The sequence below is a fragment of the Beta vulgaris genome, chromosome 3 (genome assembly GCF_026745355.1).
Source record: "Beta vulgaris subsp. vulgaris cultivar EL10 chromosome 3, EL10.2, whole genome shotgun sequence".
In the NCBI taxonomy this organism is placed as follows: Eukaryota; Viridiplantae; Streptophyta; class Magnoliopsida; order Caryophyllales; family Amaranthaceae; genus Beta; species Beta vulgaris.
The window spans coordinates 35632147-35704235 of record NC_079204.1 but is presented as its reverse complement, the minus strand read 5'-3'; the positions used below and the strand labels follow the sequence as shown (position 1 = coordinate 35704235).

Genomic DNA, 72089 nt, shown 5'->3' with positions numbered 1-72089 from the left:
TACCACAAATTCCACAACTTCTTGCTTCATACTACTCCACCAAAATGTTTGTTTCAAATCCTTGTACAACTTATTTCCACCAGGGTGAACAGAAAAAAGACTATTGTGAGCTTCTTCTAGAATTTTCTTCTTTAATGCTCCATTATTAGGGATAGAAATTGTTTTGCCTCTCTTTTCTTTTCTTTTTTTTGTTATTATTTTTTTTTTAATCTCGCTTGTTGAAGTTGTGACAAGTTTTTGTTGCATAAAGTTGTTAGACCTATTCCTAATGGCTTTTGTTAGTTAAAATAATCTTACTTCCTACTAGAAAACTTATTAATAATTTAGTTCATTTAAAAGCTTAAAAAGTTATTCATAGTTAACTTAACTAAAATAATTGTTAAGTGAACGATTTAACTTTCTTAATTATTTTATTAAACATGTTTAAAATTTTGGGATATTATAGAGTATGAGTGCTTATTAAGAAAATGAAGGAGTTGAACGACAATGGGAGTGGTAAACTATAGTAAGCTTGCTAGTGAGAACCTCAACCAGAATAAGGCTTCAGGTAAATTGTATGTGATGAGTCGCAATGAAGCTGAAAGATCTGCCGGCGTAGTTTCTGGTACTTTTTCTATGAACTTCGTCCTTGTTAAAACATTGTTTGTTTTGGGGGCGACTTATTCTTTTGTGTCATCATCTGTCCTTAAGAGTCTGGAGTTAGTAGAATGTGAATATATTGACTTGCCTATTAGTATACCTACTGGGGAGATCATAAGGTGTACCAAATTGTTTAAAAATTTGCCTCTAAAGATAGGAGAGTGTGTATTTCAATCTGATTTAATAGAGTTCAATTTGGAAGACCTTGACGTTATTCTTGGGATGAATTGGTTAAGTCTCTACAAGGCTAATATAGACTATGAGGTTCATAAGGTAGTGCTGAGAAACCCTTTGGGAAAATTGACCTCCTATAGAAGTTTTGGGAAGTCAAAGAACTTTGGGGTTATCTCTACGATGCAAGCAAGGAAGTTGATGAAGAAAGGGTGTGAATTACTTTTTTGTAGTGTGCAGTATGTGTGTAAGGAAGTTGGGGTGAGTATTGTGGATGTCCTAATTGTGAACGAGTTTATGGATGTATTTCCGAGCGAGATTTTGGGTATGCCACCTGCAAGAGCCGTTGAGTTCATCATAGAATTAGTCCCTGGAACAACACCTATATCTAAGGCACCCTATAGAATGGCACCACTTGAGATGAGTGAGTTGAAGATGTAATTGCAGGAGTTCCTATAAAAGGGTTATATTAGGCCTAGTGCGTCACCTAGGGGAGGCACTGTATTGTTTGTGAAGAAGAAGAATGGGAGTATGAGGTTGTGCATTTACTATAGGGAACTAAACAATGTAACCATCAAGAAAAAGTATCCTTTGCCTAGATTAGATGACCTATTCGACCAGTTAGATGAAGGAAGTGTGTTCTCGAAAATCGATTTGAGTTCGGGGTATCACCAGTTGAGGGTAACTAATAAGGATGTACCTAAGACTGCCTTTAGGATGTGTTATGGTCAAATGAGTTCACGGTAATGCCATTTGGGTTAACCAATGCTCCTGCCATATTTATGGACTTACACTAGTGGAAAAAAATTTCAACCACTGCGGTCAAAACCGGACTTACCGCTGCGGTTTTGGGTTGCAACAATTGGACTCGTAGTAGTCCCTAAATATTAATTGATCCGGTCCTAAACTACATCAGTTAATTATTTATCGCTGCGGTTTTAGGTCAAAGCCGCAGCAGTTGACCACCCCAAAAACAAAAAAATAATTAATCAATACGAAATTAATAATATATATCAATAACCCTTTTATTAAGCATATTATGCTACATTAAAGCATAAACATAAATCATTAGATACATAAGAATATTAACTATACTTTTAGTATTATACTTAAGTATAACTATATACATTGAAAAGATTAACATGTTATCTCTGTTTCCATCACAACGCAAACAAATAAAGTGTTGGTAATTTGATTTGGTTAGTTCCCCATAGCGCCAACAATATCTCAACAAGCTGCCGTACCGATAAATAACCTAAGGATCAACAATGCAATATACGTAAGTATTCCGGTAATTCAGTTCTGCTTCACAGCCTCCATCCATAATAGTACTTAGCTCTTATAGTAATATCTTAAAATATTGGTGCAAGATTGCTTATTACATGCATGAGACAACAAGAAAAGAAATTAGTAATATACGAGATGATGGATCATAATTATAGCCTTCTAAGAGAATATTGACAGAGGACACAAATCTTGAATAGCACAAGTAGTATTTGAAGTGTCATGCACATCCTGCCTTCCAATTGAGAATATTGACAAAGGTAGCACCCCTCCAAGAGTAGTGCAGATATAACACCCATTGCCAATAGTACAAGAGAGGTGAAAACTAAAAACAGTTAATCCAGAAACGCTCCAAAATCGAAATTTTTTTTTAAAAAAACAAAAATCACAAGCGTATAAATTAAGCTTAAAAATAGACAAATTAGTTATCAATTCCAAGGCTTCAAGCAACTATAGGCCTATAGCAAACCAACACATTATAAAAAATTAGGAGAAAAATCATAGAGTTGCCTTCCCCTCACCCTGCCCAAAAAAAAAATTAGAATAAGAAACACAAAAGTAAGGAAGTTGTACCTTTCAGTTGAAGGACATTAATACCAACAATAACAGAAGTTGGCTACAATCTGGAAAAGAACATTAACGTAGGTAGAAGATTAATAATTGCATTCCTACATTTCGGTGTTACTAATCACAACAATTGAAGTCATGCAGAACCATTTCCATCGTAGGTAGAACATCACTATTATTAGAGCAAGGATGTGTCATCCAGCAAACCTAAATCCATAAGCATGAGTGGTAGTTATGGATCACTTACGCAGATATAACTTCCTTACTGATCTTTGCATATAGCTTTACCTTCTTCAGATCTTGAACTCCCTGCAATAATAGTTCAACTTCTACACTTTAGAATAATGTTCAATTACAAAAAAAAAAAAAGTATGAAAAATTAGTTATTGAAGAGATCTTAAAGACATCTACACTTGAAAAATCTATATGAGCAACAACACATGTCATTATTAGGCATAACAATATTGCGCACAACTTACCTTTTTATGAGCTAGTTTGTCGATTCTGTTGCATTTTCATTGTTTAGAGGATAAGAATATGAAATGGATATTTAACTAAGAAAGAATTGGTCTTACTATTTGACTTTTGCTTAACATACTGTTTGATTTTAATTATTCACTAATGAAACAGGACCTTGGCAGTATCATGTGGTTTATTTACCTATCAAAACATGTAAGGATTGTAGCAACAGCCAATTTGTATAAGCTTGATGCATTTGAGTTCTTGATTCAAAATAAGGGTGCAACACCTGCCAAAAGCAACAACCTGTCAATAGCAACTTGCTAACAACAACAGGCAAAAAATATGTCCATCGGTATAAGAACATAAAACAAAGTGTTAAGAGAGCTTCCATTATTAATTGGTTGGCAACCATTCTTCTTTTATTGGTAAATCATTTGAACTGGCATTCTAAGGTAAACAAAAGGCGAACTTTGACTATTATTTATTAGCTACATAATTTTATGAATTAGATAAAGTGGGACATGAGTTTTATTATTTTAGTGTTAAAGTTGCTTTGATTGAAGATAGTGTGTATCATAATATTGTAAGTGAATTGTGTGAGTACTTTCATTAGGGTGGGAATATATTTTGCTAGATTCGTCTCAAGTGGCAAAAATGTATTGTAGGACACAAGAAGCATGAATTTGGCATAAAAATAGCCCAAATTGAATGAACCTCATCAAGAACAGTTCGAGTAACAAAAACTTTCATCACTTTAACCCAAAACCTGACTTTTTGCGAGACAAAACAAATCTTCCAGTCGATATCATCCAACCTATATGGATAGGCAGCGGGATATATAATTAAAACAAACACACTACCTGTTGATTTGCTATTTGCTCTATTTACTAACTGACTTTAAATTTCAGAATCATTAAGATCAATTTAAGTGGAGCCAAGATCAATATCCCAAAGAATAGTGCATAAACTGGTTAACAAGAACAAGACGGAGTTCAAATGATGAAATCTACAAGAATAATCCATACAATGAACTAGAGCTAGCATATGTAGCTCAAATTTGTTTCACTTAGGAAGCGCTTAACTGGAAGGTTATCAACAAAAAGGAAAGTATATAGAGCTCTCATGATTCGTCAATGTTAATATACTGATACCTATATACATAATTGAAACTCATCATAGTTCAAAACCATCCAAAACACATTATTAACAATACCAATTGCAACAAAGCAAGAAAAAAGACCCTTAATTTTAAAAATCGGTGAATATTAGTAAAATTACACCAATTTTCATACAACCAAACAGAAATGGAATTAATATGGTCAGATTCAACAACTCAACATACCTAAATTCTCAATTATCAATCTTTTTAACTCACAATTACAAACAATTACTTTTCCATTCTACAATTTTGCAATTGTAATTCCAATTAAATAAAAAAAACTTATAAATCAAGAAAGAATGAGAGACTAATAGAGAAACGACCATCTGGGTGGAACTAAAATTGGTTTTGATGGTGAGTGAAGAATAGCGACGACGAACAGAGAGAAGGCAAGGCGAACAAAAATTCACTATCCACCAACAAAATTACCAAAATCAAACAAATGGGTTAACTTATTAACAAACAAACAAACACAAATTACCATTAAGAATTATCGGCAATAGACCCATTAATCTGGCTATCAACAAGCCAAATCAACTGATCAACACCGTGTGAAGGAGAAAACGCCGGCATTAATGGAGAAGATGGGTCTGCAAAAATTCCGAAAATTCCGGAAATTCCGAAGATGGGGTTTCGTGTTGGGTCAAAAATTCCGACCATTCATATAAGCCTCCTTATCTCCTCAGTTTCTTTTGGGTTTGTTCTATAGGCAGGCTTGTTGGGTAGGCTAACTCTTGGAATAAGGTCAATTTTGTGTTGGATGTCTCGTTTAAGGGGTAGGCCAGGGGGTATTTATGGTGGAAAGACATGTGAAAATTGTTTAAGTAAAAGGGTTAATAAAGGGTGTTGTGGCTCGATTGGTACGGTTGGTTTTTTTCAGTTAAACCACTCAAGATGAATTCTTGAAATGATTCATAACCCTGGTTGGATGCTTTGATGAGGGTGGTTAAATACACAAGCTTCTAGGTTTGGTTTCTAGGCTGTTCCCTTTGCCTCGGATACAAGGGCGTTAACACAATCTTCTTTTGATTCTTCACAAAGGCATAGATATTCTTGTAACCATCATGAATCACCTTCCTATCAAACATCCAAGGTCTTCCCAATAGGACATGGCATGCATCCATTAGAATCACCTCACATCACAACTCTTCATTATACTCCTTTCCAATAGTAAAAGCAAGTAACACACGTGATGAAACATGTATTCTTTTACCTTGGTTTAACCACTGAATCACGTAGGGATTAGGGTGAGGGGTAGTGTTTAGGTTGAGCTTAGTTAAAAAGGTTTTGGGAAGCTACATTAGTATAACTGCCTCCATCAGTGATCAAGGAGCAAACTTTGCCTCCTATGGTACATCTTGTATGAAAGATGGCCTCTCGTTGCAATTGATCTTCATTAGTAGCAAGGCCACTAAGAGTCCTCCTTACTACTAGACATTCACCATCATCTGGCCCTACATAGCGCCCTTCTTCTTCCTCCTCTACATACTCTTCCTCCTCCTCTTCATATACCTCCTTCATTGATTCATACTTCGCAAGAGTGACTACCTTTTTGTTAGGACATTCAGAGGCAATGCGCCCTAGTCCTTGGCACCTATAGCACCTTCGAGGGGTGGATGGGGTATTAGGTTTGGTTTCATTCTTTTGGGGTGGTTTAGAAGTGTAGGATGTGTTTGGTTTATAAGGGGTTGTGTTTGGTTTAGAGTTTGGGGTAGTTTTAGTAAAGGGACGAGAAGACTCCCATTTACCCTTTGATTTGGTTTTGTTTTGGCGCTCCACTTGGTGAGCTAATATAACTAGCTCTTCTAAGGTTGAGTATGAATGCAACTCAACAACATTGGCTATAGAAGGGTCTAAACCTCGTTGAAAATGTACCAAAGTTTGAGTTCATCCTCCATTACATCACATTTCATGATGTAAGCTTCAAACTCCCTTGCATACTCCTCAATAGTTTTAGTTCTTTGATTAAGATGATGGAACTTTGAGCAGCTCTCTTGCACATAGTATGTAGGGAAGAACTTTGGTTTTAGGAGTTTCTTCATCTTCTCACAACTCCTTACTTTCTTCTTCCCCATCCATTCTCTCTTGGAACATACACTTGCCCACCACGTTGAAGCATACTTCCTCAACTTCAATGCTACAAGATAAACCTTCTTATCTTCCAGCACTTGCTTGTAATCAAACACTCTCTCAATGGTTCTAATCCACTCAACAAACTCATCAGAATCAAGTTTGCCATCATAATCAAGTATATCTACCTTGATGGCATTAGAGGGTCGAGGGTTAGGCCTCCTAGGTCGCAAGGTCACATCACTTTCATCATCCAAATCTTTACATCCTTCTCATTGGTGATTGATCCTTATGGAGAGTTACCTTACTTGGTCTTGTAATAAGGCCATACGAGCTTCATTCTCCCTTCTCTCTTCTTCTAGAATTCTCATGGTTTCACGCGAATTAGCAGGGGATTAGAGGCATCTCCCATGGTTAGACAAGCTCTTATAGGTTGGTTTTTATATGGGCGGTTGCTTGTGAATTGTTTGGGGAGTTTTTGGGAATGTGTTTGGGGTTGAATGGTAGGCAAAATGGTTAGGATGTTAAGCTTAGATTTAATACTAAGATTTTTGTATAATTGGAGTAGCACTCAAATTACACAATAAGAAACAATAGGAAACACTCGAACACTTGAATCCACAAGTTCGAATGAATGGCTCTCTTTTGAGCTACTTAGATAAGTCACACCACTAAGCAACTAAAAAGCCCCTAAGAACACAAACTAACTTTCCAAGGTTAGTCAATCATAGGCACTAATACTTAAATTCCAATCCAAGAACACAAAGCAATTAGCAAAGGGATAAACACTCGATTTTTGTTAAGTCATAAAAGTCATTTTTTCATTGCATATCATTCGACTATTTATAGACTATTACAACTTAAGTTTTTCTGATTTTCTAAACAAAATAATTAAGGAAATTAACAACTTAGCTATCCACTATGACATGTTCGAATCATGGCTTAAGGCAAGGTACAAGTGGCTAACTACATAAGCAACTAACTAGGCCACAACGGCTAGTTGGCGACGTGCATGGAAGGAGTAACAACTTCTCCTATTATGATGGTGCCTTACTCCCTTCTTGGACGTGTGTTTGTTGCTTCTTTTCAAGTACTTCAAGCATCACTTGGACTCCACTCTTGCACGCTTAAATAGTAGAGAAGTAGTTGCTATTGGGCGTGAGATCAAGGGGCTTAACAAACTCCTATTTTTCAGCAACAATCACGTTGCTTGTGCTTCTTCTTTGGACATCTTTTCGTAGCTTCACTTAACTTGCTTCATTACATCCTAAGCTAGGAATTTGTCATGCTTACAAGAATTGTCAAGACTTTATGATTAAATGAAACAATACAACTCAAAACAACTAACATAAAATACATGTTATGGACGAAATAACTCAAAGGGAAAACAATGCAAGACACTCCTATGGATTTAAGGACGCTAAGACTACCTTATTCGAAGAACAACAATGAAAAAGAACACCAATGAAAATTATATAACTTAATGAATCAAATTAAAGACTCCCTCAGTAGAAGCACTTAACTCATCATTAAGTTTAAGAAGAAAGATACAATCACCAACTAAGTGAATAAGCTTAGTAACCTTCATGACCTTCAAAGGAGACGCAGCATCATCACCATCTATAACATCGAGCCTTGTTATCCGGATTTGTTTGGAGAAAAAAAAAGGTGATTAACTGATGCGGTCATATGAACCGGATCAGTTAATTGAAAACTGCATCATTGTCCTCCCAGCTTTCCCTCCCATTTTTTATGGTGATTTTCGTATGCGTTGTTGTAAAAACTGAATCTGCTACTAAGTGATAGATAATGTTTTTTCCACTAGTGTTAATGAATAGGATCTTCCATGAATTTCTAGATAAGTTCGTGGTGGTTTTCATTGATGATTATATTGATATATTCGAGGAACAAAGTAGAGCATGATGAGCACTTGAAAATTATTTTGGAGACGCTTAGGAAGAATCAATTATATGCTATGTTCTCTAAGTGTGAGTTCCATTTGGGGAAGGTAGCGTTTTTGTGTCACTATGTGTCTAAGGAATGAGTCTCTATAAGAAAAATATCTAGTAAACTGGATGATTCTAAAAGAACTTATTGATTCAGTGTATTATTACATCATAATTCATTTTCATTTCGTAGAATTACCTTCAACCGGTCATGTTATGTTAAATAACTAAATACGAAATTATGGAGTTGAAGGAAAATGTCCAAATAAATAGATTAAATGATCGAGTGACATTATTTCTTCGGCCAGAACTGAGGAATCCGTTAAATATGAGTTACAGACAGAGTTCGAAAAGGTCCAATTTTAGATGATTCCTTCTACATGATCCGTGATGTAGCCATTTTATCCATGATCTTCTCCCACTAACTCCACATTTAAATCCACGTGCAATTAGCCTTCACTAGTGGAAAAATGAAGAAGGGCTGCGCTAAAAAAGGCATGTAGGGCTGCGCTTTTTGACAGCAGCCCTTTCAGTAGCAGCCCTTCACTTTTTATGTAGGGCTGCGCTAGAAAAGCGCACCTTAAGCTAGAAGGGCTGCGCTAGTTAGGAAAAAGCGCAGCCCTTCTAGCCCAGAAGGGTGCGAGTTAAGAAAAAGCGCAGCCCTTCTGGGCTAAAGGGCTGCGCTTTTTCCTAACTAGCGCAGCCCTTCCTACCAAAAAAAAATTAAAAAAAAAAAATTTTTTTGTCATTTTTTTACTCATAATCTCACATTTTCTGAAATTAAACAAAAGAGAAGAGAAACGAAACGAAAATACTAAACCCAAAACAATAAAAAGAATGAAACGAAAATGAAAAAAAGGAACAAAAAACTAATTACAAAGAGAAGTATACAATAAGTATACAAGGACATTAATCAAAACAAAGATGAAAATACAAGAAATTATATAGAGAGAGAAGTATACAAGAACATTAATCAAATATAAACAAAGAGAAGCATACAAGAATAACATTAATCAAAATAAACAAGAGAAGTATACAAGAACATTAATCAAAACATATAACAAAGAGAAGTATACAAGAACATTAATCAAAATATAACAGAAGGAAGTATACAAGAACATTAATCAAAACATATAAACAAAGAGAAGTATACAAGAACATTAATCAAAACATATAAACAAAGAGAAGTATACAAGAACATTAATCAAAACATATAAACAAAGAGAAGTATACAAGAATTATAGATCTGAAAATACAAGAACTACAACCTAATAATGTTTAAATACATAAAACAAAACCCAAATACATAATTTAAGGAAAAAAAAATTTCGAAAAAACTTAAAATGGCTATTTGGAGGCTTAAACGAACTCGGATGGCTTAAAAAGCCTAAACGTCATGGCGCTGTGAGTTTGACTCGTTGGCTCGTTCCGCTTCCGAAAAGGTATAACAATAGGCAATCGGACTCCGTCGCCATGTTTAGTGCAAATCATTTCAAGGTTTTTGTCGCAAATGTTTATGGGAGATTTTGAGAGAGAAGAGAGGATGAGAGAGAGAAGGATGAAGAGAAGGAGGAAAGGAATAATGAGGGACGTGAGAGAGAGAGAGAATGAGAGATAATATATTTGACAATCCCGCTCAATATTTCAAAGCCCGCGATTCCGAAATTTCAAATTTTTTCAGGAAGGGCTGCGCTTTTTTAAAAAAGCGCAGCCCTACTAAGCAGAAGGGCTGCGCTTTTTAAAAAAGCGCAGCCCTTCACTTAGTAGGGCTGCGCTTTTTTAAAAGCGCAGCCCTTATTACTACAGAAGGGCTGCGCTTATTTAAAAAAGCGCAGCCCTACAGTGAAGGGCTGCGCTTTTTTAAATAAGCGCAGCCCTTCTGCTTAGTAGGGCTGCGCTTTTTTAAATAAGCGCAGCCCTTCCTGCGCAGCCCTTTATGTTTTTTCCCCTAGTGCTTATTTTTATATTCAGCGTGAAGTTTGTTGTTGAGGCTGAATATTTGGGAGTTAGTTAGAGTTCCTGGATTCTAGGAACTGACTGGTCAAACAATTTCCAGTCTCTTGAATTCTAGGAGCTGACTGGTCAGTCAGGTTCCAGTCTCCTGGATTGTAGGAACTGCCGCCTGATATCTGTTTCCTTTATTATAGCCCGGTTTGTTATTGCATGTCTTCAACATAATAATTCTTTTAACCTGTAGAATAATAACAAAACATACTCCAACAAATATCATGGAAATTATTTTATTCAGAATAATATTCCATGTTATTTGGTTAATTCAAAGCAATTTATAACACATAATATTTCGAGCATATTAACTAATTTATTTAAATAACTTGAATAGGTTAAAATCATAACCATTTCTCCACAAGTTATAATTAAATAAATTATTCTCAAGATAATATTAAAATTAATTCAAAGATACAAAATTAATTAATTGTCTAGTAGGAATTAATTTATTCAAATAACTTGACTAGGTTAAACTCATAACCATTTCTCCACAAGTTATAATTAAATAAATTAAACTCAAGATAATATAAATTTATGTAAATTAAATTCAAAATTACATAATTAATTTCCTAGACTCAATAACATCATTTGTCATCATTAAAACCGTGAATACAACATTTTTGATGATCAAGATTGTTTGTGTTTTCACACCTTAAGTTTTTAATAAAACTCAAAAAACTTTTATTCAATCACACTATGAATCTACTCTTGTATCAGTGATCCTCACTCATTTCCAGGACGTGTATGTTTTCGCTCTTTCACCTTACTTTTCTTGTCGTGGGCTTCCTAGACTAACTGAGGTGTTATGGCTTGATTTATGACAGTTCCTTTATAGCTAGAAGTGCAATCAATGGAACTGCAAAGCTAATTACACATACTTCAGATGTGGAATTGAAACAGGATCATTAACATTGCGTGGAAAGTTACTTCCCATCATTAACCATTAACCTTTTAAAAGTTAGAACTTCAGTTACTGTTGAAATCAACAGTGTTTTGAGTCATAAAAAAAACTGAAATTTACTATTCACAAGCCTTGGCAAATCTCAGCCCTTCATTTGTTATTCCATCCAAGCCACGAGAGAAATGCAATTTTGACATTCATAATTTTATCAGACCTTAAATAAGAATTCACGCTTATGTGAACTAGGGGGAAAGAGTACAAGTATAGTATCATCGTCCTTGTCAATGTAAATCATCTTTTGTCTTTAAAGCTAAAAATTGCTTCATCTATCAGGTTTGAGAGAGAGCTTGTAGCGAAATCCCTGCGAAGGCATGGAAATGACACTCCTCATCTCCCCATTAATCTCATTTCATCAGGTTTGCTCATACTTCTCATTTTCTGATTTTCATTCCACTTCTTATGCCCTCTTTATAACAGCCCATTTCCCGAGCTGCTAGCTAAAAACACTTTAGATTCACTAATCACAATCACCGCTTAATAAGCTTCGAATTAAATATTTACTCACAGCGAAAACATAACCTTACAAATCGATCCTGGACCTGTGGGTTATGGGCCCACAAAACAAAATCCTTTATATAAGACTTCAATTACATAGTCATTCAATCTCAAATTCCATGGCAAAAAAATAATATATATTGTAAGTAATTCTAAATAAACTCCTCTGTATATAAACTTAAATCTCGGACTTTATCCCATAATACACAATTCGAATCATAACTTTGCTCTCAACTCGATTTCGGCTACCAACACAATCCTGCAACAAAGTTTAACTCTGCCACTCACTAAGTGACGGGCCACATAAATGACAACACTATCAGCAAAGCTGAGTACACACTGTGTAATAAAAAACTACAAGTTAAGGTGTATTTTGAAAACTAACACATAGCTATAATAATAAATAATCACATTCAAGTCAGGACTATAGTTTCACAAAATCAAATCGTTTGACATGAACGCGAATGGAGAGGGGTACTACGCAGTACCAGATGTCTCCAAACTGTTTAGGGTCGTCACCCCACCTTTTACTGTTCTGCTTGCAAGACTTAACCAGACATGTCCTATAACGCCAGGAATTCGCCCTTCCTGGAAGGCAACAGTTAGGGACTCTACCCGCCCTAACTCGGGTACATGTTCAGGCCTCACTTTCCTATTTATAATTTAAGATATTTGATGATTCATACTTTAATCCTCAATACTCAAAATTCTTATCAACTTATCCTTAATACTCAGAATTCTTATCAACTCCTTTCAATTACCCTTACTTTAATACTTGAGAAGATTTAGGGTTTTCATACTTGAAACTAGTTTTTAACGTAATAACTTTAATTGAACTTAACCAATTATGTCTTAGAGACTTAAATAATACTTAGACATATATTTTATCGAGAGATTACTAATTATCCATTACTACACAAGTCGATGTACTAAACACATTCCATTTAGAAGCATAACACAACAAGAATCCGCGCTTTTACCGTCCGAACTTTACCGTACGCCTATAAACCGACGGTAAAACACAAAATACTGTCCGTTTTTAATCTGACAGTAAATAGCATCGGAATTCCTAAATTTACCGTCTGAACAATTTTCTGACGCTATTTACCGTCCGCCTCATAATATTTACCGTCTGAAAATCGGACGGTAAAGTGAGTTGATTTTTTTTTAAAAAAATAATATAATTTACTGTCCGCTTTCTGAAATTACCGTTTCGAAAAAGCGGGCGGTAAAAGCAATTTTTTTCATTCATTTATTAGCCTTATCTGTCGTTTCCTTTTCATTCTTTCACTCCCTCCTTATCTTTAACCTTACTTGAACTTCTCTCTCATCCCTCAACTTTAACTCTCTTCCCCTCAAATTCTCTCTCCTTTCTCAACCGTCCCTCTCTCTTTCCTATACCCCAGCCGTTTTTCTCTCTTCCTCTCTCTCAAATTCTCTCTCCTCTCTCTCCTTCTCTCTCATCGCCTCCTCTAAACTTCATCTCTTTCGACGAGGTTAGTTATGCAAGCAAGGGGAGTAATCGAGTCTGTGTGTGCGTGGGTGTTCGAAGCAACCCTACGAGACCGGCAACACGAGTGAGGGTCGTGGGTTCGAGCGTGTTGTGCGAGCGAGCGGTGTTCGAGGGTGCGAAGTTGCGTGACAATCCGAGGGTATACGACGATTCGAAGTTCCTCCCCACGCACCACCGCCGCCATTTCCTCCCACGCACCACCATCTCTTAGATCAAAGGTTAGTTTATTGCGATTTTTTTTTGTTTGAATTCATTCTACTTTCTCAATTTCTGTTGTTTTTTTTCTTTTTTTTTCCTTCCTCAAATTATGAAATTCATTATTTTCGTTTTTTTCCTTTCTCAAATTTTGTTGGCTTTTTTATTTTGTTTAAATTCATTTTCAATCTGTTTTTTTTTTGTTTAAACTCTTCATATCTAGAAAGTAAGATGGGGGTGGTGGGAAAATTGGTTTTTTTTTTCGATATTAATTCTGATTTTTTCTTTGGGTTTTTAGATTTTAATTTTGATGGTTTTTGGTGTTTTTTTTGGGGATTTTTGATTTCTTTCTTTCTATTTCTTGTTTTTCGATTTTTTTCTATTTTTTTGTATTCAATTTTTTCAGATCTGGGTTTCTTTTTATGTTTTATATGAGAATTGATTTGATTTTATGTTGTTGAATTTGTTAGGACAGGCGGCAGCGGTGGTAGGACAGGAGGCAACAGTGGTAGGATAGGCGGCAGCGGTGGTAGGGCAAGGGCAGCGACAGTGGTTGTAAGGGTTGGGCGAATTTCTGGGTTGAAGTTTAGATTTGTAAAATGTAATTATTTTTTATTTTTATGTAGTGTAAAGTTGTAGATTTTAGTTTATAATTGTAATATTTTAAGTTGTATCAAATTCAGAGTTAATAAAATTGAAAGTTTTATGTTTTATATGAGAATTGATTTTGATTTTATGTTGATTTTGATTTTATGTTCTTGTTCTTTTATCATTATTAGGTTAATTTTAATTTGTCAGGGAAAACATCAAAGGAAAAAAAAAATCTGTACAGTATTTTAGCGTCTGCTACACTACCTATAACGTTCGTATCCTCGGACACTAATTAGCGTCTGATATCAGCGGACACTATTTAGTGTTTGAATTTGTGGACGTAAAATACCGTCCGACACATGTGCAAATGCTATTTACTGTCCGCCAATATCAGACGCTAAAAACGCGGAATCGGACGCTAAATATTTATTTGCGGACGGTATCTGGAGAATTAGCGACCAGGGATTTTGCATTAGCCCTTTAGCATCCGTTGGTGGACGCTAATCTATTTAGAGTCCGATTCCGCGTTTTTAGCGTCTGATTTTGGCGGACGGAAAGGAGTGACATTCTTGTTGTGTAAACATGGCAATTTAGTGTTTGAGCCTAACTTAGGACAAGTAAAACATCTCCAGTGAACCATAGCATGCCAAATCCATGTCACATATTCAAAGCACACATACTAATATGCACATCAAAAGATATTTCATTTCACAATCATGCTTCAAAATAGAAAGAAACAATCATTTGACCACATGCAGGTAGGAAAATCTCTAGGTTACAATCCAAACTAAGTGTATACCTTCACTTAGGTTGCTTAGTGCACTTAAAACTTCTTATCCCAAGTGGTTTACTCTTCCTACAGCTTCCCCTGAATATGTAAAGTGCTAGGGATTAATTTACACAAGTTTTAGAACATAAATAACTAAGCTAAGTAACAAGAAGATGCAAATGTACTTACAACAATCTGTTTTATGTTCCTATGAAGTTTTCTACAATTTCCCAAAGCTTGAAAACTCTACTTAAAGCTTGAAACACTAAGGAATTATGTCTAGAAGAGTTGGATGTAAAGATAAGTAGGTGTCGAAGAAGAAGATTTAGGAGAAAAGGACGAAAAACAATGACACCCTTTTATAGGGCCTGTTCTGGCGGTACCCACGGGGGAGGGAAACCTCTTCTGGGTGAGATCGTTTTCTTGGAGTTTCTGGGTATTTCTTGTTGGATATGTTAGCTTGAGATGTTGGTTTTCATGCATGCAAAGATCTTTAAGAGATCGACACTCAAGCAGCTGCTAAGAGACATTCTTTGAGGATAGGTCTGAACTGATATTTCAGTTGGGCCAGATTTTACTATGTAAGGAACTTACCATATTAAGCCACGTATATTCATGGGCATAAATGACCATTTTAACCTTAAGACATCCCAAGCATGTCATATATCAAGTTTGGTTAGGTTCTGAGCTCAGATTCAACCCCGAAAGGCTCTTTAACTGGAAGTTCATCGTTACCCAATAAAACAATCTCCAAACAATTTTCACAATATTAATGTTTAAGACTCTCAAGGACTTTCTAACTTATCTATTGGTTCCCAAAGCTTTCTTAACCACTAATAATGATAGTGCTTATCCTCTTTGACCTTTCTTAACCATTAAGAATGATAGTGCTTATCCTCTTTGACCTTTCTTAACCATTAAGAATGATAGTGCTTATCCACAAGCTTTCTTAACCACTAAGAATGATGGTTCTTATCCACTTACTTTCTAGTATGATGTTGGAGAGAATTCTAACTACTTAAAGGACCAAAGCCTGATGAAGACTTAAAATAGCTAACAAAATATTTGAACCTGCTTAAAAATTCAGGCTATTATACTCTTATTTTCTTTTAATTCCAATTTTGCTTAACAAATGTATCTTATAAATATGGTATGAACCCAAATACCGCAGATGGAACAAAATGCAAGTACGATGGTCGATCTGTGGTGAATTTCATCCATTTCTCTCAAAATTTAATCTTTTCTGAGTTTGAGATTGACTCAGTAAACCGAATTCTTTTTAACATTGAAACTTACTGTCTAATTTGAATTTTTGTGGGTATATATATCGGAATTTTTTTGGGTATATATATATTTTGGTTTTGGGCTCGATTTTTTTGGGTATATATATATATATATCTGAATTTCCTATGTTCATGATTATTTACCTAATATTGCACGAAGGAAGAAGAAGCATTTATGGTTTCGTCGGGCCAAGGATGATGATTGTAGACTGTGGAGGAAGCATTTGCCGATTGGTCTTATGGATATTCACAAATCTAAGTCAGCTTAGCTTTTTATTGGCAAGGTAAAAATTGCTTCTTATTCTTTTCTTTTTCTTCAATCCATTTTAGTCTATTTTACTCATGTCTCATGTCTCATGTCTCATGTCTCATGTCTTTGTCTTGTGCCTCTGTTTTTTGCGTACTCATATCTCTGCACTGAAACTGCTAGGGTTCAAAATACATTGGAACTTTGATTATTATAGCATATATTAGTCATATACTTCTCATCCTTTAGTCGTAGCACCCTGCTCTAGCACTAAGGGTTCCTTATTTGTGATTCATGGTATTTTCTAATTCTTTAAGGTGTTGCATGTAAGACTATTCTTCTTTCATTAATGTGCATCTGATGCTCCAATTCTCTCTTATCCTCAGTTAGTTTGCAAAAAAAGAGCGAACATATAATAGGCCATAATGCCATATGAGATATGGTTGATTGAAAGCTTACTATTTTTAAGCCAGAATCAGCAGTAATGGGAGAATAGGACAACTCTAAAGAGAGATATATATGGCAGTAATAAATAGAGGAGCGTAGGAATTGGGTGATTCATTCAGAAATCGAGAGTAATCTTCTTACTATATGGCAGAGTTTCGGGTTTCCAACTTCTTTAAAGCTGCGAAAACTATATGGTTACCATTTTAATCAATATTACAATTTACTTTCTTATCTAATATACTTTTGTTCTTCCTATTATCCTTTCTCTTTTGTTTGCTTGTTATTTTAAAGTGTAGAAGTTGAACATTATACTTTTTTTGTAGAAGTTTACTGCTTTGTCATACTTCTTTTTTTAATTGAACATTATTCTAAAGTGTAGAAGTTGAACTATTGCAGGGAGCTCAAGATCTAAAGAAACTACATTGTATGCAAAGACCCACAAGAAAGTTATTGGAATATTTATCTATATAGTTATAGTTGAATATGATACTAACAATATAGTAAATATTCTTATGTATCTAATTATTTATGTTTATACTTCAATTGAGCATAATATACTTAATAAATGATTATTGATATTAATATTATTGATTCTGTATTGATTAATAATGAAAAACTGCAAAAAAAAAAGTTTTAGGGGTGTTCAACCGCTACGGTTTTGACCAAAAATCGTAGAAATTAATCATTTACCATTGCTAGCTATATATGATCTGGTTACCATTGGACTGGATCAGTAAATAAATATCATCTGCTACGAGCCCACCTGATGCGGACCAAACCGCATCAGTAAGCCCGATTTTGACCGCATCAGATGGGCTTTTTTTTCCACTAGTGAAGCTTACCAATTTGAGGCAAGAGATGTTCAAGGAGATGATTGTACAACAAAGCTTGATCCTCCAAAAGGAGAAACTCTGTAATGCTTGGTCAACCATTAAAAACCTTCGATCAGCTGTTAGATAATGTTGGAACGTTTAAGATGTATAACATTATTTTTAATTCTGTAATCTCAAATCCCTACATGTTCTAAACAGTTATACATGTTTTTGTTGAAGGATATGGTTCCCCCCGATTGGAAGAAACTGAGCATCTTAACATGGAATTTGCTGATGAAGACTTGCTTCATCAATTTTATGAAGACCCCTTGAAGTCAACTCTTTTAGATGTTGAATCTCCAAGCTCTCTTATCACTCCAACAATTGTCATAGATAGAGAACCCCTCTATTGCTAGAGATGAGTTTCCAAAGGATGTCATCCCTTCAAAGGTTACACCCTTGAGGAGCAATACAAGGCTTTTGACTACCTCTGTATCCAAAGTTTCATCATCAGCTTCACAATCCTCTTATGAGACTGGTTTGCCTTTCTTTCCTCGTGAATTCATTTTATACTTCCTCTATACTATATGAATCTATATCCTCATAAAACCAGACTTCACTCTCTTAATAACTTGGCTTCTCTACTTTATGATGCAGAGGGAAGCACTCAAGAAGCAAGTGTGATGAAAGAGTCTGATGGAGGGAAAGAGGTTAATGTGAATATGTCCATCGTTGTAAGGATTTAATCTGCTTCTAGTAACACTGATTATTCCCCCAATGACGAGTCTAATAAGCATATAAAATAAGAAAACAAGTTGTGGGACCTTTGCCTAACCCTCACAAAAAAGCCTTATGATCAGACTTCTAGACATACTCTCAAACAGATTTTAGAAATCCAGATTACTCAAGGCTTTGAGTATTGGATATCTTGCCTTGATTATGTTAAGGAAACCCTTCTTCTCCAACAATGTAATGATGAAACAAGAGTTCAATCTCTCAAAATTCTCAGCTTAAAAGCTTCAAGAAGAAGAAGCTTCATTGGAAGCTCAAGCCAAGTCCTTTAAAAATTTCAGTGCACATATAGTCTCTTTCTAAGGAAAGGCATTCTCTAAAGAATCGCTTGGCTGCGATCAACTGAGAAGAGATCAATATCATTGATGAGAAGTCTTCACTTGAAAGCTCCATTGATATTGAAAAGAAAAGGTTTCACCAAGGGAGCACCAACCTTACCAGTTTGAGGCAAGAGTTGTTCAAGGAGGTGACTGTACAACAAAGCTTGATCCTCCAAAAGTAGAAACTTTGTAATGCTTGGTCAGCCATTCAAAACCTTAGATCAGCTGTTAGACAATGTTGGAACGTTTAAGATGTATAACATTATTTTTAATGTTGTAATCTCTATAATCCCTAGGTGTTTGAAACAATTCTGCATGTTTTTGTTGAAGGACATGGTTCCCCCCCAATTGGAAGAAATTGAGCATCTTAACGTGGAGTTTGCTGATGAAGACTTGCTTCATCACTTTAATGAAGACCCCTTGAAGTCAACTCCCTTATATGTTGAATCTCCAAGCTCTCTTGTCACTCCAACAATTATCATTGAGAACCCCTCTATTGCTAGAGGTGAGTTTCCAGAGGATGTCATCCCTTTAGAGGTTACACCCTTGAGGAGAAATACTGAGCTTTTGACTTCCTCTGTATCCTAAGGTTCATCATCAACTTCACAATTTCTGAGACTGGTTTGCCTTTCTTTCCTCGTGATTCATTTTATACTTCCTCTATATGAATTCGTATCCTCATAAACCAGACTTCACTCTCTTGCTAACTTGGCTTCTATACTTTATGATGCAGACGAAAGCACTCAAGAAGCAAGTGTGATGAAAGAGTCTGATGGAGGGAAAGAGGTTAATGTGAATATGTCCATCGTTGTAAGGAATCAATTTGCTTCTGGTAGCACTGACCCTTAATGTACTTTATAAATTATAATGTTAATCTAAATGATATATGTATGCATATATAACTTGCCTTAAGCAATTGCACAAAGTCATGGAAACACATAACTTTTCCTAGAATCATCATATAAACGACAAAATAACATACGTAAGATCTTAGGGACTAGTTTATCTTATAATAATACTTTAACCTTCAATCCCTTACTAATATTTTTAATAAATATTTTTTTCCTGGTTATTACAGCCGCAGACCCGATAATTGTCGCCCGTGCCACCATCCTGTCTCGCCGGAGCATTCTCCTCTCCTCCGTCGCGCGGTCACCTCCTTGGTGTTGTTGATGTTGTTGTCTCGTTATTGTTGGTTGTCGATGTTGTTGGACCTATCTTCTTCCTCCCTAGCTCACACCTCTCTTTCTCTTCTCGCTTGATGCTGTTGCGCGGAGTTTTGTTACTCGACGAACACCGCCGCCTCTACATCGGTGCTCTGCCCTGCTGCTTGGAGCTTTGCTCCTCTCCTCTGTCGTGGTCTTCCTTGCTCTTGAAGCAGAGGTAAATGCTACCTCTTTCTTTCCCCCTTGAAATTATGATTTCAAGTTTATAAATCAAGGCCAAATATACCTTTGAATGATTTGATTAATTAAGTTAAGCCCAACACTGATTTTGCTTTATTGATTCACTTAGCAATTCGTTGGGCAAATTTACAATATGGATGAAACTAAATTTAGTCATATTATGTAAGCTAATTACTCGCATAGTTTATCTCTATTATATAAGGAAAGAGGAGTAGGACACCAAAATATGAAAATTCCTATTTTATCACCAATAAATTAACCAAATTACATCTAATAGAATAAGAAAAAAGGAAAATAAACAAGAGAGCACAACAAAAAAACTGCCGCGTAGTTTGTTTATTCACTTCACCAATTTTATGAGAAGGAACTAAAAAAAACCAACTAGAGCACAACAAAAAAAACAAACGTCAAATCCTCTCCTATTTCTATTATATGTGAAAATCTCCATCAATTATCTACAAAACAGAACGAAAGAGTCAAATACAAATTAGAGCAATAATGTAATTCTACAGGCCCATAAAATGTTCAAAAAACTGATGCCAAGACAAGCATAAAGGAAAAGGAGAATTCAATTAGCAAACACTCAAAAGGTATTTTGTACTTCATAATTTATAGTATAATCAATGTACAAAGTAACTAAAATACCCTTCTAATTCATATTGTCTGTTAGACTATTTTTTCCAAAGGTGATGAAAAAGTATAATATGATTAGTTTATAAAACTCTCATAGTTACACAATAAAAATGATGTTACTACTTATAAAAGGTAGAATTACAATAACAATGAGATCAAAAAAATTATCACACGATGTCGACGTCCCAAGTTTGTCGTGGGACCCCACTGTCGAAAGTGGTAGAAACTGTCAATGGGCAAACATATAAACTTAAGCCATTTCTTTGGCTCCAAAAACAGATAAATTTATGGGTAAACAAATATTCAATTCACCTGCTCTTCATCTATCATTCTATTCCATTTTTGTAGTTGGGGGAGATTTGTGGGGTTGGGCGAAGGGAGGAGAGAGATGCAGAGGAGGGGGCTTATTGATTTTTAGGGTTTTTTGGGAGACACTAAGAGGTGGTGAAAGGTGAGGTGGTTATGGTGGTTGAAGGAGGAGGGTTGGGGGAATATGATTGATTGTAGAGATAACCGAGTAGGATAAAGAGAGAGTATAATTTATACAACATGATAAAAGTACAAGATATTTTTTTTTGAGAGGCAAAGTACAAGATATCTTAATTTTAAATTTTAATTCTATAAATTAGCTAATTCTCATTTTAGAAAAAATGAAAATAAAACCTTTTACGAATCATCATAGGTGCATATAAGTATTATTATTTTTTTAATAGTAATAATACGACAATAATGTATTAAGTAAGTTAAGTACGGTAGCAGCTTCACTATTTCAAATGATTGTTTACTTTATTTACTATTACTTCCTTAGTTTCAAATTAGCTATGACACTTTTATAATTACGGACTTCTAGGCAATTTTTGGAGAGGAGAGAGATAGAGAAAGAAAACAAAAAGGTTCCATGTGATAGGAGAGCGATAGAGAGAAATTATTACTCAAAATGAAAGTGTAACATCTAATTTGAGACTTCTTAAAATAGAAAGTGTCACAACTAAATTGGAACGGATGAAGTAGAATATATCACTATGAGATGTTTTACTTTGACGAAACTTTGTAGACGATGTCTTTTTCAAATTGTTGCTAGATGAAGGCTATGTTTAGTTCACCTGAAATTTCTGATCTGAACTTATCTGATCTGATCTGATCTGAACTTATCTGATCTGATCTGAACTTATTTTTTCTGATCTGATCTGATCTGATATGGTCTGATCTGATCTGATTTACAAGATCTTATCTTTTATAAAATATAGTATTACTTTGTAATTCATTATTATGCAATACATTATAAGATCTTATTTATAGTATTACTATTATTATCATTTTATTTCTATCACAACTTTAATTATTAATGATAATAATAATTATTATCATTATTATAATAACAACAACAATAATTAAAATAATAATTATTATTATTACTAAATATAATTATATAATCCAAGTCATTAATTTATAAGAGCACTTATAAAATGTTTCACACTTTCCCTTAAAAAATATTTCACGCTTGAGAAGTCGACACACTCAACTCTTTTTTTTCATATAAAATAAAATAAGAAATACAAACAACTATGACTTGCAAAAGAAAGAAACCGATAGCGTGCAACTTCAAATAGCTAGAGAGATTTGTAATTCGGTAAGAAGAGGTATACCAAATCTAAATTTATAATTTGTATCTCGCACTTAGTTTATTTCGAAATGTAATCCGAACTTAGTAGTTTCGATGTCATGAATTTGAGCTATCATATTTTATATATTTATAATTTTTGCGCCAATCTTATGTTCTTAACACGTGACTTTTAATTTTCTATTATTTAATAATGACAAAATAACTGAAAATAATGATAACAACAAGATTAATAATAATTTCCAATATTAATAATTAATAAGTATAACAACAATAATAATCTTTTGAACAAATGTACTAGTAAATAATATTATTAATAGTAATAATGAGTTTTTAAATATAAGAATGATCTGATTTGAACTTATCTGATCTGATCTGAACTTAACTGATCTGAACTTAACATATCATGATCTGAACTTATATGATCTGAACTTATTTTTTCTGATCTGATCTGATTAGATCTGAAATAAGCAAAAATAAGGTGAACTAAACATAGCCGTAATCATGCAATTAATTTTACTTCGTTAATGATTTCGCATGCAAAGCGTGTATGAGGCTAGTTAGAAAATATTTGAACCATATTGGAAATGGTTATTTTGTATACATATTTTTATTTTAGTTAGGTTGGATTATTAATACCCATTTTAACATTATTTAAGGAAAAAATTCGTTAGAGTTGAGAGTTTCGGCCCCTTTTACTGATAAATCTCTATTATATAAGGCAACACATGAGGGGGCACCAAAAAATAGAAAAAAAGAATAAAAGAAAAAAAATAGAGGATAACTAATTGTTTTATTTTGAATGAAAAAGGGGGCAAAGTAAGCGTGTAAGACATTTAAACCAAACATCAATTTTTCTAGAAAACAAAATGTAAAGACAGTTTTTCTACCTACTTAATTTTATAATCTACTTCATTTGTTATCACACGCTATCGCACGCATTGCGTGCATGTAAGGCTAGTCTGATACAAAGGTGACACACTCAAGTCTCAATCCATTTACCTGCTAAAAAATAAAAAGAAAAGAAAAAAAAACAAAAGAAGATACATGTTTGGCCAAACTAGCGGTTCTAGTAGCTATTAGCGGTAATAGTAGCGGCAACTGTTGGGGGTAGCTGCTAGCTGTCTACTATACTAGCTGTCAGCAATTAAATTAGTTGTTTAATTAGAAGTGTTTGGCAAAAGTAGCCGTTGACACTATGAAAGACAATAAATTACATTTATTCTAATATGAAATGAACTATAACAATTTCATATGTTCGTTCAATAGTTAAATTCAAGATTTATTTTTTAAAATAAATATTTGAATTACATCTTTGCTATTGTAAAATAAACATTGAATTGTCATAAAATAAAAAAATTAATAAACAATAAAAGAAAAAAGAAATAAAAAAACATTGATTAATAATTCTAACTTATGCTATTATATAGTGTTTATTTGCTAGACCGCTACCTGTAAATCTCAAACATTACTTGTAGTAACGTTCCACAACCGCTACTCATAATTTATTCCAACCGCTACCCGCTACTACAACTATTACCTTACCTAACACTTATAATTTTCTCAAGTAGCGTTTTAATCTTGTCTGTGCGATTAAATAAGGCAACAGGGATAGTAGAAACGGAAAGTTTGCAACCCTAACCGAGCATATTCTAATCTATGCGATTGCAAGGGAAATTCCATTTCTCTCTACACATTACGGTCTACGTACATATTCATATACTCAAATTTCTCTTTGATGATAAACACAAGGGAAATGCTGTTCCTTGTGAAGATAATTTTGTGAAGAATGACGCAAGTTGTGGATGTTGATGCCGAAACACAACCAGTTTCTTCGGACGATGAAACCCAACCAGTTTCTTCGGACGATGAAACCCAACCAGTTGATTTGGACTATGAAACACAGCTAGTTCATTCAGACGATGAAACACAAGTAATGGAACTTGCTGGTGAAACCCAAGTTATGGATGATTATGATGTTGAGGATATGGACACCGAGCTGCTAGATATACCAAATGACGAAGATTGTGAGTGCAAGAGTGATAGGGAAGGTTATGAAAGGACAAAAGTTTTGAGTGATAGGGTGGGTTCAATTGCCGTTCAATTTCAGGAAAGAAGTTGGAACCAAACATCTGCCCTAGGGGTAAAGGGAGCTTCTCATCTTCATCAAGATGATGGAGGATCTAGATCAGAATCACTGCCTTCAGACGATGTAGCACGGAGTTCTGGTTGGTCTACTGCTGTTTTTCCATTGTTTTATATGATTGTTACTCCAATTATTTCACCTTTATGATCATGATTAATGAAGCTTAATCTACTGCTGGGCACCCATTATTATCTGGAATTTTTCTTAGATACATTGGTTCACTGTCTGTGAAGCAAGGGAGTGTAAATTACTTTTATATTGGTTTCTAACCTTTACATGTCAAATGTTTACGCAATTTTCTTTTTCTTTGCTAGCAGAAGTCAATAGACTTGAGTGTCCAATTGGAATTCCTAAGTATCTTTTTATGTTTTCCCCCGTCCACGTTTTTTCCATTAATTGACCCCTTTCTGTGGTTCTATAGGAAGAGGATTTGCTTATGTTCGTACGGCTTCTTTAAGAGCAGCTGGTCTTGCAGCACGTCAAACAGCTTCAAAGAATGCTGACAATGGATCTTGTTCTACCACTTTTGGTGGTGAATTGTCTGAACTTCGTCCTTTTGATGATTTTGTGGGAAAAGCTAATATTGAGAGAGCTAGTGTAGATAATAATATTGCAAAATATAACGAGGTTGGATTATATGATGTAGACAAAAGCAATGTTGCCAGATCATTGGTGCGGGAACTTTTTATGGAGGAGGATGCTGCTGAAATAGGATCTGATGACAAATTTAGTGACATGTCTCAATTGCCTTCTCGTGATAATGATGTGGCTGGACTAAGTTATATAGATTCGCAGGAGCCTGGAGAACTATCACAAGCTAATGCTTTTGAATTTATTGACAAATTTCTGAAAGTTAATGTGTTTGAGCCAGATAATGGTGTAGTGCGTACAAATTCTGTGGCTGAATTGGTTACTCCCATTACCATTGCAAAAGGAGCGCAGAGCATTGCTCAACAAGCTAGTCATAAAAGCACACATGCTGGAGCTTCAATATTTGAATGGGATGACAGCCTTGAGGATGAAGGAGGTGGTGAGTTCTTTATTAAGAAGAAAGAAATACTTTATGGAACCCCTAAGTCTTGTCCTAAACCAAGGAGTTCCCGGCAGCGTGAACGGAGAGGAAGTCAATCCCTCGGGAAGTTAGGTAATGAGAAAGATAAAGACAATCTACCTGCAGCTAGGAAGGGATTTGTTCATTCTGATTTGAAGTCGGTTAATGGTGGAGAAAAAGCTAAAGTCAAAGAGATGGATGTAGAAAAGAAAGTTTATCATGGCTTATCTCAGCAATTTGGTCCGGGCTCCTGTAGCGAAGAGGCATTAGCAGCAGAATGTAATGCTCAACAAGTGGACATGCAAAATGTGGGAATTGACACCCAGATAGCCGCTGAAGCCATGGAGGCACTGTCAGCTGTAATTACACTTGTGAAAAATGATAGCAGTATGACTGATCATGGTTATCAAAGTGAGAGAGACCAGAGTGGTAAAGAAGCTTTGAAAAGCGGTTCTTCAAAGCAAACTTCTCTCAAGAATAGAGCATGCCTCTTTACATCAGGAGTTGTTACTAGATCTAGATCTAAAAGGGTGATGAAGACTCGTCGACAGTCCATGTTGGGGAACCTTGATGTTAGCCAAGTGAAGCCAAAGCAGAAACAGAACAGGTTAAGTTTAAATGACTTTTTGACAGTGAATAGGAGGAAGTCATCAGAGACAGAAGCAGTGAGTGGTGGTGGTGAGCAAAGAGAGAGTGTCTTGGAAGGGCAATTAGAGGATAACTCACCTCGACCACTAAAAAGACGTAGTTTACAAGGGAAAGCTAGTAAATCTACATCACTTTTTCAGGAAACTGCAGAGTGTATAGAGCATCATTCTTATGTTGCTGATGATGTGTCTCGTGATTGTAGAGAACAACAATACTCGGAGGTTGTTTATGAAAGAAAGTGCAGGGCAACGAATGCCGTGGTTTCTGAAATGTATAACCGAAGAAAAGATATTGTCAGTTGTACCACTGTGGCTGACTGTAACAAGGTTGATGTGTCGAAGTGCAGAAAAGGGGACATTCAGCATACCTCTAACCAGGACGATCGAAGCCAAGATGAAGGGCACACTTTGAGTGCATATGGGGGCCTGGAAATCGCAATGGAATCCGTTGCTCGACGGACGAGGTCAAGGAGAAGCAGTACTCGATGTGCAGACCGTCAGCAAGATGATAAGGGTATCCTTTCCAGTGGAATGCTATCATTAGAAGATGCTCGCCAGTTGTCTTCGAATAATCAGAATGCATGTTCTCCTCCTGCCAAAGGAACAATGGATGGATCACCTAAAGTCATGCAAAAATCATCTAATCCAGCAGATATTACCCCAGCTACCTTAAAAACTCCTACAAATGCAGCATCGCCCATATGTACTGGTGATGGGTATCATACGCCATCTTCCAGAAAGAGCTTATCACTCAATAAAGAACTTATCAGTTTAATTGCCAGTGAACAGAGATGCAGTTCTCCTTTTAAAAGTTTGAGGCAGAGAAAAGATATGACTAATGTTCGTGTATTGTTCAGCCAGCACTTGGATGATAATATAATTAGGCAGCAGAAGAAGGTAAATATCTATGGATGACCCTGATGTATAGGCTACTCCAATTAAAAAGGTTTAATTGTGTGCCAAACACGCAGATTTTGTCTCGTTTAGGTGTTTCAGTGGCATCTTCGATTTCAGAGGCCACACATTTCGTTGCTGATATGTTTGTACGCACGAGAAACATGTTAGATGCTATTGCTAATGCGAAACCGGTTGTGACGCACTTGTGGCTTGAGAGTTGTGGGCAAGCTAACTGTTTCATTTATGAAAAAGATTACATTCTTCGTGATGCTAAGAAGGAAAAAGAACTTGGTTTCAATATGCCAAGATCATTGGCACTTGCAAGTCACCATCCTCTTTTAGAGGCAAGTTTAATATCATTTTTTAACTCAGTTGTTGAAAAAGGGAATCATTTTTCATGAGAATTGTTTACTTATGTGCTAATGTACTACAGGGTAAAAGAGTTTTGATCACTCCAAATGTAAAGCCTGGAAAAGAAATAATTTCAAGCTTGGTTAAGGCAGTTCATGGTCAGGTATATAATTTTTGCTTTATCTGAGTCAGTGCAGCTGTGTTGTGGAATTTGGATTTTCTGAGCCGTTTTTTGTGGTTTTGTTCATTCATGTGCTTACTCTTTATTTATTTGATTCCATTTTTTTATGGTTACTGCAATAGCATCAATATCACTGCATGAAATTTCAGTTGCCACTTGAACACTTTTTATATGAGAACTTGAGATCAGTGATATTATAATCCATTTTAGTGAAAATGTAATCTAATCTTTTTGATATATTACATGCTAATCCTTTTGGATGATTGGCTCCACAAGGAAAAAATAAAGGTTATAAATTAGCCAAGATGAATTACATATTGGTTAAAAAGGATTATAACAAAGTGTTCTCATGTTCTCATATAAGGATTGTTCTTATGGGAACCCAACCATATATATATATGTATATATATATATATGTATATATATATATATGTATATATATATATATATGTATATACATACATATACATATACACATATATATATTATTATTATTTAGGAAAAATGATGGGAATACTTCCACCTTTGGACCATCTTCTTAAACAAGTCCCATCTTTTGATTAAGGTGATATGATTCCACCTTTAAGCTTATCTTCTTAAAATGGTTTGGGTTCACTTATAACTTGCCTCTATGTTACCTCGACTCGTATACCCATGTTAGACACGGGTACATCTCCAAGTGTTTGCCCCTGTTATTCTATGAAAATTTCAATGATTTTGGCCGAAAATGAAGTGTCAAAGTATTCGTGTCCACATCCGAGTGTCAAGGATCCGACACGGGTACTTAAGTTGAATTAAAGAGTCCATGTAACTAAGATTTGCCTTGCTCAATCGGGTAAATCTTTTTGAAAACAATTATTCTTAACTGTTGATATCATTATCACCAAGAAATAGAGGATACAAAAAACCTTCAAAAACTAAACCACAAAATCTATTGCTACTTTATTGCAAGTTTGCATAGCTCACTATACAAATTCATGATGTACATGGTTAAGAAAGAGAAAAAGCAATAAGAAAAATTCGGCAAAAACTCGAACAACCATTAGGCTATCAAAATCCAACAATCATTTAAAAATGAAAGTAAACACCACAATCACTAATCAAAATAAGAAATACCTACAAAATGTAATCTAAAGAATATAGTAGATATCAATTCCTCTTCTCACAAAATAAGAAATGTGGACCATAGAACTTATCAAATCTAAATATTATTAACCAGTTTTTTAGCCATATACCCCCGACAAATTTAAAAATTCACCATATATCCCCAATGTTTCATATGTTCACCATTTATCCTTAATGATTAACGAAAGTTAACTTCGTTAGTCATCTAGGGTAATACAGTTAATTAACCCTTTAACCATTAATTAACTCTAACCCTAACTAATTAACCTTAATTAATCCTAATTATTTAAAATTCATTTTCTCCCTCCACCCAAACCACCACCACCACCACCACCACCAACCACTTCCCCCTTCCTCCCCACCCCACCCCACTAAACCACCCTTCCCTACTCCCTGCCACAACCACCGGCCTCACAGCCCCTCTCCCCCACCCACACCACGTGCCTCTCCACCCCTGCGTGTACGGTTAGTCATCTAGGGTAATACGGTTAATTAACCCTTTAACCATTAATTAACTCTACCCCTAACTAATTAACCTTAATTAATCCTAATTATTTAATTTCTTTTTCTCCCTCCACCCAAACCACCACCACCACCACCACCAACCACTTTCCCCTTCCTCCCCACCCCATCCCACTAAACCTCCCTTCCCCACTCCCTCCCACAACCACCGGCCTCACATCCCCTCTCCCCCACCCACACCACGTGCCTCTCCACCCTTGCGTGTACCCCCACCCCCACCACAACAACAACCTATATTAGCAGCAAACCATTCATCAGGTGGAAGATATACCAAATCCCACTTACCAAATTTTTTTAAAAAATGTCAAAAATAGAGATCATGAGAAGAGATAAAAATCACATTTTTACCAAAACCCACAAACCAAAATTTCATAATATGTCAAAAACACATATCAAGAGGAGAGAGAATGATCATAATTTTACACTATGTGAATGTAAACGAGGTTCTTGCCCAAGGGGAGAGCACCAAATGAAGTTCAACAGTCATACGAACAATGTTTCTGAGTAAAGGATCCATCACAAATCCTAAAGGTTCACAATGTGAAACTTTTTCTTGGAGCTTAGAAAACCATTCATCGGGTGGCAGATATACCACATTGTTGGAAGATGAGGACGTTGCGGCAGTAAGGGGCGAAGGGGACGTTGTAGTATGAAATTGAAGGGGAAGGGGAGGGACGCAGTAAGGGGCGAGGGGGGGTGGAGGAGGGGTGAGGGCCGCGGGGGGTGTGGGTGAGGTGGGGGCTGCTCGTCGGGGTAGGGGCTGCACGGGTGGGTTGGGGGAGGTGGTGCTGGTTAGGGTTATGGCATTACGAGTAGGAGGTTAGGTTAATTAGGGCATTAAGGTTAGGGGGTTCGGGTGGAGTGAGGGGGTTAATTAGGTTAATAATGTCAAAGTCGTGAATTATGGCAAACAACGAGTTCGCGTTCGTTACTAAAAGGGTAAATGGTGAACGTTTTCAGAAACTCAGGGGTATATGGTGGTTTTTTTTTTTAATTTGTTAGGGGGATATGGTGAGTTTTTTTAATTTGTTAGGGGTATATGGTGAGTTTTTTTTAATTTGTTAGGGGTATATGGTGAGTTTTTTTTAATTTGTTAGGGGTATATGGTGAGTTTTTTTTAATTTGTTAGGGTATATGGTGAGAAAACTGATTATTAAAAAGCCAACAAAATATAATCAATATAATTCCCTGACATGGCCATAATAAGTCTATATCAAGACTCCGTCATTAGAATTAAGAAATCAACAAAATAAATGGCTTATAGTTACAATGAACAACGGTCAAATTTCCATCACAAGCATCAACCCCTTGTAAAATTTGGACTATGTGTAGCTTTATCTCTCCAAGAGGAAACAATTCCACCATCACAATTCTTGTTCTTAACCTCCTTTACAAATAAGCTAAATCATCCTCAAATACTCCAAAATAAGCACCCCTCGTCTTCATCCTTCCACCAGAAACACTAATGTGAAACGACGAAGTCTGGTCTCTAGTGTGCATTGCGAACATGGGAGTGTGCCACACACAATTCGTTCTTGGATTTCATATTTTACAGTTATTTCTCTTCCTCCATAGATGCTCCAGCTTTGTTATAATGTGTCCATTATTTTTTTCTTTGTGTTTTTCTTTTGGGAAGTATGAGCAATAACAATGGAGGTTTTAGGATTGCTACGCAAGAGAAGAAGAGTATATAAAAGAGAAATGTAGAATTAGGAAGAAAGGTGGGTTACTTGCTATTGCAAGTAACCGGTAATGGACCATCTTGTGAAGATAAGCTAAAAGGTGAGATTATATTAAGTTAATCAAAAGGTGGGATCGTTATAAGAAGATCGTCCAAAGCTGGGATTATTCCCATCAATTTTTCCTATTATTTATGTATAGTGCCTTTATTTGTTCTAATACAACTAATCAACAATAGCTATTGTAGTTTGGTCTTTGTTAACATGGTGAATGCTATGTTAAGTTTTTACACTGAGGTCTGCATTGAATAAGCTGTAGCGATTTGAAGAAAGGGAGAACTTGGGAATTTCATGTTTAAGAAGGCAGATAAAGAAGAGTCTAGGAACTCATTTCAAACTTTCAAGCATAAGCTACTCGATCTTAGGTTGATATCATTTTCTCCAACACTAAGTATCCTTAGCATTATCCGTTAAGAAAAATAAATCACGACGATTGAAGAGAAATCTGTCATTTGGTAATCAACCCGTTTAAGGAGTGTCTACTTCACAATCTCCTTATTTAAGGAGGCATAGTATAGGATTTGAACTCTACTTAAATCTTAACTACAACCATTAGTTCCTTAAAATGAAGGGCATATATCATTTACAGTAATGAGGAAGCTAAAGTATATGTTAGTTTGTCCAAGGTACCAAGGCTTGTCATTAAATTTTTCTATTTGACTAGCGTAAGGGCCCTTTACTTGCTCTACAATGACATACCTTGTCAAGACCTTGGGTGCTTCCTGCGTGGCTTTACTCTAGTTGTGAGTGAGTTACCTAGAAGGCTTCCTACTAGGTTCAAGCGATTAATTAAAATGCTTAATTCCTTTGATTCATAGTTACTCGAGCTAACAACCATAAGACTTACCCTTTGGGGTTGCGTGGATATAATGGTATAAGGCCCATTATTGGGAGACTAAAGATAGTAAGTTTGGTATGGCAAGGTAATAATTAGAGTACTTGTTGTGTCTGGTACTCTACTAATAAAGGTAATAAACATATTTATAATAACCAAGAATCAGAAGAACGCACCATGAAAAGAAAAAATAAGAAGAAATCAAACAATTTTCCGGACTAGAAAATTCAATATGTTATTGATTTCACAAATTAATCAATGAATCATATTGACGCTGGAAGATTTTCGAAAAGACCTTATTGTTCTAAGCCAACAATGGCTAAGTGTATGTCACATCTGACGCAGTAAGTAAAATATGAGATAAAATTATACTACCTCCGTTCCATATTAGATGCTACACTTTCTATTATGGGGTGCTCCAAATTAGATGCTACACTTTTTATTAGATTTTACATTTTTTTTGGGAAATAAATCCTCTATCTCTCTCCTATCACAGGCGTTCCCACTTTTCTTTCTCTTTATCTCTCTCCTCTCCAAAAATTGCCTTGGAGTCCGCAATTTTGAAAGTGTAGCATCTATGTAATGGAGGAAGTAGTTCAAAACCAGGCTAAAGACCAAAAAAAGATTGTAAAAAAGTTTGATCAATAAAAAACCTAGAACATGCCTCCATGGAACGAAGGAGGAGAAAGAGAGACGAAAGAGCAAAGAGTCAGGAGATGAAGAAGGAACAAATATGGTTGATCCCGTGATGGGTGATGACTTGGCGGTGTAAATACCACCCTCATAATTATTACTCTGGGGACCAGAGTAGTGTGCTATTCTTATTCGGGGAAAGTATATTTCGAGCCCAAAAAGTTAACCCCAAGGTACGAGATTTAAACACGTAACTAGGGTTACCTAATACATAGCACACTTTGGTATGTGCTAAGTAGTAAGTAGCACGGAAACGGGTACGGAAACAGGTACGAGGACGGAAAATGGCAAAATCATAATTGGTAAAAACGGGTACGACATGGATTCGGCAAAAAAACAAGAACTTAACTAAAGTAAAATCCATGCACAAATACTTCAAAGTTCAAAATACATAAAAAGAACAACTGAAATACATATTTACTTTAATAAAATGAAAAAAATAAACACATTATCAAAACCAAAAAAGAGGAACAGGAACCTACTGCCTCTAAGGTTCTAATAAAAAAACCAATAAAGAAAACTACTCCATCGCTCGAATCAGTTTTACGTGAGGAGCGGAGAGACGACGCCGACGAAGAAGCTGCCGCCCGGAGAAACGCCGCGTCGGGAGAGTGACAAAGCTACGAAGGATTTTGAACCCTTGAGGCTTTATTCTGTTTTCTGAGTTCAGACGAAGGAGAGAGAAATAATTCCCAAGTTATGTTTCTTTCCCCTTTGTATGTCATTTAAAGTCATGGGTATGTTTCTCTCTCTTCAAAGACATCCCCAGCCCGTAACCGTGTTCATCCCCAACGTACCAATTCAAATCGCCGTACCCACCTATCAATATTCTTTTTAGGTACCAATCCCAGGCGAATCCGTACCATAGTACGGGATTCGGTGCCTGAAATGCGTACCTGTGCTTCATAGGGTATGTGGAACGAGTACACTATTTGGGCAATTGTAGTACGTTTAATGTATTTATTTACAGTTTTTGGGATCATGAAACGAGAAGTAATATTACTTAATGTGCTGGTATATATTTCCTTTAAAATAATATGTTTATATTATCCAAGTGTTTTGTTCGTTTATACTTTAATGTTTTTATACTCGTTACAATAAATTATAAACTGTATTACCCAAACCGTAGCACTTCAATAAAAGACATCTTAAATTGAAACGAAACACAGACATAATTGAAAAACTTTGTAATCAAATAAAACCCAGAAGCTAATAAAACATATTTAGCTTAAATAATTCTAAAATATTCAGTTTCTCCTCTTCTCCTTTCCCTTCTTTATAGCTATTGTATCTTCAAGCCTTGCCCTCTTGGAGCTTTGTATCACATTCTTACCTTCAATAACATTCTCATAGGATTCAAATAACCCATCTCACCTTCAATAACAAGAGCTTTTAGGTTCAATATCGTATTTTCGTGACAACCGTTTCTTATAGCTCTTTGTATATTGAGATAGAAATTGGAGAGTGGAGTGAATATAAACCAATCTTTTTTGTGGTTACTCTATTCCTCTTCAAAGTCTGTACTAAGCCATAACTATTGCAAGCTCTATCTACATATGAACTTCTGATGGGTTCAGCCAACACCTTAACCATCTCTGCAAAAATCAAGACTATGTAACCCATAAAGTGACCAACATTGAGTAGTCTCTGTAGTGGCAATGTTGGTTTAAGCTTGTCCCATAGGAAAAACCCTCTTTTCAACTTAAAATAAGCCCAAATTGATCTCGTAAGGTTCTTTTTCTCCATCGGCATCTTCTGCAATTTTCCCAAATGCTTCAACGCAACTCACAATAAACTTTCTATCAAGATTTGAAGCTCCTCTACTAAAACCCCTAGGAGGTAGTTTAAGATGAACTTAATTATAGAAACGAGGTGATAGAGCAAAAGCCTAAATAGTGAAGAGAAATAGTCATTTTATACCACCTAGTTACAAGTATGGTTTCCATTTGAGAGAATTCATGTGTATACTTGTTATCAATCATGACATCTTTTGTATTACGAAGCATATTGTCCATTCTTTCATAAATCTCCCCCATCTTAGGACCATTTTCATCACAAAACTTCAATAATTTATAAATCAAATAAGTGATTTTAACAATTTCCTAATCTTCATTCCAAAATTTGTCTTCATGAATATTTTAACCACCAAAGAACTCAAAGTTATAGTAGCCGCTTCTTGCTTTGCAACCCAATCTTTCCAAGCCCTTAAAACAACCATAGTTTCTCGTGCTTCTCTACTGGATAGTAACTTTTTTTTAGGGGAAAATTAGCTAGTAATATTAAGGAAGGGACAAATTGTCCATCAAAACGTAAGGCGGTACATCATGGGGATTGTGATTCACCCAAATTTGTTCGACTCCAAAAGGAACGAGTCTAGCAAGTGGCATCAGAGCAAAGATGTCGTCGACTGTGCAGAGGGTAGAGCAACTCGAAAGCCAACTAACCGATATTAGTAACACCATAGCCGCAGAGGTAGCGTGGGCAGTAGGGAAGCTGCAGGAAAAATGCAGGACACCATCTTCACTCAGCTGGCAGCTAGCTTGGAGGTCATCTCCAAAAAGTTCACGAAGGACATGAACGCCTTGTCCATAAGGTTGGACGATCGGATTACTCGGAGCCGAGAAAACCAAGATGCCTTGGTGGAGAGGGTTGCAAATGTAGTTTCATGAGGAAGTCCGGGCTTCCATTGCAGCTATCAAGGAAAGGATACTGACGTTACGGATAGATGGGGACTGGGAGGACAAACGAAGTGGAAACAACCCTAATGGATTCAGACGAGGTAGCGCATCGAAATTCGGAATATATGGAGCAAGGAGGCGAATTTCGGGGTTTAACTCGAACGAGGGGAAGTCATGGTAGCAACTTGAAGTACCAGAAACTAGAGTTGCTGACGTTTGAAGGTACCAACCCCGACAGGTGGGTACTAAGGGCTGAAAGGTATTTTTTATTTTATAATCTCACCGAGGAAGAGAACTGGAGGCTGCTGTGGCGGGAATGGACGGCGATGCTCTCCTTTGGTACCAATGGTAACACCGTTGCCACCCTATACAAAGGTGGGAGGAGTTGAAGGCGTTGCTGTTGCGGCGGTTTCGACCCTCAAATGTCGATTCCCTCCACGAGCAGTGGTCGGGGGTTAGACAGACGGGAACAGTGGCGGAGTACCGACGTGGCGTTTATTGAATTAGCAGCGCCATTAAGCAACGTACCGGAGGATATAACCCTTGGAACTTTCTTAAATGGGCTCAGGGAGGATGGAGGATGATGGAGGATGTTAAGACTGAACATAGGCTTTAAAACCCGAGAGATGTGGACCAGGCCATAGGCCATGGACCTAGCCTTGAGAGTGGATGACAAGATTCGAGCTAGGCTCCTCTCTAAAAATCGGCCCACTTATGGAACCAGAAATAACCAAGCCCAAACGTCTTTAAACCCAAACACCCCAGCCCAATTACAATACCATCCATACTCACAAAATTCAACTACCCACAACCTAGCAAACCAAAACACATAGAATCTCTTACCGACCAGCCCATCCCACCAATAATTCCCAAAACCCACGAAACCAAAATACCACCAACGCCACTGGAGCTATAAGGAGACTCACTAACCAACAATTACAGTACAAACGGGAGCGGGGACTGTGCTATTGATGCGACGACAAGTGGTTGGCCGGCCATCCCTGCCACCGCAGTGAGCTTAGTGTGATGGTGACGATGGACGGGGAAGACGGGGGCGAAGGAGAAGAGCTCGAAGGAGGAGAAGGCGAAGAGGAACCCGTGCCGGAGCAACTCGCACCAGACATCTCCCTGAATTCAGTAATTGGCCTTTCTAACCCAAAAACCATGAAATGGTGGGAACAATTAATGAGGCAGAAGTTGTGGTAATGGTCGACCCCGGGGCCACTCACAATTTCTTTTCCTTGACCACTATTGAAAAGCTACAAATACTCCTCAATCCCACACAAGGGTTTGGTGTATATCTAGGTAATGGGGAAGCAGTGCGAGGAAGCGGCGAGTGTAAAGGGGTGGTGTTTGAAATTCAAGGTGGGAAATTCAGATGTTACCTTAGGAATTCAATGGCTGGAACAATTGGGAAACATGTTAAGAAACTGGAAATAACAGCTGATGAGGTTCCAAATCGGAGGAGAAGTGGTGGAGATAAAGGGGACCCCTCTCTCGCTCGCTAAAAGGTGTCTTTGAAGGCCATGTTCAGAGCACTGAAGAAGGAAAAAGGGGGCTTGTGGGTTGAACTGAACCATATAGAGGAGCCTCAGTTTTTCCACGCCACCATAGAGCAATATAAGCAAGTTTTCCACTACCCTTGGGTTTACCTCCTAAAGGAACAAAGATCATTCTATCGTGCTCGGGGTATCACCTAGTCTCGGTTCGACCTTATTGCTATCCCCAAGGCCAAAAGGATGAAATTGAGCAGCTAATTGCGGACATGCTGAAGGCAAGGATCATTCGCCCGTCCATTAGTCCCATCTCTAGCCCGGTATTGCTTGTGAAGACAAAAGACGGGTCATGGAGATTTTGTGTGGTTTATAGGACCCTCAACCGCGCCATCGGATAAATACCCTATTCTCGTGATTGACGAACTACTTGATGAACTCCATGGGTCACGAATATTCACCAAATTGGATTTGCAATCGGGGTATCACCAAATTCGAGTCAAGGAGGAGGCCGTTCCCAAAAACGCATTTCGCACTCATGAGGGCCACTACGAGTTCCTTGTTATGCCCTTTGGACTCACTAACGCTCCGGCCACCTTCCAATCACTCATGAACAAGGTATTTAAACCTTACTTGCGTAAATTCGTTCTTGTCTTCTTCGACGATATTCTCATTTACAGCAAGGATGAGTTGTCTCACCATGATCATTTAGCTATGTGCTGGAAACGTTGGCCAACATGAGTTATATGCTAATGGGGAAAAATGTGAAATTGGGAAAGAGAAAGTGGCCTACCTTGGCCATATCATTTATGCGGAAGGTGTGGCCATGGACATGGAGAAAGTCCAAGCAATGATCGAGTGGCAAATTAATGGGGTCCGAATACCAAAGATGGGTAGGCAAATTAATGGAGTACGAGTTCGATATACAGTATAATTCGGGAGCGTCCAATCGAGTGGCGGATGCTTTATCCCGAAAGTCCACTACAGAGGCTGAATTGGGAACCATTGAAGTAGTTTGTGGGGTGCCATGTGCACAAATCCAGTAGTACATCGACAAAGATGACTTTATGCAAAAACTTATTAAGGATATACACGAAGGGGGGCAGCACCCTTATGGGTTTGATATGGGGAAGGGAGGTTGTTATACAAAGGCAGGCTCATGGTGCTCTACGCGAATATCATGATTCCCCATTCGGAGGACATGCTGGGGAAGTTGTAAGGCTCCATGGTTTTCCCGGGTGATAAGATTTTCTTGAGCACTTTTTGGAAGGAACTATTTCGTCTCCAAGGCACCCAATTGAACCGCTCAACCTCCTACTACCTCTATAGTGATGGACAATCTGAGATAGTCAACAAAAGTCTCGAAACATAGCTCCGTTGTTTCATCAATGATCAGCGAAGGCAATGGGCTAAATGGTTAACTTTCCTACAACACTTCACCACATGTCTCTACTAATATGACCCCATTCATGGCCTTATATGGACGAGATCCCCTCCCCCCCCTTTGGTGCGAATAGGGAGAGGGCAAACACCGGTGGATTCTCTCGAAGAGCAATTACTTGAAAGAGATGCGATACGTGATGAGTTGAGGATGCATCCATTGAGGGCCCAACAGAAAAGGCTGGCAGATTTAAGGAGAACACATGAAAATTTTGTGGAGGGGGAATTGGTGTGGTTGAAGCTACAACCCTACTGACAACAATCGTTGGCTAGGAGGGCGTTCGAGAAATTATCACCACGATTCTATGGGCCCTACAAGGTGATACAGAAGGTAGGACTTGTGGCATACTAGTTAGATTTCCCCCACATGCCAAGATCCATCCAGTATTTCATGTATCACAATTGAAACGCATTAAGGGCGACATTCCTACACCTACTCAGTTGCCTTTGGAACTCATGAGTTGGAATTACAAAGCACCCTGGAGGCAGTGTTGGTAGTCCGCGGGTTTGCAGTCAAGGAAGTTCTAATCCAATGGCAGAACCAACCAAGGGAAGAAGCCACTTGGGAGGACTTTGAGGTCATTAACCATCAGTTTTTAGTTTTCTGATTTCCACCTTGAGGACAAGGTGAAACTGTGGGCGGTGGGTAATGTAATAGATCCCACTAGTCAACCAGCCCACCAAAGGACCTCCTGTGAGGATTACTTACTCAAGGCGCCACGTCATCAAAGGGACACCTTGGTTGTACCTGATTCTGTTGATTGACAGCTAGGTGGCAGAAAAAGGGGGGCTGCAATCATTGATACAAAATCATTAGGGAAAGTGCAAGGAACCTTCCTAAGAGAGAGATTAGTACAAGGGTGGGTTTGAGTATAAATAGAAGGTAGAGGATTAAAAAGGATTTTTCATTCAGTCAGGCAGTAATTAAGGATTGTGGGGGTCACTCGAATACCTCATGTATTTTCGTTCCTTATTTGCATTAATACCAGAAATCTCTCTTTCCTCTCTATTTCTCTTCTCTCTCATTTCTTATTCTTGTTCTTTGCTGTGAGTATTGTTGCAAGAAGTTGGGGGGTTGTGCAGGTGATTCTATCACAAACTAAAACTAGCACACAAAGCTAAAACATCTCCTAAAATAGCATCAAGATCCGAAAAGAAAATAGCAGTAGCGGAGAGGCGTGATGTGAGGACTTAGCATCCGATTCAATGATAACATCCATTAGGCCATGCTTCTTTGCCCAACTAACTGCCATGAAGATGACTTTACATTCGGCAACATCCAGAGGCCACTAGGCCTTGGTTCGTCGCACAACCGAGAAGAGGACGTTACCTCTATGGTCCCGAGCAATAGCCCCTAGACCCACACACCCCTCATCACAAAGAGAAGCATCGACATTAACTTTGACGAGGCCTTCTGGTTGCGCCACTGACGTGGGCTGCTTGCTGCGGTACTCTTGGAGGACGAATAAATCCGCTTCTTATACAAGCCATGTTCTCCCACCTGCGTGCTCACCCTTTCCGCCACTACTTCAAGGGGAGTTATCTTTCCCTGAAACACGTAGCTATTCCTCTTAGACCATATGTTCATGCTAAAAAACAACCATGTTAGACCATCTTCTTGTCCATCTCAATCCATTTTGATAAGTTATCACACTAGCTCCCTTCATCACAAACTCTCACCATCTCCATACAGCTGCATACCTCCCATAAATGCTTTATTCTACTACCTATACACCCGCAAGAGAGCACTAAGGACAAGGACCTGCTTCGACAATGTGGCGCGACTTCAACACATTGCGCATCGGGAGGGATCTAGTGCATAACCTCTACAGAAAATGCCAAACCTTAGGAGATACTTCAAGCTGCCAAAGTTCGCACGATGAAAGTCATCCAGGTTGCCCCCTTTACCGATCATATACGCTGTCTCAATTGTGTAGGTTTCATCCTTTTAATATGCCCACGTCAACCCCCCAACTAAGGGGGATCGCAAGTATGCATTTCTTGTCTCGTTCATTAAAATTTTGCTCAATAAAATCCACCTTCATTCCATTGTCTCAAAATTAATAAGATTTCTCACGTGTTCCATACCCTCTACTCTCTCGCTTTCTATAAATCTCCCATGTTTATCTCCCACCCATGGATCACTCCAAATATTAACACTACAACCGTTCCCCACCCTCCAAATTAAACCTTCCGACACTAGGCTTTTCGCACTCCATATACTTCTCCAAGAAAAGCTATTCAAGAACCCCCTGACCTCCGGAATGTTACCATGAGGGTAATATTTAGCTTGCATAAGTCTCCTCAAAAGTGAGTTTTTATGGTGAATTAGACGCCATATTTGCCTCCCCAACAAAGCATCATTAAACACATAAAAATCTTTAAAGCCCATACCCCATACACTTTGGCCTACAATGCATTTTCGTCTCCTCTCCTTTCCCCTCCCACCAAATTCTTGCCATCGCCGAATGAATAATAGATGTTGGTAGCTTATAGACACCCATAAGATAAGTAGGAAGTGCTTGGATGACACCTTTAAGATAAGTAGGAAGTGCTTGGATGACATCTTTGATAACACTTCCTTCGACAAAAGTTTCTCTTTTCCACCTTCTCAATTTCTTCCACATACAATCCATGAGACCTTGAAACACCATCTTTTTAGATCTGCCACATATTGTTGGGATGCCAAGATACTTTTCATGTTTTCCAACCTGCCTCATATGGAAAAGTTCAATCAAATCTTTCTTGTGCATTCCCTTACTCAAGGATTCCGACTTTTCATAGTAAATTTTCTGTGCGGATGCCGCTTCATATTTGTTGAGGATATTAACTATTGTGAGGCAAAACCTATCGGGTAGCTCTAGTAAACAGGAGATTGTCGTCTGCGAAAAGAAGATGAGATATTTCTGGTCCATGACAGCTGCTTTAGCACCATGAATCTCACTAACATTGACTTTCTATTGACCATGAATCTCACCAACATCAACTTTCTGTTAAAGCATATGAGAAAAAGCATGAGCAACCAAGATGAAATGAAAATGGAGAGAGAGGGTCACCGTGCCGAAGCCCTTTAGAAGGGATAACATATCGACACACTCGTCCGTTAATAACAAAAGAGTAAGACACTGTAGTCACAGAGTTCATCACCGGATTGACCCATCTTCCATCAAAGCCCATAATAAGCAACAACTTCCTCAGGAGGCCCCATTCTACCCGATCATAGGCCTTGCTTATGTCAAGCTTCATAGCTACGAGCCTCTTTTTACTCTTATTTCTTTGCTTCATAGTATGGAAAGGGATATTAAAGAGTTGTCTGTTATCATACGCCCAGGAACAAAGGCACTCTAATTCTCTGTAATAATAGCACGAAGTATGATTTTAAGCTTGTTTACAAGAGCTTTTGAAGCAATTTTATAAAGTACATTACAAAGACTTATAGGCCGAAAGTCAGATACAATAACAGAGATACAACAACAACAACAGGGAACTGAACTTTGGGAATAAAAGCTATATTAGTACAATTAACGTCACTCAGGGAAGAAATGCCATGTAAAATATTGCTCACAAAATTAAATACCTCGTCTCCTATAATGTGCTCAAATAAAAGATGGCATGCGTACCGTCTGGTCCCGGGGTCTTGCAAGGGCATTTGGCTAATGCCCCTCAAAGCTGCCTAAACTTCCTCCTTCGAATATGGCTTGAGCACATCAGTATTGTGTTGCGAAGTAATGGTAGCACAAACATTTTTTAGCATTGTTTCAAGCTGCTCTCCGGAAGGAGTACCGGAAGCAAAAATGCCTTGAAAATATTTCTCCACTTCACACTCGATATCATCCTCCTCCTTTTTCCACACTCCATAAGTACATTGTTTTTATTGTGAAGCTTTATGATAGAAGTATTTCGTATTTCTGTCACCATCTCTAACCTCAAAAACACGGGATCCACAGGATCTTAAATGTCAATAAGCCTCCTGTTTCGCATTGAGGTCATCCAATTTCTGGATAGTAACCTCATTAAGAGAATATAGTTATTTTCTATGTTATTTCTGATAAAATCTTTTTATTGTTATTTAGGAGTAATATCGTTTTGAATGTTATTATGATTACTATTATTAATTTCTTATTTTTAACCACATATAATTGGGGACACAGATCTCAAGCTTTTTACGCGCCTCGCATCGGAAAGCACTCAATGCCTTAATTGATTATATGTTTATGTTTCCGTGCAAATATGCACTCATATACAAGATATATTCGTACAAACAATTGTTGACGGTTGGACTTCACTAGTTTTTTTTTTTCTTTAGTAATCATAAATGAGACACTTATGTCACATCCACACATACACAATGGATTAAAGTATGGTTGTCACGATTCCAAGGGTGATAGAGGGGATGATCAAGCTTTAATAAAGCTCCTAAACTAGCTCAATAAAGAATGCTGATATGACTTACTTGTAACCTCATGCGATACTACAATCTTAAAATAAATTAGTCACATTGGAAGAATCATCCATCTTGGAACAAGGAACAAAGTGGGCCATCTTACTCTATCTATCAAAAATGTGTCTTCTTGTAAAAAAACTTATATGGACTTGGACGTAATGCTATTACATGTGATTTATGAAAAAAGAAGGGTCACTATCTTAAAGAATCTTTTTTCAAAGTGTGATTGTTGCTTTGGCGAAGTTCTTTTTATAGGATAGTATAACTCATATTATGTTCTATACCACATTCATCGTCAAAATTAAAGAGCCTTGCACTAGTGAGGTTTGGTGAGGGTTTTTGACATGCATTCTTAGACTTCCTGTATTATTTGATTCATGATGTTTTCCACCTGATTTACTTGCCCAGTCATTCTTCCACAAACTGCATCCTTCGTTTCTTTACTTTGTAACGTTTCTCATTTTAGAAAGTTGTATATTACTGCAATATCGATATTTTTGACAATATTTTCTCTTTCTCTCTCCTAGCACATGGGATTCTTTTTTATCTCTTTCTCTCTCCCCTCTCCTAAATTTTTGTGCCATACTTCAATTTTGCAACTAAAAAAGAACGTTGACTTTCTAATCTTTTGGTACTCATTTCCTACTTTCCATGTCCTATGGGCACATGCATGATCGAAGATCTACTAAGTTTTTGCAATGAATACTTCCCAGGCTGTAGAAAGGTTGGGCAGATCTTTCTCAAATTATGATGACCTGTTGGTTTTATCTTGTGAAGAAGATTTTGGAGTCTGCGTACCATTGTTAGAAAAAGGTTGGAACCTATTATTACACTACTATATATCATCTGCAGAAGCTGCTGATAGCTTCAGAAAGAGATTCAAATTTACTTCTATTTTGATGTGTGCAGGATTTGCAGTTTATAGCTCAGAGCTGCTACTGACTGGAATCATCACTCAAAGGCTTGAATATGAGAGGTCAATTTCGTTATTGCTATTCTATTCTTCTTAAGTTTTCAAGTCAAAAGCTATTAGTAAGTTTGTGTTCGAGGAAGAATTGAAAATCGACAATTTCATAAATTTAGCTCCGTCATGTTAGTTTCAGCAACAAATCCCTTTGACCTGGGCTTTTTCTCGTAATTCACTGGAGCAAGAACTGCTTGTTTAAGTACTTCGGATAGTGAATTCAGTTTAAAGGTTCTTAAGTTTAAGTTTAAAGGCTCGGATAGTTTACCTTTGATGTGTTTTCTATTGCAGATATCGTCTCTTTGTGGCTCATGTAAAGAAAACACGCTCAACATTATGGTTGAAAAAGGGTGAGGAAAAATTCCTTCCTGTCACCAGAGCTAAGTAGAATTTTGCTAACTAAATTTGTATATCCTTTTTGAGTTTTTGACCCCCCTGTGCCTTAGTGTAACCAGCTGATATAGTAGTATTAGATACGTTTGTTTGAGTATGAAGTGTAATTCTTTGTGATTCTTTGCTCGCGCAGTAGAGTTAAATCTATTTGTTGATTCTTTGCTCTTGTTTCGCATTAGCGAATTCATGAGGTAACTGAGCCATCAATGTATAGGATTCTGAAATGTTGATTGTGACAGACTAAGTGATGATATTGTAAATGTATCATGAACTTTAAATGTGGAAGAGCCTAGAAAAAGAAAATCATACCGTGTGTTGAGCTACGAACCTACGACACTAATGTTTCTCCAAAAATATAATGCCCCACTTAATACCTTTAACATAACAGCTGGAGTAAACGTCTAAGAACAACGCGTGAAAGACCTGTGGCTTCCCGGTGGAGGTGGCTCCTCCTTTGTGGGTAAAAGGGAAACTTGACGTTTGGGTTAAATGTTTTTTTCTTTTTTTTTTTTTAACTTTGTAGATGTCTTATGTTATTTTAATACTAGTTTTTTAAGCACGCGATGCGTGCGATGATAATTTTTTTATTGTGACATTTCGTAATGTTGAGTAACTAGTTTTACATGCAGCGATAATTCATTATAATAGTTTAAGTTGATAATTTTCAATAAAGACTATGTTTTGTTTGAAGTGATATTCACCAAAAATAAGAAAGGCTAACCCCTACAAGGCTACTAGCATGTAGGAAATACCAGCACATTGGCTGGTAAGGCATGCATAGCATGTTGAGGAAATACCCCAGCATAATGCTAGGGGTAAGGATCGAACCCATGACTTCAAAGGCCAAGAGGGAGCGGTCTACCTACTTATGCTAGGGGTAATGATCTCTATTGTAATCAAACTTTGCATGGACTAGTTTCATGTTCCAATCGTTTTGTGTTGTGCTCACATGACCGTGTAACAAAGTACCCAAATTCTTATCGTAACCTCGATTTGTCCATCAGTTTGGGGATGATGAGAGGTACTAAATAGCAACTTGGTACCCTCAAACTTCCATAGGGTTCTTCAAAAACGACTAAGGAATTTGGAGTTCCTATCATATAATATACTTTGAGAAATACCATGAAGTCTGACAATTTCCTTGAAGTATAGTTCGATAACTTTCATGGTATCATCAGTTATTACAAGCTAAAAAGTGAGCCATCTTAGAGAAATGATCACATCAACAACTATCATGATGCCACCCCTTCCCCTTTGTGTTCTTGGAAATCCCACAATGAAGTTCATGCAAACACTTTCCCATGTAGCATTCAGAAATAACAATGGAGCATAGAGACCCATAGTGAAGTGTCTCTTGGCCTTTTGACATGTATTGTCATCTCTCTACAACTAGAGTAACATCTTTGATCATTCTAGGCCAATAGAAGTGTCCACTTATAATATCAAAAGTCTTTTGGATCCCAATTGACCCGCCAAACCTCCCACAATGCACTTCTCTCACCAACTCCCTTACTCCATTCCCAGGAACACAAAACTTGCTACCCTTGAAAAGGTAACCGTCTTGCTGCACAAACTCCTTAGTAGGACTCTCTATCTCACTAGTTGAACCAAATGTGGGTCCCTCTAAACTTTTTTTGGCTCATAAACTAGTGACCCTTGTGTTAGCAGCTCTTAGATTCTCAAAATTTGCTAAAAATGCATTACATGGGTCATGAATGAAGCCTAACATGAAACTTCAACATCATGAGAGCAACAACAAGATGACGCGGAGCATGAAGAAGGCCCCAAGTCCTGATTGCGTGTGAGTTTTGGTTTTATTTGCTTTTGTTGTTTTGAATTGTAATTGTAATAAAGCCTAAAGATTACTCTTTAAGTAAACTCTTTGCTCATCTATTTAGAGTGTGTTTAGGAGCCTAATGAGTTGATTATTTGTTGATTAGGAGTTGCTTGTAACAGCTCATCGAATGAGCATCATTAGGGGTGTGATGTAAGGAGTTTGTAACTCCTTTGTAGCTGTTCACATTTGGACGTTTTCAAGGAGGTTTCTTGCTGCTCCTTAACTCTATAAAAAGGAGCTGATAAGCAATAGAAATCATATTTGAGTTTGCTTATAAAAAAACTTTTGTGTTTTCATAGTTTTGCTTTGAGTTTGTCCCAAGTTTAAATTAACACTTATTACTTTGAGTTTGTCTTGACTCTTGACTCTTGACTCTTGAGTGATAAGCTTAGGGGAGATTGAGTGTGTAACACCCCCAAAATCATCTCCTTTGGAAAACTTATTTTAATATAAAACTCCTTGAGAAACTTGAGAGTATTACTGCCACATGATAACGTTAAAGGGTTTAATACTAACTACTAACTGAACTTAAACTAATGCAGCGGAAATAACTTAAATAACTTTTCTTTATTAATATAACTTTATTTTACAATTGTATAACAATGGATTAAAGAAAATAAAATAACAACTCCTTGACTAATTATGATTTCTCACTAGCTCCCCATATGAAGTATACATCATATCAACCTGTAAATTCTGCTCGCCAAAAGGGTCATCACAGGGACAAAGCCATAAAACAAAACAAAACAAAACAAAAGCGTGTCAGTAAAAATACTGAAGACATGTATATGTAGAATATTAAACACTTTATTTAATCAAACTTTTGAAATATTTAATTTCAAAAAACCTTTCTTGGATACTTGATAATACTTTTATAATATATAATATAGAACCTGGAAAAAAAATCATTTTTCCTTGCCTAGGTACCTTGCCTAAAGTGTGCACACCCCCCAAGTTTAGTATTCCTTATTGAGTCTATCACGAGGGGTTACTATCTTGTCGACATGACTTATACAAAAAGTACATGGGTAAATAATATAATGGCTACCGTTCTTGCTAATAAATAACAAGTCGTTACCTCTTTATAATTGCGATCATGAAAGATCATATAATTAATAAAAATCATTATGAAATAATCCTCCTTTAAAAAGAATAATAATTCTTATAAAGTTAGCCATATAAAGGCAAAAATAAAATAACTTGCTCAAGGGTTAACCTTTGAAAAATAATAATAGTTTAAAAACACTCCTTTTTAAATATTTAAACATGAATCAAAAGATCAAACTCCTTCTAAAATATTTGAATATAACTTCAAAGATCAAACTTTATAAATATATTAAAGGAAAGACATAATTCAAAGTTCATAAATAAAATTTGTAAACATTCAAACATGTTCATATAAAACAGATGCAAATCATAATAAAACTCATAAAAACATGTATTTTAATCCAAAATATGATACTACACTTGCAAAACAATTATTAAAGATCTACAAATACACGCACCTTGAAAATTAATAACTACTAGGGAGAAAGGGAAAGGTAGGCTAAAAGAGAGAGAGAATTTAAACTTGAGAAAAGAGATTTATTTCTCAAATTTGGTGTGAAGAATATGATGGGTGGAGACCCCTATTTATACTAGTTGGATAAGTAGAATCGGAATAGGAATAGGAAACTAAAAGATAAATTTAGAGGAAAGGATAAACTAATCTAACTAAGATATAACTAATATTTACGCTTATCCAACTAAGATTAGGAAAAGATATAAATCATCCCATAATACATAATTATATAAGGTAAAATAACTAAAAGATAAGCAAAAAGGAAAATTATAACCAAAAACATTATAAAAAAACTAATATGAACCCGGTGCACACTAACTTAGTGTGCACCCGATCCATATCACGTGAGTTTATTGCTTTTCAGTTTTTGGCGCGTTCGGTTTTTATCTCTCCTAATATTTTCTCTCTCTTAAAGTTCAGTTTTGTGTAATCTCTCTCTGCCATAATTTTTTCAGTTTGAGTTCTGGTAGAATTTGAATTTAGCGATGGGAAAGAAGACGATTGGTAACCGAAATGCTGCAAAACGTAGAGGTTTGCGTTCATCGCTTGGTCTTGGTGATGGTGCAAAAGTTCCGGAGGTTACTGGAACTTCTCACACTGATGGTAATTATGTTGTTGATTTTAGTTTTTACTATAATTTCTTATAATTTTTGTAGTTTTGATGTTTTGTAGTTCAATTACTCATCGTTGATTTTTTGTGCGATTTTTATTGTTTGGATGATAAAATTCTGTTGATTTTTGTTCGATTTTGGAGTTCTGCTTTTTTTTTTGGTTAATTTTAAATTAATATTTTGTAGTTGTGTGATACCTGTGATGATATGATATAGTAGTATGACATTATAGTGTATTTTCATGATATAGTGTATGTTAAATATGATATAGTGTATTTTCTCATCGTATAGTGTATTTTGAAATGATAGTGTTGTTGTGATAGTTCTTTGACAGTGTATATTGACATCAGATTATGTGTTTTTGATATGATATATTGTATGTTAAAGTGATATAGTGTATGTCAAAATGATATAGTGTATGTTAAAGTGATGTAGTGTATGTTACAATGATATAGTGTATGTTTAAGTGATATAGTGTATGTTATAATGATATAGTGTATGTTACAATGATATAGTGTATGTTATAGTGATATAGTGTATGTTTCAGTGATATAGTGTATGTTTAAGTGATATACTGTATGTTATAATGATATAGTGTATGTTACAATGATATAGTGTATGTTTGAGTGATATAGTGTATATTGATATGATATAGTGTATATTGATATGATATAGTGTATGTTATAGTGATATAGTGTATGTTTCAGTGATATAGTGTATGTTATAGTGATATAGTTTATGTTTCAGTGATATAGTGTATGTTTCAGTGATATAGTGTATGTTACAATGATATAGTTTATGTTATAGTGATATAGTGTATGTTTCAGTGATATAGTGTATGTTTCAATGATATAGTGTATGTTTAAGTGATATAGTGTATATTGATATGATATAGTGTATCTCTGTATGATATAGTGTATATTGATATAATATAGTGTATGTTATAGTGATCTAGTTTATGTTTCAGTAACATAGTGTATGTTTCAGTGATAGAGTGTATGTTAAAGTGATATAGTGTATGTTATAATGATATAGTGTATGTTTAAGTGATATAGTATATGTTATAATGATATAGTATATGTTAAAATGATATAGTGTATGTTATAATGATATAGTGTATGTTACAATTATTTATTGCAGAGTACATTGGACAGCAGGATAGAAGAAGTGATCCTGGTGTTAGTGAAGGAACTAAAGTTGTTCAAATGGTAGTAATAAAAGAAGTACCAAAAGTCATGAAGAGGGTAAGAGATTCAAGTCTGAATCAAACCTTACTATCTCTAAAGAAGAAGAAAATATCCGGTGTCGCTCAAGAAAATACAGTAAACCCATTCAGAACTAATTGTTGTGGTAAAAGGCTTTGTGAGTTGAATGAAGCTTTTACTTCTGAGCAGAAAAAGCTGTTACTGAAATAGGTTTTGGTTCTTTGTTGCATTTGAAGATTACGAGGACTAACAATGCTTTGAGTGCATGGTTGGTGGATAGGTTCGATGGTGGTTCGGGGATGTTTAAGGTGGGTTATGGGAAATAGTTCGAAGTGAACCAATATGATGTTTATGATGTCTTTCAGTTCCCTATGGTCGAAGGACAGGATGTGCTGGATGTCTCTAGGGGACCTAATGCAGATAATCCGCATTTTGATTTAAAAGCAAGTTGGAGGGAGTATTTTAAAGTTGATCGGGAGAAAGGTCAGATTGGTTTGAGTGCTGTATATTCTGAGCTAAAGAAGTTAGTGGATGGTGGGGAGGTGTTTAAAAAGCTTTATGTTTTATTTGCCTTTTCCTCTTTTTTAGCTCCAGTTGTAAATAACACGCTTGATTTGCGACTTGTTCTAGCTGTACATGAGGTTCAGAAAATTCCTCATTACAATTGGTGTAAATATATTTTGGGTAGATTGATGTATGCAAATGTTCTATTCAAGAACTCGATGTGGTCTAAAGCTGGTCGGGCGCATTATAGTGGTTGTATAATATTGTTGCAGTTGATTTACTTCCATCACCTACAAATTGGTGATGGGGTGCCTCCAACTCAACTCCCTCTGTTGGCTCTTTGGGATAATGAGTCAATTTCAAAGAGAGTTCGTCGTGAAGTACTCTGTGATAAGTTTGGGAGTAGTTTGCTCGATGAAACTTATCCAATCAGTGCCAAGTTTTACTTCACTGAAGATGGACAAATTGATTTCAACCGGATGAAGCCGGTTCAAAAGAAAATTGAAGTTCAGTATGTACCACGTCCTGTATTGAGTGATGATACAAGAAGTGGTGGAAGTAGTGGTGGTGATGCAACAAACAAGGCTGCGCCCAAGAGGAAGGTGAAGGGCAAGCTTTATATTCAGTTTGAGCTTCCGCTAGGAAGTCAGACTGATGAAGAGATAACTGCTCAAGCTAGAGATGTAAGTTCAATTTTCTGATATAGTAGAGTTTTGACTGATATAACCTGGTTATATGTGATATAGTGTATATTGGTATGATATAGTGTATGTTAATATCATATAGTGTATGTTAAAATGATATAGTGTATATTGATATGATATAGTATATGTTAAAATGATATAGTGTGTGTTAAAATGATATAGTGTATGTTAAAATGATATAGTGTATGTGAAAATGGCGTAGTGTATGTTACAATGATATAGTGTATGTTACAATGATATAGTGTATGTTACAATGATATAGTGTATGTTCAAATGATATAGTGTATGTAAAACATATAGGTGTCAGTGATGGATTTTGTTACAGTGATATAGTGTATGTTAAAGTGATATAGTTATGTTAAATGATATAGTGTATGTTTAAGTGATATAGTGTATGTTATATGATATAGTGTATGTTCAGTGATAAGTGTATGTTACAATGATATGTGTATGTTAAGTGATATAGGTATGTTTAATGATTAGTGTATTACAATGATATAGTGTATTTAAGTGATATAGTGTATAATGATATATAGTGTATATTGATATGATATAGTGTATATAGAAATGATATAGTGTATATTGAAATGATATAGTGTATGTTAAAATGATATAGTGTATGTTAAAGTGATATAGTGTATGTTAAAATGATATAGTGTAGTTAAAATGATATAGTGTATGTTGAAATGATATAGTGTATATTAAATGATATAGTGTATATTAAAATGATATATGTGTTACAATAATGTGCGTTTTGATATAGTATTTTTGGCTATGATTTTAACAGAGCTTCATGCTATGTGGTTGCTGTGGAAGAGGGATTTGGATGCTGTCTCTCATTGCCATATAGATTGTTGAAGAGTTGGAAGCCCTATGTGGTTGGCGATCCTCCTTCTGAAAATCCTTCCCAAGATGATCTTGACAAAATTTTGTCAAGTTCAATTTATCAGAATTACTTTGATGAGATGATATCAATTGCAGAAGTTGTGAAGGATTTGCCAACTGGTTGGGAAGAAGTGTCTAATCCTTTTACTACTGCATTCCCTAGCTCTGTAGTCACTCAGGTGACTCAGAGAACTAATGATGTGATCAACAATGTTGTCAATAGCATTTTTAATGAGGCAGCTGAAAATATAATTATTGAGGAAAATACATGGACTGCTTTCCACAATGTTTTGTCTAGGGGTCCAGCCAAGTCAACTCTAAGGCTGGATGAATATGCAGTTGGTGGTCCATTCACTCATCTTTCTAAGATGATGAAAGATTTTGAACATGTGATGCACGATCTTCCAATATTTAATGGATGCTGTTGATTATTCTTCTGAAAATCAACATCCTTTAGATGGAAGGTAAATTATTGACTGAAATTTGTTTAATGTATTGTTTCTATGAAAATATTATTACAATTTGTGTTGCTTGTTGCAGTGAAGAGATCTTTCAGCTGGATGAACACTTCTTCTCTATACCTCGGAGTGAGATTTGGACAGTTGGTACTGAGACTGAGATGTTTGAATCAGTTTTAGATAATTGGTCAAGAATGTTGAATATGAATGAACCTTGTCCTCGAAAAAAGTTTTACTTTACTTCTTCTCAGAGTGTAAGAACTTTATTGTAATATATTTTTATGTTGTTTATTTCTTTATCTTTGCATGCATTATTCATCATAATATGAGTTCTTATGTTGCAGGCTGCATTATTCAATGTGTTTGAAGATGAAAATGATGCTAAACGCATTGATGATTTGATCACATGCTGAAAGTTTCAAATTGAAGAATTGAATAACATTTTAAAATTGGATGCTACTGTTGAATTGGTGACACAAATTCTGTTTTTGAAATTATGATATAGTGTATGTTACAATGATATAGTGTATATTGATATGATATAGTTTATCTTAAAATGATATAGTGTATGTTGATATGATATAGTGTATGTTAAAATCATATAGTGTACATTGATATGATATAGTGTATGTTAAAATGATATAGTGTATATTGATATGATATAGTGTATGTTTAAATGATATAGTGTATATTGATATGATATAGTGTATGTTTAAATGATATAGTATATGTTCAAATAATATAGTGTATATTGATATGATATAGTGTATATTAAAAAGATATAGTGTATGTTTGTATATGATATAGTGTAGTTTATACTTGTTTTAATTTTGTAGGTTTTTTTCCCTGTTTTGGTGAAAGGAGGTAATCTTTTGTCCTGTTTGTGCTGACACAAAGAAAAGGACTGTTTTCTATATTGATAATAAGATTTGGGATGATGATGAGGAATATAAGAAAATGATGGAGACTCTCAGTTCAATTATTGCTGATGGAGTTTCAAGTCTTTTCCAATGTTATAAAATCCCACAATATCAAGGTGATGATATGGGTTTATGGAGAATGACAGAATTGAAGGGAAGCTGGAAAAAAGGTGCATATGATTTGGATTGTGGTGTGTACATACTTGTCCTTATGCTACTTTTTGAAGGCTCTGAAGAGTTTGAATGCCCATATTTGAATGATGTAAGTTTATTTAATTATTTTTAAGTGATTTATCTAATCTTTTTCTTATATATAGTTTCTTACTTATTTAATTTATTTTCAGGAGAATATTAGGAAAGCAGCAAGAGTCTCTTTGTGTGGTTGCATGATTTTTTCTGATCTGAATAAGAGAAGTCAGCTTGTGGAAAACGTGATATCATTCAGATCAAAGAGATCAGAGACTGTTGCTTTAATTGAAAACAATAGAAAGAAGAAAGCTGAAGAGAGTGAGAGGATAGAACAGGAGTTGAGAAATGCAATGCAGCAGGAGAAGAAGAAGAAACAACTTGAGGATGCAAAAGAAAAGAAGCAAGCAAAGAAAAAGTTAACTGTCAAATTAGGAAAGTAAAACTATATTGATGTATTTCACTAATTTTACAAACAATGTTACTAATCTAGTACTAGGTTGGTGTTGATATAATAGGTTTACAAACAATGTAATTATGTAGTCTTGAATGATTTTAGAAATAGTGTTAGTATTCTAACAGTAGTTTGTAGTGATATAGTGTGGTTTTCAATGATATAGTGTTATTCTACATGATATAGTGTATATTTTTAAATACAGTGTTATTCTATACATATCATTCTATATGATGCTGTGTGTGAAAATGATATAGTGTATGTTAAAATGATATAGTGTATGTTAGAATGATATAGTGTATGTTAGAATGATATAGTGTATGTTAAAATGATATAGTGTATGTCAAAATAGTGTATGTTAAAATGATATAGTGTGTGTTAAAGTGAACAGTGTGTATTAAAATGATATAGTGTATATTGATATGATATAGTGTATGTTACAGTGATATAGTGTATATTAAAATGATATAGTGTGTGTTAAAGTGAACAGTGTGTATTAAAATGATATAGTGTATGTTATAATGAGATAGTGTATGTTAAAGTGATATAGTATATGTTAGAATGATATAGTGTATGTTAAAAGGATATAATGTATGTTGAAGTGCTAGTGTATGTTAAAATGATAGTGTATCTTAAAATGATATAGTGTATGTTAAAATGATATAGTGTATAATGATATGATATAGTGTATGTTACAGTGATATAGTGTATATTAAAATGATATAGTGTGTGTTAAAGTGATACAACGTGTTAAAATGATATAGTGTATGTTATAATGATATAGTGTATATTAAAATGATATAGTGTATGTTAAAGTGATATAGTGTGTGTTATAATCATATAGTGTATGTTAAAATGATATAGTGTATGTTATAGTGTAATTCATAAATATATCAAATGATTTAAAACATTGTATAGTTCTCTTGGTAAAGTATTTTAGAACATATGTTCTTTTGGAGTTATACTTCCAAACTCCTAGTGTCTTTTTTTCCCTTTTTTTGAGGCCTTCTTGTATAAATCATAGTGTCCCTTTATTCGCTTGTTGTCTCTTCCTTTTGTGACTTCTCTATGTGGATCCAAGACTGTTGGTATTGGTGGTGATTCTTGTGCGTTATTTTCTTGACTCTCATTAGCTTGTAATGCTGCAGCTGCTTCTTGTAATGCTTTCTCATGAGCTTTAGCTTTTTCTGCTGATGCTTTTGCTTCTTCTATCTTTATTAATGCTTCAACTCTTGAATTTGTTTTCTTGAAACTTTCCTCTATCACTGCTCTAGCTGGTTCTATTATGTGGCTCTTTAATATGAGGTTATAGTACCTTATGGAATTAATGTGTTAGTATATAGAGAAACATATAGTGTATTTCTATGTAATATAGTGTATGTTAAAATGATATAGTGTATGTTATAGTGATATAGTGTATGTTGATATCATATAGTGTATGTTACAATGATAAGTGTACATTAAATGATATAGTGTATGTTAAAATGATATAGTGTATGTTAAAATGATATAGTGTATATTGATATGATATAGTGTATGTTAAAATGATATAGTGTATGTTAAAATGATATAGTGTATGTTAGAATGATATAGTGTATGTTAAAATGATATAGTGTATGTTAAAATGATATTGTGTATAATAAAATGATATAGTGTATATTAAAATGATATATTGTATAGCGTGTTTACATACCTCCTTATCATGTGCAGCCTCCACGGTGTGAAGCTGTTTATTTCTCCTTTTTCTCTCAATTGATTATCAAATTTCTCCCAAACTTCTTTTTTTGCAAACCTTGTCCACCTTGATGATATGTATTTCTCTGGAATTTTTTGGACAGAATGTAAGTGTAGAACTCTTATGGCATGAAACCACAACCAACCCGATTCTTGAAAATTTCTGCATCCACACTCAATTGTCATCTTTGGGTAATTGAATGAGACTTGTTGAGAAGAACCATCAATGCCATTGAGGAAAACTCTGTATGTCAGAGTGTTCCCTTGTGTACCAACTAGTTCAATTGCACTTGCCATTGCATGTTTGAATTCATCCTCAAAATCTCTGAAAACAGTATTGTGTACACTAAAGCAGCATGTTTTAATAGCGGACTCATGCAGAGATCTGATTTTGGTATTCCTTTTGTACAGTCAAAATCATCCCTTTCTTCCTGTCTTCTCCACCTTATTACTGTCTGTTGGAATATTGAAAAGAAGTCACTTAAGCTAGTGGTTTTGCTTGCCTTAAACCCAATAGCATGGTTTGCGCTTTCACTTCTCTGTGAAGATAGTATTCCAGCAGAGAAGAAGTCTTTGCTAAATGTTGTACACCATTTTTCTTTGGAAAAATGGATCAGAATACCCCCAACTTTGGGCGGTCCGCTTTTAATACCCCCAACTTAAGATTATTTTTAAATAACCCCAACTTTGGAGGTGGTCCGCCGAAAATGCACCCATATGACTTGTAACCTGTTAACAAGGTAATTTTTTTTTTACTCCATCCTCTACTTCTTCTTCCTCCATTACAACCACCACCTAGCCCAGCCCACCACTACAACGACCTCCCACCAGTCCCACACCCCAACCACCCACCGGAATCTCCCCCACCCGAGCGACCACCTTTAAATCCCTCATCCCCAACCCCAGCCACTAAGCCACCACCTTTGAACCCCTCCCCCACGCCCAGCCCAACCACCACCTTCGAACCCCTCCCCTCCACGCCCAGCCCAACCATCACCTTCGAACCCCTCCCTTCCACGCCCAGCCCAACCACCACCTTCGAACCCCTCCCCTCCATGCCAGCCCAACCCTTGCATCCCCCAACCCCACCCTCGCAGCCTCCCCCCCCCCCCACAGTGACCCACACCCCGTCGAATTCCCTCCCACCCACCACTGCTCACTGCCACCGTACGAGATCCAGAGAGAGCCTCCACAACCTTCAAGAAGGAGGCGACACCGAAGCAAGAGGTGAAAGACGACAGAGCGAAGTGGTTGTTGAAGGTGGTCGAGAACAGACAAAGAAGGGAGAAATTAGAGGTGGTTGTTGGTGGTGACGAAGGTGGTAGGGAGGAGAGAGAATGGTGGTGAGGGAAGATGGCAGTGGGGTTGGGGGTGGGGGATGAGGAGAGGAGAGAGAGATGAGCAGAGGGGTGAGATTTTTGGTTTACCAGTTCATCCGGTCATAACAGGTAAATGGTGCATTTTCGGCGGACCACCCCAAAGTTGGGGGTATTTAAAAATAATCCAAAGTTGGGGGTATTAAAAGCGGACCGCCCAAAGTTGGGGGTATTCTGATCCATTTTTCCTTTTTCTTTCAAACTATACAATCTGTTGAACCAGCAATCATCTTCTAGTTTGTATTTTGTTGTCATTGTGGTCCAAGTTTGTTCAAATTCTGTTGTTGTAATGCAACCACTGAGACACTTGTGAAAAATGTTCTTGAATTCCTTATCAGCTTTCATCAATCCAAATTGTTGATTTACATTTTGACTCAAATGCCATAAACATAGCCTGTGTCTTGATGTTGGGAAAGCCTGTCAATGAGTTTATTTAGTTAGTCTTTGCTCTTTCAATAGTACATAACAAAAGTTGTGCAAATGTCACATAAACATGAGTACCTTTTTTATTGCTCCTGCAATTGCAGCATCTTGGTCGCTGAATATAGTTATTGGACATTTACCTTTCATTGACTTCTTGAATGTTTCAAAAAGCCATTCAAATGATGGTATTGTCTCATCTGCAAGAAATGCACATGCAAACATTGTGTTTTTCCAATGGTTATTAATTCCTACAAATGGTGCACAAATAAGATTATACTTGTTTGTCCTATATGTAGTATCAAAAACCATAACATCTCCAAAGATTGTATAGTCCTCAAGCATCATAGAGTCTCTCCAAAACAAGCAGCAAACCTTTCCTTCATCATTCAATCTTACTCTAAAGAAGAAGTTACTATCTGTTTGCATCTGCTCATAAAAGGTTATCAACAACTTTTTGTGAATCCTTTTCCTCAATTGGTTTTATTTTGAGTTTATAACAGCAGTTGAAGTGGTCCTTCATGGAATGACCCAATACATTTTCACCACCTGCTTCTGTACTCATATATCGGAATGAATCTATCGGCCTCAGCCCACACTCTTGCATAGCTTGTATGGTTTGTTTCTTTGGATCACTCATCTGACGCTCAGATCTATGAAGGTAATTTAATGGTTCTCTAGTAAGTGGATGATTGTTTTTATAACATGCTGCACAATTTCATAATGTCCTTCAGTGTTCATCCTTGCTCTAATCAGTGCAGGACATTCAGTTCTTGTGATCATAACTCTTCGTGTCCTTTGTTTCTTTGATTTGCTGTCTTGTATTATTATATCTGTATTATTCTCTACCTGTTTTTCTTTGATTTTGGTATTTCTTTTCCCTTGAGCAGAGCAGACATAGTACTTTTGATGCACAACTGACGTCCCTTTTTTTTTTTTTTTTTTTTTTTTCTGTTTTTGGATTTTCTAACATTGAATCCTACTATAGCAGCATGCTGACAATATAGCTCATGTATATCATCCAATGTTGATCTTACTTGACCAAGTAAAACTCCTCCAGTTTCATGTTTATTCAGTGATTGGCCAATTGAACCTGTTATAAAAGAATGAATATATTTTTGTCACTTTTATTATAGTGTATGTATATATATAGTGTATCAATTTATGATATAGTATGTTAAAGTGATATACAGTATGTTAAAGTGATATAGTGTATGTTAAAGTGATATAGTGTATCTTAAAGTGATATAGTGTATGTTATAATGATATAGTGTATAGTAAAATGATATAGTGTATGTTAAAATGATATATTGTATGTTAAAGTGTTATAGTGTATGCTAAAGTGATATAGTGTACCTTAAAATGATATAGTGTATGTTACAGTGATATAGTGTATTGTTAAAATGATATAGTATATATTAAAATGATATAGTGTATGTTAAAGTGATATAGTGTATGTTATAATGATATAGTGTATGTTAAAATCATCAAGGTGGACAAGATTTGTGATATATTGTATGTTAAAATGATATAGTGTATGTTTAAGTGATATAGTGTATGTTAAAGTGATATAGTGTATTGTTAAAATCATATAGTGTATGTTAAAAATCATATAGTATATGTTAAAATCATATAGTGTGTGTTAAAATCATATAGTGTATATTAAAATCATAGTGTATCCCCTTCAAAAAAAAAAAAAATCATATAGTGTATGATAAAATCATATAGTGTATATTAAAATCATTGTGTTCTATTTCATATATTGTTTTTTAGATTGATATAATGTTGGTATTTTTGATATAGTGTAGTTTTGAATGATATAGTGTATTTGCTTCTGTTCTAATATAGTGTATTTTGTGATGATATAGTGTATGTTAAAATGATATAGTGTATGTTACAATGATATAGTGTATGTCAAAGTCATATAGTGTATAATAAAATGATATAGTGTAATATATGATATAGTGTATGTTAAAATCATATAGTGTATGTCAAAGTCATATAGTGTATAATAAAATGATATAGTGTATATTGATATGATATAGTGTATTTTAAATCATATAGTGTATGTTAAAATGATATAGTGTATATTGATATGATATAGTGTATGTTATAGTGATATAGTTTATGTTTCAGTAATATAGTGTATGTTAAATTGATATAGTGTATGTTAAAATGATATAGTGTATGTTAAAATGATATAGTGTATGTTTCAGTGATATAGTGTATGTTGCAATGATATAGTTTATGTTATAGTGATATAGTGTATGTTTCAGTGATATAGTGTATGTTACAATGATATAGTGTATGTTATAATGATATAGTGTATGTTATAATGATATAGTGTATGTTATAATGATATAGTGTATGTTAAAATGATATAGTGTATGTTATAATGATATAGTGTATGTTATAATGATATAGTGTATGTTATAATGATATAGTGTATGTTATAATTGTTACGTAGCGTAAAACTAGTAATTAAATATCACAACTCCCAAATATAGGTTCTAAAACTGGAGACTTGTGCAACAATGATTGGCTCAAATCCCGATGCAAACTTCTGACCAGCAACTTGCAAAAAAAGGACCCACACTGGAGGTTTGGGTGGTATTTTCCCCTCCGATGCTTAAGTCAGATATCAGGGATGTAAAGGAACTTTTAGAGAGAGAAAGTAGAGAGAGAGAGAAAAGAATTTATGGCAGAATAACAGTACTATGCTATGAAAAACGTACCTTTCCCCTGATTTCAATGGCTATTTATACTGTTTGGAATGACTGTTGTGCCTTGATGTCACCCTAATTTGGGAGCATCTGATTGGCTAAGCAATAATATGGTGACACGTGGCAAATGCTGATTTGTCAATACAATTTACCCTTTAGCTGAATCAGGCTTCACTTGTATTGGGCCTAAGTACAATTTTAGGGCCACAAGAGAGCTTTCCAGTACACCTTTTCCTCAGAAAAGTGTACTTTAGCCCAAAGAACCTGCAGGCCTTTTTACTTTTCTTTGCCTAAGTGAATGCCACATGTAGGGCTCTGATGAGGCCACGTGTCATCCTGGTAGCCCTTAATTTATGGGCTACAACATTTGCCCCTTAAAAGAGGAAGTTACCATTTAGGCGCCAAGACTGTTGATTTCCTCTTTTAACCGACCCGGAACTGCCCTTCTCTCTTTTTTTATTTTTTTTACATTTTTTTTGGCTGGACGAGTCCGTTCTTTGAAGAGCAAAACGTCCTGAACTGACTCTGGACGAGTTCTCTCTCTATGGGGCAGAACGTACTGAATGAACTTCTGGACGAGCTCCTTCTTTGAAGAGCAAAACGTCCTGAATTGACTCTGGACGAGCTCCTTCTTTGTAGATCAGAACGTCCTGATTTAACTTCTGGACGAGCTCCTTCTTTGAAGAATAAAACGTCCTGAATTAACTCTGGACAAGCTCCTTCTTTTGTGGAGCCAAACGTCCTGAATGAACTTCTGGACGAGCTCCTTCTTTGTGGAGCAGAACGTCCTGATTTAACTTCTGGACGAGTTCCTTCTTTGAAGAGCAAAACGTCCTCAATGAACTTCTGGACGAGCTCCTTCTTTGAAGAGCAAAACGTCCTGAATGAACTTCTGGAGGAGCTCTTTCTTTGAAGAGCAAAACGTCCTGAATTGGCTCTGGACGAGCTCCTTCTTTGTGGAGTAGAACGTCCTGATTGAACTTCTAGACGAGCTCCTTCTTCGAAGAGCAAAACGTCCTGAATTGACTCTAGATGAGCTCCTTCTTTTGTGGAGCCGAACGTCCTGAATGAACTTCTGGAGGAGCTCCTTCTTCGCAGAGCAAAACGTCCTGAATGAACTTCTCGACGAGCTCCTTCTTTGAAGAGCAAAACGTCCTCAATTGACTCTAGACGAGCTCCTTCTTTTGTGGAGCAGAACGTCCTGAATGAACTTCTGGACGAGATCCTTCTTCGAAGAGCAAAAGGTCCTGAATGAACTTCTGGACGAGCTCCTTCTTTGAAGAGCAAAACGTCCTGAATTGGCTCTGGACGAGCTCCTTCTTTCTGGAGCAGAACGTCCAGAATGAACTTCTGGACGAGCTCCTTCTTTGAAGAGCAAAACGTCCTGAATTGGCTCTGGACGAGCTCCTTCTTTGTGGAGCAGAACGTCCTGAATGAACTTCTAGACGAGCTCCTTCTTCGAAGAGCAAAACATCCTGAATTGACTCTAGATGAGCTCCTTCTTTTGTGGAACCGAACGTCCTGAATGAACTTCTGGACGAGCTCCTTCTTCGAAGAGCAAAACGTCCTGAATTAACTTCTCGACGAGCTGCTTCTTTGAAGAGCAAAACGTCCTGAATTGACTCTAGACGAGCTCCTTCTTTTGTGGAGCAGAACATCCTGAATGAACTTCTGGACGAGCTCCTTCTTTGAAGAGCAAAACGTCCTGAATTGACTCTAGACGAGCTCCTTCTTTTGTGGAGCAGAACGTCCTGAATGAACTTTTGGACGAGCTCCTTATTCGAAGAGCAAAACGTCCTAAATGAACTTCTGGACGAGCTCCTTCTTTGAAGAGCAAAACGTCCTGAATAGGCTCTGGACGAGCTCCTTCTTTGTGGAGCAGAACGTCCTGAATGAACTTCTGGACGAGATCTTTCTTCGAAGAGCAAAGGTCCTGAATGAACTTCTGGACGAGCTCCTTCTTTGAAGAGCAAAACGTCCTGAATTGGCTCTGGACGAGCTCCTTCTTTCAGGAGCAGAACGTCCTGAATGAACTTCTGGACGAGCTCCTTCTTTGAAGAGCAAAACGTCCTGAATTGGCTCTGGACGAGCTCCTTCTTTGTGGAGCAGAACGTCCTGAATGAACTTCTAGACGAGCTCCTTCTTCGAAGAGCAAAACATCCTGAATTGACTCTAGATGAGCTCCTTCTTTTGTGGAGCCGAACGTCCTGAATGAACTTCTGGACGAGCTCCTTCTTCGAAGAGCAAAACGTCCTGAATTAACTTCTCGACGAGCTGCTTCTTTGAAGAGCAAAACGTCCTGAATTGACTCTAGACGAGCTCCTTCTTTGTGGAGCAGAACGTCCTGAATGAACTTCTGGACGAGCTCCTTCTTTGAAGAGCAAAACGTCCTGAATTGACTCTAGACGAGCTCCTTCTTTTGTGGAGCAGAACGTCCTGAATGAACTTTTGGACGAGCTCCTTCTTCGAAGAGCAAAACGTCCTGAATGAACTTCTGGACGAGCTCCTTCTTTGAAGAGCAAAACGTCCTGAATTGGCTCTGGACGAGCTCCTTCTTTGTGGAGCAGAACGTCCTGAATGAACTTCTGGACGAGATCTTTCTTCGAAGAGCAAAAGGTCCTGAATGAACTTCTGGACGAGCTCCTTCTTTGAAGAGCAAAACGTCCTGAATTGGCTCTGGACGAGCTCCTTCTTTCAGCAGCAGAACGTCCTGAATGAACTTCTGGACGAGCTCCTTCTCTGAAGAGCAAAACGTCCTGAATTGGCTCTGGACGAGCTCCTTCTTTGTGGAGCAGAACGTCCTGAATGAACTTCTAGACGAGCTCCTTCTTTGTGGAGCAGAACGTCCTGAATGAACTTCTATACGAGCTCCTTCTTCGAAGAGCAAAACATCCTGAATTGACTCTAGATGAGCTCCTTCTTTTGTGGAGCCTAACGTCCTGAATGAACTTCTGGACGAGCTCCTTCTTCGAAGAGCAAAACGTCCTGAATTAACTTCTCGACGAGCTGCTTCTTTGAAGAGCAAAACGTCCTGAATTGACTCTAGATGAGCTCCTTCTTTTGTGGAGCAGAACGTCCTGAATGAACTTCTGGACGAGCTCCTTCTTTGAAGAGCAAAACGTCCTGAATTGACTCTAGACGAGCTCCTTCTTTTGTGGAGCAGAACGTCCTGAATGAACTTTTGGACGAGCTCCTTCTTCGAAGAGCAAAACGTCCTGAATGAACTTCTGGACGAGCTCCTTCTTTGAAGAGCAAAACGTCCTGAATTGGCTCTGGACGAGCTCCTTCTTTGTGGAGCAGAACGTCCTGAATGAACTTCTGGACGAGATCTTTCTTCGAAGAGCAAAAGGTCCTGAATGAACTTCTGGACGAGCTCCTTCTTTGAAGAGCAAAACGTCCTGAATTGGCTCTGGACGAGCTCCTTCTTTCAAGAGCAGAACGTCCTGAATGAACTTCTGGACGAGCTCCTTCTTTGAAGAGCAAAACGTCCTGAATTGACTCTGGACGAGCTCCTTCTTTGTGGATCAGAACCACCTGATTTAACTTCTGGACGAGCTCCTTCTTTGTGGATCAGAACCACCTGATTTAATTTCTGGACGAGCTCCTTCCTTGAAGAATAAAACGTCCTGAATTGACTCTGGACGAGCTCCTTCTTTTGTGGAGCAGAACGTCCTGAATGAACTTCTGGACGAGCTCCTTCTTTGAAGAGCAAAACGTCCTGAATTGACTCTGGACGAGCTCCTTCTTTTGTGGAGCAGAACGTCCTGAATGAACTTCTAGACGAGCTCCTTCTTTGTGGAGCAGAACGTCCTGATTTAACTTCTGGACGAGTTCCTTCTTTGAAGAGCAAAACGTCCTCAATGAACTTCTGGACGAGCTCCTTCTTTGAAGAGCAAAACGTCCTGAATGAACTTCTGGACGAGCTCCTTCTTTGAAGAGCAAAACGTCCTGAATTGGCTCTGGACGAGCTCCTTCTTTGTGGAGCAGAACGTCCTGAATGAACTTCTGGACGAGCTCCTTCTTTGAAGAGCAAAACGTCCAGAGCTAGTCTTGGACGTCTTCCTTTCTCTTTTCCCTTTGATTGCTTTTGGCTAACATTTTTACTTACTTTTTTCAGAAAAATGCCCCAACGTCCAAGGTGTTAGAAGGCGGCCGTCAAGAAAAGACTGGCCAGTACCAGCGATGCCCCACCCCCTAAAAAGGCAGGGGGTTCACGGCTCTCCCACTCTATCTGACGACGAGTCTTCGGCCGCTTTCTCGAAGATGAGCTCGGCTGACAGAGAGAAGCTCAAGCTGGGGCTTTTCAAATGCTTCCCTGAACCTTACATCAAGGGTTTGAGGGGAGCCTCATCAGGGCATGTTGGCTACATGTCTCAACTGGCTGCAGAGGTAACTTTTTCCTTGGACGTTTTGAATTCTATACTTGGATATATTTTTTCAATTTTGCATCCGTCCTAACACTTTTCGTCTTTCCTTTGACAGCTCTTTGCTCGCAACTTTATTGCCGAAGACTGGGCAAGGCAGCTGAGGAAAGAGAACAAAAAACTCGTCACTGACGCTACCAAAGCTGCCGACCATGATCAAATATTTATGCCCAAGTACGAAAGCAATTCGTCCTAACACACTTCATCTGATCCAATGGCTCTTTTTGGCCGAATATATCAAGACGTTTTCAGATGCCTAAGTTGAAAACTTGTGAGTTTAAGAACTGTTAAGTTAATAACTTGCTCGGCCTGAATTTTGGCTATTATTCGTCATTGGACAAAGATTTAGTTATTTGCAATAAATTAGGTCCCTATATGCCCCCCTTCTTGGACGAAGAGGTCTTAGTGACCTTTCTTTGTTTCAAGAAGGAGAAAGACCATAATTTGCTTAATAACTTGGACATTTTATGAAGGTTATTGTAACCCGTCCATCTTTGTTAAATTGTGAAATAACTTGTTCCTTTACTAAGGTTGTTATTTCGAAGTATGGCTTTGGACGGAAAGTAGGATACCTTTACTAAGGCGTCCTAATTCCAGCCGACCTTGTTTAGGAGATGTTTACTCTTTAAGTAAACAAGGTGCAGGCCGATTCCATGTACTTGTCCTTATAAGGATGATAACATGTTGGCCGATCTCCTAATAGAAGGTGTTTTTACTTGCTGCTCTATTTATTAGTCAGCTTGAACGATAGTATGCGTTTTAACTAAATCAAGCAAACAAAATCAAACAGAGGACAGTCATAGGAGAGAAGTAGAGCTGTATTATATGAATTTTGCTTGACGGAGAGCCAAGGTACATGTATACATTTCAACTTTTTTCATTGTGAGGTACTAAGAAAAGATTACACTTTCTCAAGGTATCATGTCAAGGCAACTAAGACGTCCTTGGTTTCAGAACCTAGGACGGATCCAATCTTCAATGTCCTCTCTGGACGCTCTGGATTTAAACAGATTTCCACTGGGCTCTCCACTGGCTCTGGACGTTCTGTCCCAAGCTCATGATAGCCCTTACTTCTTTAGATGAATTTTTTTCTTCTTTAATAGACAAACATCTCCTTTTCTTGCTAGGTAAGAGCATGGACGGCTTGCCCTCTTGGAGGGGCTTTGCCTGAGCCTTATCTACCTCATGCTTCAACTCACTTATATGGCCTTTCACCTTTTCGGCCGGCTCATCCTCCATGGCCTTTGGTCGCTCTGATTTCTCTTTCCATGATGATGGTCTCAAAGTAGTAAGATAGCATTCTCTAACCGCCTGCTGGTCTCCATACAAAGACCCAACTTTCCCACCATCACACTCAAATTTCATGAGCATCAGGTGAGTTACAATGATGGCTTTAATATGATTTAAGGTATGTCGTCCGAGGATGACATTGTATGCTGTCAGATCTCGTACTACCAGGAACTTCACAAAAAGCGTTCTCGCAGCTTCCTTGTTTCCAACCCTGACAAGTAGGGTAACCGTCCCCATAGGATGAATTACCCCCCCGCCGAAACCAATGATAGGATGATTTACAGGCACCAATTCATTCTCATCAAACTTTAATCTTGAGAGACAATCCGCGCTGATGATGTCCGTGGAACTTCCTGTATCAATCAGGATCCGTCGCACCCTGAGATTAGCAATCTCCATTTCCACCACCAGCGGGTCGACATGAGGGGAAAGGATCAGCCTCTACGTGATTGGTGAGCATCACCTGGATGAGTTCCCTCAGATAGTTTTTATGGCCGCGAGTTGTTGGACCTCCAGCCGCAAATCCCCCAGAGATTACCATTACAACGTCTTCATCAGTACTTTCGTCATCCATCATTCTTCCCTGACGATTGTCTTTTTTCCAGGAATTTTCTTCTTGACGAAGGTAGATAAGAGTTCATTTTTCCCTTTCGGGCCGAATCCTCCAATGCTCTCTTGAGATGCTTGCACTCATTCGTTTCATGACCACAATCCTTGTGGAAATTACAATACTTGTTTTTGTCCCTATTCCTGTAGGGCGTCTTCATCTCTGCCGGCGCCTTCTACTCATGCAGATCTTTAATTTCCATGAGAATGGAATACTGATCTTTGTTGAACTCTATGGGCTCAACTGAGGCTGTCGGCTCAGACCTCCTGCTCCTCTTGGACGAGGTGGTCATTGAAGTCATTGCCCAAGTTTCAGCTTTCTTGGGGAGACTCTTTTTTGGCTGAACTGCCTCTTCAGCTTTCTTCGCCTCCGGCTGTTTGGCTTCTGCACAAACTTCCGTGGCATGGATGAATGCTTCGGCTTCCTTCAGAGCCTCTATTAAGGTTGCTATCTTCTTCTTTACTAAATCAAACTTAAAGCTGCCAGGTCTTAGACCTCGGATGAAGGCGTCAAACGCCACTCCGGCATTCAGATCTTGGATATGCAATGCTTCTAAATTGAACTGCTTCACATAACTCCTTAAGGCTTCTTTAGGCCCTTGAACTACCTTACCTAAGTGCATGCTTGTCTTCTACTCTTGACGATTTGCCACAAAATGGCTGGTAAACAAGATACTAAGCTCAGTGAAATTGTTCACTGAGTTAGGAGGTAAATTGTTGAACCACTTCTGCGCCACTCCCTTCAATGTGACTGGAAAATTCTTACACCATGTAGCGTCGTCAACTCCTTGGACGTACATCTGGTGCTTGTAGGCTGACAAATGATCATCTGGATCTGTTGTTCCATCGAAAGGCTCGATCGTCGGGAGCTTAACCTTTGGGAAAGGAGGGGACTCCATAATTCTGACCGAGAAAGGAGTTGGCCAATTGATCTGGAGTGCCCCAACTTGACCCTCAATGGGTATGTGCTCCCGGCGGTACTCCTTTAGTACCGGATTAGAAGAGGTGTTAGCTAAGGCCTGACGCCTATACACCATTGGCTGCAGAACTGTTTTTTCTTGCCTTGGCTGAAAAGCCGAAGGTCCATGACTTCGTCCTGCTGTTCTAGACAAAAGCCTTAATGACGGGTCCTTCATATAAGGAGTGGAACCAGAGGCTGAACGCTGCTGAGCTGCCGCTCTCTTGGCTTCCAGATACTCCCTAACATTCGTCTCCATTTTGTGGCCGGTAGGGGGAATATTGTCTCCTGGACGGACTACCAGCTTCCAGTCCATCTTCCTCCTTGAGTCACTAACAGCTGGCTCTCCTTCTGGACTTATCTGAAAGAATAACATATTGTTCTTAATCTGCTCTTTCATGACAGCAGCCATCCTGTTCTGGAAGTCATTTAAGACATTCTCTAAGTGACCAGCTGTCAATAGACGATCATGATTTTCCTGGATGACAGGGGTCACTGTCCTTCCCTCAATATGAACGGCAGCATGATGCCAGTCCCGTCCTCGGGGTGGCCTCTCGTCATCCATAGTGTCCTCTACTTGAACCCTGAAACTTCTATTCCTCGCCACGTTTGATGAATGACAATCCGTCATTGCTGAGTCTCCCCACAGACGGCGCCAAATCTTACGTAGCGTAAAACTAGTAATTAAATATCACAACTCCCAAAGATAGGTTCTAAAACTGGAGACTTGTGCAACAATGATTGGCTCAAATCCCGATGCAAACTTCTGACCAGCAACCTGCAAAAAAGGGACCCACCCTGGAGGTTTGGGTGGTATTTCCCCCTCCAATGCTTAAGTCAGATATCAGGGATGTAAAGGAACTTTTAGAGAGAGAAAGTAGAGAGAGAGAAGAATTTATGACAGAATAACAGTACTATGCTCTGAAAAACGTACCTTTCCCCTGATTTCAATGACTATTTATACTGTTTGGAATGACTGCTGTGCTTTGATGTCACCCTAATTTGGGAGCATCTGATTGGCTAAGCAATAATATGGTGACACATGGCAAATGCTGATTTGTCAATAAAATTTACCCTTTAGCTGAATCAGGCTTCACTTGTATTGGGCCTAAGTACAATTTTAGGGCCACAAGAGAGCTTTCCAGTACACCTTTTCCTCAGAAAAGTGTACTTTAGCCCAAAGAACCTGCAGGCCTTTGTAATTTTGTTTGCCTAAGTGAATGCCACATGTAGGGCTCTAATGAGGCCACGTGTCATCCTGGTAGCTCTTAATTTATGGGCTACAACAATAATGATATAGTGTATAATAAAATCATATAGTGTATGTGCTTCTGTTTTAATATAGTGTATGTTAAAATGATATAGTGTATGTTACAATGATATAGTGTATGTGAAAATGATATAGTGTATAATAAAATGATATAGTGTATGTTAAATTATATAGTGTATTTTGTGATGATATAGTGTATGTTAAAATGACATAGTGTATATTGATATGATATAGTGTATGTTAAAATGATATAGTGTATGTTTAAATGATATAGTCTATGTATAGATTATATAGTGTATTTATTGATATAGTGTATGTTAAAATGATATAGTGTATGTTACAATGATATAGTGTATAATAAAATGATATAGTGTATAACAAAATGATATAGTGTATGTTACAATGATATAGTGTATGTTAGAATGATATAGTGTATGTTAAAATGATATAATGTATGTTAAAATGATATAGTGTATGTTTTTGTAATGCGTTTAAGTAAATATTTTCTATATCTCCTATTATGTTCCTATATGGCATAGTGTACGTAGTTTATGATATTGTGTACGTAGTTATGATATAGTGTATCTATGTTTGATATAGTGTATGTTTCTGTAATGCATCTAAGTAAATAATTTATATATTTCCTATTATGTTCATATAGAATATAGTGTAACTCTGTATGATATAGTGTATCTCTGTATCATATAGTGTATCTATTTTTGATATAGTGTAACTACTTACCTGGAATGACAGCTGAATTAGATTCATCACTTGAAACAAATGAAGTAGGATATTGCTCGCCAAATTGATTTTCTATCTCATCATGAAACAGAACCACATTACCTACATAAAGTTATAGTGTTACTCTTTTGGTTAATGAAAGAAATGAAATTATTGATTTGGATGCTGTTACCTTCAACAGTTGGTGTATTATTGAGATCTATTATCAGTGAATCTTGATGCACATTTTGGATTGAATTGTGATGATTTTCGTCGTCGATTGCTTCAATGTTGTTCGTCGTCGTCGAGTGATATAGGTTGTCTATACTATATGGTTCAATACTCTGATTGAGATCTATTTGATCAATTAAACCTGAATTTCCCATGAATTTTTCGCAATTGTTCAATTCGATAGGAAATTGTTGAAGAATCAATTTAGTTTGTAGGAATAATTTCAATGGAGAGAAACAATAATTTGCAGAAATTTAATAGCGATAGAATCTATGGTTTTTGGAAATATTGAAGAGAGAGAAAGTGGCGGATTTTGAAGTATTGAAGAGAGAGAAAATCGCGCATTTTTGGTAATTAAAAGTTAGTAATGTTTAACGGGTCACGTGCGTGGGCCTGGTCCACACTATTTTTAGTGTGAACCAGGTCCACGCAAGTCGGATTGTTAAAAGTTAGTAATGTTTAACGGGTCACGTGCGTGGGCCTGGTACACACTATTTTTAGTGTGAACCGGGTCCACGCAAGTCGGATTGAAAACATTATCATGCTTAACTTCCGCATGAGATTGTGTGTTAAAAAAAATTTCTTTTTCTTTTCGTTTTTTTTTTTGGAAATCTTTTGCAAATCTTTTTTCCTTTTTTTTCTTCTTTTCTTTTCAAAAAAACCTTTTTAGATTTCTTTAAAATATTTTTTAAATTTTGTTACCAAAGTACTTGGGTTTTAAAACTAGTAAACTTAGGCCCAAATATCTATTTGGGTTAAAATTTATTTTAAATACTCAAAATATTTCTAAAAACCTCTTTTAAAAGCCTTTTAAATATATAAAAAGTCTTTTTAACAACCAAAACTTTTCTAAAGATATAAATATTAACTTACTAAAAATACGGAGTATTAGAAACTACCCCCGTTAAAAGAATTTTCGTCCTCGAAACTTGAAGCAAGCAAGTAAGAAAATATAGCAATTAATTTACATATACCAAATTATTTCTATTAAAGCAAGTTGGCTAACTTAATAACTCATAAAATAAGTCAAAATTAGGTCAAAAATAGCGTTTTAAGTTAAAAGCGCAAAACTCTATCGTATTCTACCCCCTTTAAAAGGAATTACGCCCCCGTAACTCGCTAAGGCTTAAAATTTGACTCAAAATTATTTAACAACTTTGTAATACAAAAAATTCGTAATACAAACAATAAAAGGATCGTTGCTTGAAATGTAATAATAAAATCACTAGAGAGATAACACTTTCAAAAATAACTTTTAAGGTTTAAAAAAATTTAACATCTATTTCAAGGTATTAGAAATAATTGCCTTCAATAATAGATCAACATAATAAAGAAAATATTTGAATAATTCCAAAAGGTATAGTTCATGACAAACTAAAAAGTTTATAAAATTGAGCAGAAAATTTTTCCGAATTCTTGAAATAATAAAGAATTACATACTGATACTAAAGGCAAGTTTTGTAGGAAAACTATTTAAGAATATACTAATATATTATCAAAATACTATAATGTAGTGAGAACAAAAAAAATCTTTATATACCTTTCGTAAGCTTTACTCGAAAATATAATATTCAAACCAGTCTATCTATTTTTTTTTTAAAAAAAAAAACTTTTACTTTCTCCTCAAAATTTACTCAACTTCACATAACTCATGAAGGTCTCACGATAAATATCATAAAAAATTTATCCTTAATCCTACTTTATTACAAATCAAAATCAAATAAATTCATCACTATTCATAAGCAAAACTTATTAGTATATATACTAACACAACATATACTTGAAGAAAAAAATAGACTTCCTTACTTAGGTCCTCAAAACTAAAACTCCTCGAAATTCGTCTTCAAATTTTTCTTAAAATACCATAATTAATATTCTCTCAACAATAGACAATACTCAACTAGGACTTGAGGTAGTAACTAAACAATCTTTTCCTGAAAATTCATACCATCTTCATTTCTATAAAATTAACTCCTTCACATAATATAAACTCAATGCTTAAATCCATAATATAAAAATACGACGACTATTCTTTCCAAAATCAAACCTTGATTGACTAATTCCTTCCATTTTTCTCTTTTATTTAACTCCAGATTTCTCCCAAAAGAATATATCTCTTCTATTATTAGAGTCACTTATTTATTTCAATAAGTGATATACCCAATCCTTATAATCACTCTATCTTTCATATTGTCAAAACAAACATTATACATTATTATTCAAGCAAACGTTTAAGACTACTCCCAAGAATAATACTCCTCTTGACACTAATAATCCCCAAAATCAACTTAAAATACATTTAGAGAATTCTAGTATCTTATTTCACCTTTTGAAACAAAAATGATCTAAAGGAACCTGCTAAAGTTTCAAATATGGTCTACTTCGTACTTTCTTTGCTTAACTATAACAACGATAAGTCCTTTTAAAATATTCGCGATTCAACATGGGTGAAAATTCCTTAATTAAATCCAGCTTCATATATGGTATCTCATATACCTATACGGTCCTCATAATATTTCTTATTTTGTCAGCTTTTAAAGATTATCTCTATATCATTGTTAAGACAGGTGTTGACTATATCCATAAACAAAATATATAACTTATCTAAATCTTAATAATTGCTCCGAGCTGGTATAAACCATTGACCTCCTACTTGTTTCCACAAATTATGAAATGTCTCTTCCTTATTACCCAAGTCACTAAACATTAAAGATCGTCCAACTACATAAAACTTCAAATGACTAATTTCACAAGTCTTAGCACATAATATAATGTATTCTCTTCTTCACTCCTACTAAAAAATAACTACTAAACTTCTTTCCTTCAAAGGAATAAACTAGAACAATTTTCACCTTGAATGAACAATTTTCACTTATAAACCAACAAAATAAACATATCAATGCTTTACACAATGAATATAAATCACTTTGCATGAATTAGATCACATGCATACATGTCATTTAAGACATTAAATAACCAAGTTCATCTCATAGAAAATATACATGCCAAAAAAAAAAATATCG

At 36.5% G+C, this 72089-nt stretch overlaps 2 protein-coding genes across 3 annotated transcripts; both read left to right on the top strand.

Moving 5' to 3' along the window:
- Positions 1-24000: 24000 nt before the first annotated feature.
- LOC104884769 (hypothetical protein) lies at positions 24001-44227 on the top strand. 2 transcript variants are annotated; one of them, XM_010669458.4, is made up of 7 exons: positions 24005-24618; positions 24958-27131; positions 27206-27475; positions 27565-27645; positions 43346-43445; positions 43542-43608; positions 43888-44227. In XM_010669458.4, the coding sequence occupies exons 1-7, from the start codon at positions 24180-24182 to the stop codon at positions 43982-43984; spliced, it is 3228 nt and encodes a 1075-aa protein (XP_010667760.2). In that variant the 5' UTR covers positions 24005-24179; the 3' UTR covers positions 43985-44227. The 2 variants fall into 2 exon arrangements, with proteins under 2 accessions (XP_010667761.2, XP_010667760.2); XM_010669459.4 differs by lacking the exons at positions 27565-27645; positions 43346-43445; positions 43542-43608; positions 43888-44227 and having other exon boundaries at positions 24001-24618; positions 27222-27443.
- Positions 44228-47859: 3632 nt separating this feature from the next.
- On the top strand, positions 47860-50366 carry LOC125495880 (uncharacterized). Its single transcript, XM_057393262.1, has 2 exons — positions 47860-47990; positions 49139-50366. The coding sequence occupies exons 1-2, from the start codon at positions 47873-47875 to the stop codon at positions 49411-49413; spliced, it is 393 nt and encodes a 130-aa protein (XP_057249245.1). The 5' UTR covers positions 47860-47872; the 3' UTR covers positions 49414-50366.
- The last annotated feature ends 21723 nt before the right edge of the window (positions 50367-72089 follow it).

Coding starts and splice junctions, on each gene's coding strand:
- LOC104884769 (XM_010669458.4), top strand. CDS start 24,180: ATGACGCAAGTTGTGGATGTTGATGCCGAAACACAACCAGTTTCTTCG. Junction 27,132..27,205: donor TAATTAGGCAGCAGAAGAAG/GTAAATATCTAT, acceptor CCAAACACGCAG/ATTTTGTCTCGTTTAGGTGT. Junction 43,446..43,541: donor CGTACCATTGTTAGAAAAAG/GTTGGAACCTAT, acceptor TGATGTGTGCAG/GATTTGCAGTTTATAGCTCA.
- LOC125495880 (XM_057393262.1), top strand. CDS start 47,873: ATGGGAAAGAAGACGATTGGTAACCGAAATGCTGCAAAACGTAGAGGT. Junction 47,991..49,138: donor TGGAACTTCTCACACTGATG/GTAATTATGTTG, acceptor TATTTATTGCAG/AGTACATTGGACAGCAGGAT.